Below are 72,089 nucleotides of genomic sequence, written 5' to 3'. Positions count from 1 at the left end.
ATATTTTTTATTTCTTTTTTTTTTGTCTTTATAATCATTTAAGGCATCTGCCAAATGGACTAATATTATTTACGACTTCTCAAGCAAATTCCATTTACTTTTTTTTTTCACACGGATCATCTATCATGAATGCTTTGAACATGTTGAATATGATATCAGATAATGCGTAATTTTAAAATTAAAAGACTGGATCTTAATTTCAGATGTCACACAGATAAATTATCTTTTGAAAATAAAATCCTCAAAGTTAATGATATATATCTGTTCCAACTCGGCCAATTTATGTGCAAACTAAATAAAAATGATATCCCCCCATTTTTTTCAATCATGTTCTGCAAAAACTCCTCTGTACACGATTATCCTACAAGACAAAGAAACTCTTATCACCTACCTCCAACCCGAACTTTACTTTCAAAAAAATATTTTGTCTTTTCTGGTCCCGTATATTCGAATTCCTTGCCCAACCACTTTAAGGAATCCCCAAGCAATACTATTTTTAAACATATAACCTTAAAAAGATGCTTATTTGCCAATACTTTAGACAAACAAGTCAATCTATACCATATAGCCAAAACTACAACAAAAACTACTAAAAAACTTTTTTTCTAAACCTCCCAGGATACAAGTTGCCTGTCGACCTGTTCCCGCACTTGCCATGCCCCTCTTTGCATCTCCAATTGTACCTGCACCCCCTTTCTCCCTACATTTGCCTCTCTGTTCCTCCCTCATTATCACATTTTTTTTACCACATTATTTTTATCATTATTATTCATTATTTTTATTATTACTATTATAATTTATTCTAATTTGTGTCACTCTTTTGTTGTTACCTTCGATATTTTGTATAGCCTCCTTTTAAACTGTCTTCCGTCTCTCCTTTATACTATAGTTTTGTAATATACGTATTGAAACTAAGTTACGGGGGCTTGCCTCCCATTCAAGCTTTAATTTTCTTGGCAAGCCCCTCCGTTCTGTTTTATGTAAGTTATTAGTCAAAGTTACTTTAGTTCGCATTAGTTCTCATTGTTTATACCTTCTAATTCTTATGCATTATTCCGATTGATGTTGTACTTTAAATTTGACTTTGTATTGTTACTTTGATTTTGTTGTGCTTTGTGAACGGAAAATCTAAAGCTAAATCTAATGAGTTTTGGTTTGGAAACGAATCCATTGTTAGTTTGGTCGCTGTTTGCGGCCCTTCAGTGCTGGGTTTGTTTTGATCCTTGATATCTTAGGTATACTTGATATATTTATTTCATCTATTATTATTTTGTATCATGCTCAATTAATGTTTTAACCATGAAAAGAACATTATTGATGTACTACTTTTATATATAATATGTATATTTTTGTGTAGATACGATTTAGACAACCGAAGTCCCACAAACCATGCACACACACAAAACAAAACATTTTTTGAGACCACATTGTAACTGTTATGTTCCCTTCAGTATTAGAATTGTTCAAACATGACTACGTGCACTCTGCACAACACCCCGAAACCTTCCCCCACGCTTGGTCATTACAGGTGTCACCTACCTTTTTACATGAACTTTAATTTAGATGAAATAGACCAAATAAATAACATGAATGATATTCGAAATTGTTGTTATTACACCTCCCAAGAATTTATATCAGCTTTTGAATCAAATGATATACAACGTCAATAATCTCAGTCTTGTACATTTTAATTCAATAAGTATTAACAGGAATTTTGACTCAGTAGCAACTTTTTTAAATTCCTTAAACACGTTTTCATTTTCAATTATTGGTGTTTCTGAAACTTGGCTGAGTTCACGTTCCCCAGACATATACAATATACCTAATTAGCGCATGTTACATGTTGATAGAAGAAGAGGCAGAGGAGGAGGTGTGGCAATGTATATCAACTCAAAACTAAAATACAAAATAAGATCAGACATTTACAATAATGACATAGAAACTCTCTTTATTGAAGTAGAAAACAAATTTGGTGAAAATATAATAGTAGGAACATTATACAGACCCCCTAATAACAACATCGGCAATTTTATCGATAATTTTGATAAAGAACTTGAGAAGATATCACGTGAAAATAAACAAATCTATATAATGGGCGACTTTAATATTGATTTATCAGATATTTTATATAACAAACCATCTTATAATAACTCTAATAAAGTAAGGAATCATAATAGCAATAATAATGCAAACATATTTCTCAATATACTTTCCTCATATGCTTTTCATCCTTGCATCAACTAGAATGACGTCCACGTCAGCAACATTGATCGATGATTACAAATTCTTTTAGCAATGATAACAATGGTGGAATTTTTACATATGATATTACGGATCATTTGCCAATATCTTTTTATTTATTCAGAATATGAAGTTAGTGTAAATAATAAAAGATTTAGGAAAACATACAGGAAAGAAAATATAAATACTATTTCAGCTTTGATTGAAAATTTAACCAATGAGAATTGGAATGACGTTTTGGAAGAAAATGATGCAAATGTTGCCTATAAATTGTTTATTGATAAATTCACTCATTACTATGATAAAAATATACCACTTGTTTAAAGCAAGAAGCGTAAAAATGAAATCAGAAATCCATGGATTACTCGAGGAATTTTACAGTCTATCAAAAAAACGTACTAAACTTTTATTTATTTCTAATAGATCTAAAGATAATTTTATCAAGTCTAAAAAGTATCGCAATACACTCACCGGCGTAACTTGATCTTCGAAAAATATATATTATTCAAAAGAAATTAAAAAAAAAACGCAGAAGGGAATTTGAATGCAAATTGGAATGTCATAAACAAATTAATAAAAAAAGGAAACCCCATGATAAAATTGAAAAACATGAAGTTGAAAATAAATTATTTACTGAACCTTTTGAAATTGCTCAAGCGTTTAATTTTTTTCACGGGCGTCAGTGGCGTACCTAGGATTTTCCACAGGGGGAAAAAATCGGCCGCCAAAAAATTTGACATGCAAAAAAAAAAAAGCCTTCAATCAAAAATAAAGGTTTTCGTACCAGAAAAATAAAATTGACAAGCAAAAAAAAAAAAAAAAAAAAGGTCTTCAAGCTCGTCAGGGGGGGCAATAAAGGTCTTCAAGCTCGCTCGTCAGGGGGGGCAATAAAGGTCTTCAAGCTCATCAGGGGGGGGGGGGGGCAAAAAAGGTCTTTCAAGCTCGTCAGGGGGGCATGGATATGTCTTTTGTATGGGTTGTGGCTCGTCAGGGGGGGGCAGAGTGCCCCCCCCCCCCCGTAGGTACGCTAGTGACGGGCATTGGTCCTGACCTGGCTTCAAAAATACAAAGTGATGGTAAGAATTTTACTGAGTATCTCTCCGAGCCCATCTCAAATACAATGTATTTTATTCCAACATATCAACATGAAATACTTAAGATAGTTAAAGCCTTAGCATCTACAATATGTAAATGATATAACGGAATCAGCACAAAACTTTTAAAACATGTAATATATAGCATTGTCTTTCCATTAGAACATATCTTTAATCTATCTCTCTCTACTGGCTGTTGTCCCAATTTATTAAAAATAGCAACAGTAGCCCCAGTTTACAAAAAAAAGATGAACCGTCTAAAGATACGAATTATCGTCCTTTATCACTTTTACCATGTTTGTCAAAAATATTGAAAAAAAATTGTGTTCAAACGATTGGATTTTTTTTTGTCATTAAATGAAATTCTTACTCCAGCCCAATTCGGCTTTAGAAAAAAATTCTCAATACCGATTTTGCATTAACTAAATTACTTGATGATGTTGTTAACTCTCTTTCAAAAAGAAGTCATATAATCGCTTTATTTATGGACCTAAGTAAAGCCTTCGACACCATTGACCATAACATTTTATTACATAAATTATATAATTACGGAATACTTGGAGTTGCCTGGTCATGGATTAAAAGTTACCTTTCAAATCGACAACAATTCGTCTCTATTAATTATATTATATCTCGTTGTCCTTTCTTAATTGTGGAGTACCACAAGGTTCAATTTTGGGACTACTTCTGTTTTAAAGTGATCATTTCACTTTGTTCTGATTTAAAAAATTCTCATTTTGGTTCTTGAAAATGGGCCAAACATTAGGCTTATAGTGTAAAAATACCATCCCAAAAGTTTCAAAGTATTATATCCACAGGATCAATTTTAAAACCTTAAAGATATAAACCAAAGTTTGAAAATAATTGGGAGTTGGTTTCAATGACTATGTGTATACAGTGAACATGTGCACCACAACACACAAACTCTAGATGAACACAGCATAGCCTACATACAGTGTGTACAAGGTATACACTGAATGTATCGCATACATTCGTAATTCCAAAGCTTCGTTATTCCGCAGGTTCGGTTATTCCGAAGGTTCGTATTTCCGAAGGTTCGTAATTTCGAAGGTACGTAATTCCGAAGGTTCGTTAATCCGAACACGAAATAAGGTTCGTAATTCCGAAGGTTCGTTAGTCCGAAAACGAAATGAGGTTCGTAATTCCGAAGGTTCGTTAGTCCGAAAACGAAATGATTAACGAACCTTATTTCGTTTTCGGACTAACGAACCTTCGGAACAACGAACCTTATTTCGTTTTCGGATTAACGAACCTTCGGAACATCGAACCTTATTTCGTTTTCGGATTAACGAACCTTCGGAACAACGAACCTTATTTCGTTTTCGGATTAACGAACCTTCGGAACATCGAACCTTATTTCGTGTTCGGATTATCGAACCTTCGGAAAAACGAACCTTCGGAATAACGCCACAAATGTTCGGATTAACGAACCCTTTTACGTTTTCAGATTAACGAACATCGAGGTATAGGCAATTTACGTGTTTCGGAATTACGAACCTTCGGAATTACGAAGTGTAACCGAATGTACACTGCAGCTAATAGCGTGTGTGTGTAAATAGGAGATACACACAACAGAAGGCAGTCAAAATAGCCAATGGACTTTTTTAATTGGAGTAAACTGGTCATAAGCTTAACCTGTCTACTAGACGGTTCTCAAAATCAAGCTAATAAATTGTTACTTGTATCTAAATTAGAGTATTTCACTCTATATTGTGGTCTGTTTCAGGGTTTTTGAGGACAAATACATGCACTCATACTACACATGTTTCGTCTCAGTTTGAGAATTTTTAAAATCAGCTGATCACAAAGTTAAACGATCCCTTTAATATATATCAATGATATAGTAAATTCCCAAATTCTTTCGTTTATTTTATATGCTGACGACACCAACATTTTATTATCTCACAGAAATTTAGATGAATTGATTAATACAATGAATTTGGAATTAAAAAATGTTTCGTCGAGATTTAAGTGTAACAAGTTATCCTTAAACATAAGTAAAACTCATTTTGTTCATTTTCAAACTACTCCTAGGAATGACCATTTTCCCCAAGACATTCTTATTGACAATGAGCCCATAGATAAAAAAAGAATATGTTAAATTTCTTGGTATTACAATAGACAAACATTTATCATGGAACCAACACGTAAGCAATATATCCTCATCAATGGCTAAAGGAATCGGAATATTATACAAATTAAAGTATTTTTTTGCCAAAGCATTCCTTTTTTAATGATATACAATGCATTGGTACTACCATACAGTGGCGTAACTACGGGGGGCATGGGGGGCACGTGCCCCCCCCCCCCAATCGGCTGGCCAAAAAAAAAAAAAAAAAGGGGGGAAAGGAGAAAAAGAGGGAGAAAGGGAAAGAAACGTAGTGGGGAAAGAATAAATTATTGTTAATTATAATGTTATATTATGTTATAATTATGTTATGTTATATTACATTTAAAAAAATTGTAACTTTATGAAACATAATTTGCGCAGGGCCTATGCCTTCATTGTTCCTGGTGCTCGCATTGTATGTTTAACAAGATATATAATCCTGTTGTACTAAAACCTCCCGTTTTAAAGTCAATATACACCAAATACATTTCCTCGCACTTCGAATTATTATTGTTTATGTAGTGACATATGCTTCTATTTCATGACTACTTAAAGTGATTGCCCCATTTTAAGGTCTTAATATAAACCATTTCCTGTCCGTGTTTACGTTCGCATTTGTGGATTGGTGAGATATGTCTGTTCTTCATGAATTCCCAAAATCAGTCGTTAAAATGTCCCTTTTTCTGATCTGAATATCAAAAATTTTCAGCTTGCGCTTCGCGCTCGCATCATTTGGTTAGTGAGATGCGTATATGATAATGACTACAAAAAGTGCTCCATGTGTCATTTACATGTAATTCTAACAAGATCAGCATGCGTTTGGCACTCGCATTAGATGACTATGGTGAGATATGTACTCTTAATGGATTCCTTAAAAAATAGTCCTTATATCCCTGTTTTGGGTCAATGATATGCAAAAATTTAAGCTTGCGCTTCGCGCTCACATATTTTTGTTAGTGAAGTACGTATGATCTTCGTGAATTCCTACAAACAAGCCTTAAAATGTCCCTCTTCAGGTCTGAATTTCCTAAATTTTCAGCTCGCGCTTCGCGCTCGCAATATTTGATCAGTGAGATGCGTATGTTAACCATGATTACAATGATTACAAAAAGTGCTTCATGTGTTTAGATGTATATTATTCTAACAAAATCAGCAAGAGACTGGCACTCACAATAGATGACTATGGTGAGATATGTATACTCTTAATGGATTCCTAAAATATAGTCCTTAAAATGTCCCTGTTTGGGGTCAATATATGCAAAAATTTCAGCTCGCGCTTCGCGCTCGCATGGTTTGTTTAGCGAGACAGGTATGTATTATGATTACAAGAATTTGCTTATAATGTCCTTTTTAGGTCTGAATTTCAAAAAAATTCAGCTCGCGCTTCGCGCTCGCATTATGTGATCAGTGAGATACATATCAGTTTAATGACACTGTCCTAAAAATGTCTCTATTATGTCAGTATACCTGGCAACTGAGCGCACTTCGCGCGCTCTTTAAGTGACTCAAAATTTTTGCTGGTGCCCCCCCCCCCCCAATGCCGTGACCCACGGTACGCCACTGCTACCATATATTAATTATTGTAACCTTATTTAGGGAAACTGTAGTAAAACTAACCTTGAACATTTACTTTTATTACAAAAGAAAGCTGTTAGGATCTGCACAAAATCAACATATCTTTCACACACTGATCCTCTTTTTTATCGTCTAAAAATGTATAAGATATATGATATAAAAATACAAATAGCTATTTTTATGTATAAATATCATTACAAACTGCTTCCTCCTGTATTTACCGATTTCTTTTCATATAAAAGCAACTTACATTCATATCCAACACGGACTCGTCAGAATATTCACTTAGACAATCCTAGAACACTATTAGCACATAAAACACTAGACATCATGGGCCTGACATATGGAATACATTGCCAAATTCACTCAAACAGTTAAGACTCATTTCCCCTTTCAAAAAGGTATTAAATCATTATTATTGAATAAATATTCACAAAGTTAGATGGAAAATTGTTCTTTCTCTATATCTTATGAAATACATAATTTCAAAAACAGAAAAAACATCAACCAAGAATCAAAATAAAACATACTTTATGAGGACCAAGCGTCCCCCCCCCCCTCCGCCATTATGCACATGCACCCTTAAGTTAAGAATAAATGACTCATCACACCGAAATGAGAGACAAGTCGGAATTTTTCAAATCCAATTTTTTTAGTGATTATTATTCCCCGTTTCTTTACCTTTAATTTGATGTATCCCTCGACACTTAAGAGTAAATATTAGTGGAGATATTAGCCTTAGAATGCAAGAAGAATTGGGCTCTTGGAATTCAAGAGAAAAGCGCTTTTGAAGTTTGACTTCCGTTTTGACTCCTCACCAGGAAAAAGTCTACTTTGTCACCGCTATGCTAACCGAAATGCCCTAGCAACCGCTTGCCAAAATAGTGAAACGATTGACCAACGAGGAGGCTTCAACCGCGCCGCTGCGCTGAGAACAGTAGTCATATAGGGCACGTGCGATCGCGGCAAGCAAGACAACGGCAATTTTACATTTTGTTTTAATTTCCGTGATTATACCAAGGAGGTTGTAGAAAGTTCTTGATTATACAAGTAATTGATATTTTTATCAAAGAAATGAAAATGTCATGCATGCTCTACCTAATTATTGTAAGAAAAGGTCGGATATAAAACCATGGGGGGGGGGGGGATTTCAATGGTTTCGTTGTGTCAACGTGTTATTTGAATGACAATCGCGTAAAGCGAGTCACTATGACTGCAATCACCGCATGGTCCAATTAAATAAAATATTCTTGTAAAATAGTTAATGTCTTTGTTTTCTATAAATATGAACCTGTTATAATGGATATAGGCCATCCTTTTTTTAATTTTTCCCTTACAAATTTACGTTTTATGAATGCTTATATTATTGAGACAGTGGGAATAATTTGTTCGATCTTGTTTCTGATAGATCAAATGTGTTATCAGGTATATCATGTGTTTGCTCTACTCTGTTGTATAATATCAAAGCATATACTGTTTTGAAAAATCAAGCTCATGTTAAATGTTTCGTCATGTTCATTATGCGCCTCTAAAAATCCCTGCCTTTGCCTCATTATTTCAGGAACACGCATTCTTGGTACACCGTTATTGAGTCTTCCAAATCAACTTGCGATAAATATTCAATACTTGATAACAAAATATAACTGTAGGGTATAAAATATTTTCATTTTTAATACATGGTGTTATCATATTTAAAACAATAATAAGCATCATTTTATTCCATATTTACTGTAATTTTTCCTCCCTTGAAATGTCATCACCAAACCAACACTATGGAGGCACAAGCTTTCTTCTGATACCTTACAAAGCTCCTAAAGCTTAGGATACTGTTTGTTGAAAAAAGAGGTTCAATTAAAGGGAATGAGACATCAAAGTATCCCCGTTAGACCCTCGACAATGAGGTAATCTCTCCCATTAAAATCCCCCATGAGTGGGCCCTTTTTATAACAAAGGAGTATCAACATCCTGCTTCGGGGGGGGGGGGGAAAGGGAAAATCACAGGGATTTTTTCTTCTTTCTTTTGTTGCAGTGTTTGAATAAAGAGAACTTAATTCTCGTTACCCCAAATAGGAACAAAAATCTCATAATTCAATAGGACACTTAATGACCAAATCCTGAAAACTATTTCCCTTTAAACCAAAGTTCAAACATATAACTTTGGGCACTTTTGGGTGGGTGGTGGGAGGGGTTAGGTACTCGATTTTTACTGTAGGGTGGGATGGGGTGGGGTCGCTGTTCTTTCTCCCTTTAGCTGATATTGCCTTTATGTTACACAAATTTGTTAATGAATTTATTTTTGTAATATGAATTTCATGTTTATTTAATATATCTGGACCCCTCGGCAGAACAGTTGTGCTGTAATGGCTCAGCTGAGTAGGGCGATCCATCCAATGTTATTTTTATCATGTATTATATTTTGTTGTAATTTTATATGTATTGTTTTTATATTGGTAAATAAATTCAAATCAAATCAAATCAAATAATGCGCGAGACGAGATAATTTTCACTCCGTCGGGTCGTCATCACCACTTCCGGTTCAGAGTCATGCTCGCGCGAGGTTCGCGATACTGAGTTTTCCACCACGCTGAAATCGATGCCAATCAGCGTAATATGTACAGATTATAATACTTTTTATTTAATTTTGTCAGTTTTGATTCCATTTGAATTATAAATAAAAATAAAAAAATATTTCACGTGAAAATAATTTTTATTCATGTTTTTATTTGGTTATAAAGAAATTAAACAAAAAATGAATATCTTAAAATTTTGCATTTAGCGACCGACCTGACGTCACGATCGTATTCGACTAGACGCTAAATATATACAGCATTCATTCCGTTCAATCTGGATCTGGATCTGGAAGTGTACACTGCTGGACCAATTGGTATGAATGCAGCGGGTGAGAGAGGGCACGGTGATATTTAGTCGTATCGTAGGTAGCTCTTTTCGATCTTTGACTTGAACACCTCTAGTGATGTGCTGTTCACTGTGTCAGGTGGGAGATGGTTCCAAGCCATAGGGGTACTCACAAAAAAAAGATTGTTTTAATTGTTCAGTGTTTGTTGATTTAATAGTGTAACCTTTATTGTGGTTCACTACTTGTCTTTCTAAGATATTCTGTGCTTGAAAGTCATTAAACTGTTTTGTTTTGGCTTTCCGTTTTGGCCTTGTTTTAGTCAAGAAATTCTCAATAGGAAGGGCTAGCTGGGACCAACTCCTCGACCACCTTGAAGAAGGAAGATAACTTCAGGACTTGTCGTCTTGAGGATAGTGTTGGCAGATTCAGCATTTCTCTCATGCTGGTGATGCTGCCTGGGTTGCGAGATGTGTAGTCACCTGTGATGAACCTCACAGCTCTGCGCTGAACCCTTTCAAGGCTTTGGATATCTTTCTGCAGGTATGGATCCCACACACAGGCTCCGTACTCGAGAATGGACCGTACAAGGGAGATGTAGGCTGTACGTTTACACTGCTCTGGGCAAAACTGGAGATTTCGGCGAAGAAGTCCAAGGATGGAATTTGCTTTTTTCGTTGTCATGCTGATGTGAGTGGTCCATTTAAGGTCATCAGACAGCATGACTCCGAGGTACTTCTCTTGGGAAATGTGTTTGAGAATATGACCATTGATGTTATAGAAGTAGGATGACTTCTGATCAGTACTCAGTACTTGGCATTTCGTGGCATTGAATCTCATTCCCCATGTAATCGCCCATTGCTGCAGCTTGGACAGATCGTTTTGAAGACTGACATGATACCGCTGCGACTTGATCGTTCTATATAAGAGACAGTCATCAGCGAAAAGGCGGACAGTAGACTTGACATTGTCTGGTAAGTCGTTGATATGACAAAGGAAGAGAAGGGGGCCGAGCACTGTCCCTTGCGGCACTCCTGACATTACCTTCGTTGGAGATGAGTGTTCCCCATTCACAACAACTTTCATCTGTCTCTTTGTTAGGAAAGATGAGAGCCACTGAAGCAAAGGACCTTCGATGCCGTATCTTTCCAGCTTGTGTAGTAGAAGTGAATGAGGGACGGTGTCGAAAGCATTCTCAAAGTCCAAAATAATGATGTCCATTTGGGTCTTCTTATCATGGGCTGTGAGAAAGTCGTGTACGGCAGTCAAGAGCTGTGTCTCAGTAGAATGGCCTGCTCTGAAACCATGATTGAGTGGTGACAAGATCTTATTGCGTTCCAGATGCATTATAATATGGCGACAGATGATATGCTCCAGTTGCTTACAAATAACCGAAGTTAGGGAGACTGGGCGATAATTGCTGGTTTGGTGGACATCACCCTTCTTGAACACTGGTGATACGTGTGCATCTCTCCAGTCGAGGGGTAGAGCACCAGAGTCCACTGACAGCTTAAACATCGCTGTAATACCAGGAGCAAGTTCGGGTGCACATTCCTTTAAAATGATGTTAGGAATAAGGTCTGGACCAGCTGCTTTTGAGATGTTGATCTTGCCAAGTAGCTTTTCCACACCAGAGACAGAAATGTTCAGATCGTCAATCTTGCGTGCAGACTTGGTAGTTCATGTTTCAACTGGTGGGATGAAGGTGTCCAAGTTGAAGACCGATTTGAACTGTTGTAACAGCATCTGTGCCTTCAGTCTGCTATCATGGATCAGATTACCATCCTTCTTTAGTGCTGGGGTACCAGTTCTATCTCTCCTCTTCGAGGACACGTATCTCCAGAAGGGCTTAGGATTGTTTTCCTCCAAACCATGCATGACCGAAGATAGGATGAAATTCTCTTCAGCTACTTTGAAAGCCTGTTTGCAGTCCTTCTGGAAATCTGTATACTTCTTCCATGCACTCTTCTTGGCTGTACCGTGGGTGGTTTTCTTGGTTTTCTTGTAAAGTCTAATTTTCCTCTTCACCATTCGCTTGAGGCTGTGTGAAAACCACGGGAGAGATTTCCTACCTCGCACTGTCTTGGAGGGAACATGTTCATCTAGGATCTGAAACAGTGATGTCTTGAAGTGAGTCCAAACTTCTTCGATTCCTACTTCACAGTCAGTTTTAGTGACGAGTTCAGTAGATAACACTGCAGCTCGCTGGTGAATTTCAGTCCAGTTAGCTTTCTGAAACATGTAACACTTCTTGTTGTTGTGTTTCACAATGTGGGGTAGGATCTCAAAGTCCGTTCAATTTTTCGTCGACCACAAAATGGATAAAAAATCTTAACTGACAGAGGAATACCGTGCAATGGAAAGCGTCGGGCAGAATAAGTGACTTTAGCAGAAAAGGCCGTTAAACTGTATCGTGAAAGAGAGGGTTGTGATCACAAACTTTCCGAGCGAAAGCGACGTTGTGTTGTTGTGCATGACGGCACTGTTGATCTGAATGGCAAAACAGTGCATTGGACTTCCGAACAGGAAGTTGTTATACCGAAAAGCTATCCCATAATGCAATGCGCGTTACAGGGATTTCCCCGGATCTCGGCGAAATCGCTATTTGGGGTAGCGAGATCTGTAATATTTCAATAATAGTTTACTGTAATGTGTATCACCCATGCATAACAAATCATGTAACGCAACTGTTGCATAAGCGGATCCAGGGGGACCGATGCCCCCCCCCCCCCCATTGGCGGTGAAAATAAGGGGGAAAGAGGGAAAGAAAGAAAGAAAAAGGGGATAAGTACAGAGGAGGGAAAAGGAAGAGGAAATACACACTGTATATCAATAAGATATTTTCATGAATTCCTAATTCTCAGAATAGAATAACAACAAGTTTCACATCGCGCTTAGGAAGAGCATGGACGTAATAGGTCCATGGGAAGAGGAATATGAAGATAGTCATATTTTTTATATGATGAATAAGTATCCTTAGAATCTTCCGGTCCTATGTCAAAATAAATGTTATTTGATACGCAACTTGTTGTTTATTTAAAACGTGCTTAAATTGTCTAATTATCTTAATTATCTTAAATTATCGCACTCGCATTATGAATGTAGGAAGATATCAAGTACCCACAGTGGCGTACCTAGGATTTTCCACAGGGGGGGGGGGCAAAACCGTCCGCCAAAAAAATTGACAAGCAAAAAAAAAAAAAAAAAAAAAAAAAAAAGGTCTTCGATCACAAATAAAGGATTTCGTAACAGAAAAAAATTGACAAGCAAAAAAAAAAAAAAAAAAAAAAAAAAAAAGGTCTTCAAGCTCGTCAGGGGGGCATTGAAGGTCTTAAAGCTCGTCAGGGGGCAAAAAAAGGTTTTTCAAGCCCGTCAGGGGGGGCAAAGATACGTTTTTGCATGGGTTGTGACTCGTCAGGGGGGGGGAGAGTGCCCCCCTGCCCCCCCCCCCGTAGGTACGCTAGTGAGTACCCATCATTTTCATGATTTATAACATGAATATAGTGTCCAGTTTATTGTAGGTCGGGGCTCTATTTATTTCCAGCTCGCGCTTTGCGCGCGTACTATTTAAGTAGGGTTCATGAGATAATTACACTTTTATGTTGTTTCATAAGAATAAAGGTCAGAACCGACTGTTTGGACTACCCCTTCTACAAAGAAACCCCCCAAAATGTACATTGAGCGGCCGATCGGGGAAAATATGAATGAAAAAATATTTCACCCCCCCCCCCCATTGGAGGAAGCTGAATCCACCCCTGTGTTTGTGGTATTGTAAAATTCACAAGATTTGTGGTACATAATACACGTGGATAGGAATGAGAAGAAGAGGAATAAGAATTATAAGGGTAGAAAAACGTGTACATGTATAAAAGAGTAAAAGTAGAATAAGGAGAAGCGGATCGAGAAAAAGAACATGAAGAAGTAGAAGAAGAAAAATAGGAGTAAGACAGGGGATGAGAGGGGGAAATTGAACACCAGCAAAAAAAAAGAAGATTAAAGCAGGTGAAGAACGAAAAACAGACATTAGAAAGAGTAACGAAAGGCAGAAGAAAAAAGGAGGAAAGTGAAAAGAAGAGGAATAAGACGGAGAGGGTAAGCAAAGGGAAAGCCAAGACAAATGGCTCGAAACGGGCAAAAAGGATAAACGGGGAAGAAATAAAAAACATAAAGAGGAACAAAAGGCAAAAGAAAATAAGAAAAGGAAAAAGAAGAGAATAAGACGGAGGGATAAGATTGGGAAAGGGAGGAGGAAAGAAGTACGAAACCACGGGGGGAGATCGAAGTGGGCAAATAACGAAAAACAGAGAAAATGTAAAGAGGAACGAAAGAAAGAACCAAAACAGGGATGATAAAGAAGGGGAAACGAATAAATAATCTTAAAGAGAGAGAGAGAGAGAACGAAAGGGGAGAGGAAAAGAAAAAACATAATAAATAAGAGATAAATGATGTAAAGAAGGATGGAGAGAAGAAAGGTACACAAAAGATAGGGGATATAATAAAGTGTAAACAATCATAATGCATTTTTGAAGTGGAACCTGATTTTACGTGACAATAGATTTTGAAAGTAAGTTTAGTGCAATCCACGTATCTTGTTTATTCAGGGGGCGCGGAATGGTTTTGAAGGTGAGGGGGCTGAGCCAAAAAATGGGGGTGGGGGCTGACCACAGTGGCGTAACAGGCGGGGGGGGGGGGGCAGGGGGGGCAAGTTGCCCCCCCTGGCGAATTTCACCGGGAAAAGAAAAGAAAAACGGGGGGAAAAAAAGGAGGGAGAAAGAAAGGGAAAGGGGAAGGAAAGGGGAAAGAAAAGGAGGAAAGGGAAAGGGAAAGAGAAAAGTGAAAAGAGAACGAAGAAAAAACTTTTTTTAATGGAAAAGGAAGGAAAGCGGGAAAATGTACAAAAGAACATTTGAGAAAGGACAAATCATTGAGAAATAGGCCTATGAAATGCGATAGCACGGTGGGAAAGAAATTAAAAGATGACAAAAGGGCAAACAATAGCGGGAAACGAAGGTAGAATGTAATTAGTCAAAAGCTAAATTGGAAAACAAAGAAAAGGGACAAGAAAAAAATAATAATAACACGACCGACCGGGCTGCCGATGATTGAAATTAAAGAGCGGGAAGAAAAATGGACTGCATACAACATTGTGCTATAAGCTTGCTAAATTTTATGTAAATAAGCTACCGCGGGGCTTTGCCCCAGACCCCACGCAGTAGGGGCTCTTCATTTATAACCTTCAAATGGCTGTATAACGCCCCCCCCCGTTCAGTCACGTTCAATCACTGGCATACAGGCGCGGGGAAGGGGGGGGTCGTGGTTCCACACCCAAGAGGAAATAAAAGAAATTTTATAGGAGACAACGAATAATGAAATGAATGGAAACAATGAAATGCGTTATTTGCTGAATATAATGGAAAAAATCTGTCACATAATTAGAATTTAATTTCAATATGCAATTTTTTTTCCTGCTCGCTTTGCACGCTGGCGACTTTTTACACAATTTTCCCACATTGCTATGTTTTGCCTCGTCAAAATATTTGCTTCATTACGCAACTGGGTTGAATAAATAGGTTGTGTAAAAGCTGTATTCTGTATATGACCTCGATTTGATTGAAATTGCGGAAATCTGCGAGGTTTAAATGGCTTTGATATCAAAAAGTTCCGGGGGCTCCGCCCCGGACCCCAAACGCACAGCACTGCGTATGGAAGAGTTGGGCCATGGCCCCAAAAAGTTCTACAGACAAGAACAACAAAAAAGGAAGAAAGAAAAGCGAAGGAAAATTGTAGGATATGATTTTAATTACTGAATATAATGTCAAAAATAGCTCAAAGTTAGTCTCATGAAAAGTTGATTTTTTTCTCGCTCGCTTCGCTCGCTCGTGACTTATATATAAAGCAGCTTTTTAGCACATGTGCTATACTGCGCCCCTCATTGTTTTTTGTTTTTTTTACTATTCACGCTACTGCCGCAAAGAATCCTGTTCACAGTGGCGTACAGACCACCGTGACAAAAAAGGAGTCTAAAGAGAGAAGAGTGAAATATATTATTCTCTGGATATTATGTCAAAATATATCACAAAATTTGATTTTTGTATCAAAAAGGTCTAAAATTTTGCTCGCTCGCTCGCAACTTTTTTAAAGATAAATTCTGGCCTTCTCAAAATAGTCGCCTCTTTACACCAATACGCCTGTTCATACCATGATATGACCGGGAAATTTTTTGCTCTTGCCCCCCCTGGCCACCGACCCCTGTTACGCCGCTGGCTGACCATGCAAAAAATCTTAACAAGTTGGTAATTGTTGCGTTACAAAAAAAAAGTGAGGGGGCTGAAGCCCCTGCAGCAGCCCCCTTCCCCCGTTTTCGCGGCCCCTGTAAATGACTAATTATGAAATAACGTTGTACGACCTGTATACTCAAGTTCTCCGAAAATATAAACATTTATTACTTTAAGAAACTGGTCGGTACGGGCCATTTTTCATTGGCGGACATTTGTGAATAATATGCTTCTCTTTTTGTTTATACATTTCTTTCACTATATCTATCGTTCCTTCAAACTGCATGAGGAAAATGAGGGCAAATAAGGTTTTAATTATAAATTGTTTGAAAAAATGAAAATCATATTGAAGGCCACACAAGGTAAATAATAGCAATCATTTTTTAATCCTTTTTTTTTAAATAATACTTTAGATCAACTCACATTCATAAAAAGTCAATTCTTTTAAGGATTTGAACAATTAGTTTCTTTTGAAACACATGTTCTTGTTATTTTCAATGAAAATTACCCGGGGAAAATAATCCTTACAAACACACCGTGTTTCGAATACTCTGCGTTCTTGGCTTTTATTTCGCGATTATAGTTTGGCTAAATACTCTAGATAAGGTATTATTCCATCTCCTGGTCCCGTTTGTAAACTTTTGTCAAAAAGCATGCTTTTCAGAATACCTATTGAGCGCGATGTTTCTTTCTAAAACCGTATCCTGGACTTATCGATCGATCGAGCGAGCGCCTGGCCGCTGTTCATTTCAACATGTTCATGAATAGCCAATCAATTGAATGGCTTATGTTGCTAGGGGCGGAGCGTAGTATGGAGCGAAATTCGATCAAGTCGAGCGTGCGGAGTGTCAGAAAAAGTTGCAACTGACCGAAAAAACACTCGCGGAAAAATTGCTTTTTTATCATTTTCCTGTTATCAATTTCACTCATCTTTTTAACAGAGTAAACATAAAACATTGAGAAGTCAGAAAATGAAAAAAAAATATATCATAAAAAAATTGACAATTTTATTAGTTTGTCGATTTTCTAAGTGATTCAATCTGCGACTTGTCTCTCATTTCGGTATGATCTGTCACATTATTTAAGTAAGATGAATAATAATTATCATTGTTTTCTGGGTTTGCCACACAGTCAAGCTTAACTTTAAGCTTAACTTATAGTGGCAACCCCTGCAACCTTCTAAAAATCGATATGTATTAATACAAAATGCAATTTTGTTCAATGTTTTGCTTGTCAGTTATACGTATATTATTATTGTATTTTCTTTGTGAATGTGTTTATGAAGAAAGTGTTGCAGAAACCAACAAATGAAATGAAATTAACCTGACAACTGGAAACTTCAAGCATGTTAACAAAAAAGAAAAGCTGTGAATCTGGCAAATCAAGTAACACGAGCACAAAGCACGAGTTAGAATATTTTTCATATTCCTATCTAAAAATTTGAAATTTTAAGCACGTTTTTAGATAAAGAACAATATGTGTTTCTCAAAGAATGATTAATGCGAGCCCAAAGCTCAAGGTAAAAATTTATTGTACTGACCAGAAGTGGGAACCGTTTGAGCACTTTTTACCATGCAAGAAAATTGTTAAGAGAATACATATCTCACTAAATGAATGATGAGAATTCAAAGGAAGAGCCAAATCATGAATATGATACATATCTAACGATAAAATGCAAATGCAATGCTTATATGCAAGTTATAAAATCCATATGCTCAGGGGTGGATCTGAGCTGAAAATTTATGATATTCAGACTTTTAAAAACAACATTTTTAGCACTTTTTGTAACCATGAAAGGAATAGGTATCTAGCTAATCAACTGATACGAGCGTGAGCTAAAAATCTTTGATTTTTCTACTTTTAAGCTGGAGAATTTTAGCACTTTGAACAGAATAGGTATCTCACTAATTAATGTGAGCGCAAAGTAGGAACTGAAAAATGTTGATTTTTCGACTTTCAAACTGGAGAATTTTAGGACTTTTTGACTATGTACAGAATAGTAGAATAGGTATCCTACTTAACAACTGATGTGAGCGCAAAGCGCGAGCTGAAAATTTTCATTTTCGGAGTAGAAAAGTTGAGTTTCTATGAGTAGGCCTACTTTTTGTAACCACGAAGAAAATGGGTATCTGACCAAGCGATTTAAATGAAGTGTGAAGTGATTTATTTTGTAATTTTATGACCTCAAAAGCGGATATTCTGAGCACTTTTGACAGGAGTGATACCTTATAAACAATTTTTGCGAGCACGGAGGTGGGCTTTTAAAAAAATGATTTTGACTCCCAAAATGGGACATTCTATGCATTTTTTTCTTACAATGGAAAGGAGGGGCATCTTCGCTAAATAAATGAGGTAAATGAGCGCAAAGAGCGAGCCAAATTTGGTTTCATATTTTGATCTAAAAAAAAGCGACATTTAGATCGTCTTTTACATAGAACACAAACAGTGTAGCCCCCCAAATAAAAATAAATAATAATAGTAACTCCGAGCGCGAAGCACAATTTTTCTATTTGCTGACTTAAATAGGACTCTTTTAAGCTCTGATTCCATTTTTTAATTCTTTTTCTTTTTTTCTCTCTTTTTCTTTCCCTTTTTTGCACCGCCATGGGGAAAACCATTTTGCGCCCTGGACCGCCTTTGTATATTGACCTGCAAAAAAATAACTTTTTAAAGGACTTATGTACGTGGGATCCATGGAGAGGATACGCACCTCACTAATCAAATATTGCGAGCGTGTAGTGCGTGCTGAGTTTTAATTTCAGTCCTTTTTATGATCCTGAAAGAATGGGATACCTATCTCCCTTCTTCAAATGCAAGCACATTATTTTTCTCTATTACCGTAAAAACAGGATATTTTAATTCAGCCGCATTTAAAGACATGTATCTCACTATGAGCGATGTTGCGCCCCTGGTCGAACGTGAATTTACATGATACCCCCTTAGTTTAAGTTCAATTGGCGCCCTCGGTTGAACATGAATTTGGAGCCCCCATGTGAAATATGACTTTGCCCTACCCCTCTAAAAGCAGATGCAAACCAATAGCGCCATCTCGAGTCCTCAACTATTCATACCTGGCCAGTTTCCTGACCCATAAATGTAGTATAGTAGTGTAGGCCCACTTGAATGATAACATGCTAATTAACTACTCAATACATTTTATACCGCAATTATTATGTTACCAAGGAGCAAAACTTACTTTTCCTTTCAAAACATTTTAGTTTCTCTGTCAGTACAAATACAATAATAGGTCAATTTATTGTCTGTAATATTAGTAGATATATGAAAACGTATATATTTTAAGACTATGTATTAATACCACACAGTCAATGAGAGACCACACACAGTTCACTCCCCTTAAAAAAAAACCATCAATTGTCGCCTCTGGTCAAACATCAAATTGGCGTTCCCCTAGCATCCTAGTTCGAATATCAATTCGGCGCCCCCTAGTTCGAACATCTATTTGGCGCCCCCTAATTCGGACATCAATTTGGTGCCCCCCACTAGTTCAAACATATTGGCGCCCCGTCCTCTAGTTCAAACATTAATTCGGTGCCTACCTAGTTCGAACATCCATTTGACACCCCCTAATTCGAACACCAATTTGGCGCCCCCAGTTCAAACATCAATTTGGCTCCCCTATTTTGAACATCAATTTTGCGCTCCCCAGTTTGAACATCAATTTGGCGCCCCCCCCCCCTAGTTCGAACATCGATTCGGCACCCCGCTTCCAACCTCCTTGTTCAAACATCAATTTGGCGCCCCTAGTTTAACATCAATTTGGCGCCCCCTAGTTCGAACATCATTTCGGCGCCCCCTAGTTCGAACATCAATTTGGCGCCCACTAGTTCAAACATCAATTCGGTGCCCCTAGTTTGAACATCAAATCGACACTTAAAAAGAATCTTTCATGTCACTACAATTGTGTATAAAAATTTTCGCTCGCTCGCATTGCCTGTTTGGTGATTTTAATATCTTGTTCAATATGGAGTTTAAATATCAAGTCTGGACGTCAATATACAAAACATATTTCACTTCGGAAATCGAACTTTCATTATTTTTGTGATTTATAAATTGATTTTTAAAAAGTGCTCTCTAAAAATTGTCATTGTTTTATGGTTTAAATATTAACATTTTCTGCTCGCGCTGCGCGCTCGCAAATTTTGATTTATCAGGTACTTATTTTTGTCGTGTATTCCATAACGTTTTCAAAATATCCCTTTTCAGGTCTGATTGTCAAAACGAATCAGCTAGCGCTGCATGCTCGCATGTTGATCGGCGAATTATGTATGTCACAATATTGATTATACAAGAAACTACTTTAAATCCCCTTTTCATGACAGTTTATAAAAAAAATTGGCTCGCAATTTGCGCTTGGATTAATGGTTAAAAATATATTAACTGATGCGTCATATTTATAATTACAAAAGTGCTTAAAATGTCCAGTTTTCAGGCCATAATATCATCAGATTTCGTGCCCTCATTAGGCATTTTGAATAAGATATTAATTCAATAATTAAATTATCCTTTTTGTTTCATCTCGCGCTTAGCAAGAGGAATAGGAAGATAGTCATCATTTTCATATGATGACATGACCTAAGGTCTGCTAAGTATGTCCTTTGTCAAAACTCAAAATAATAATAATGAAAATTCAGCTCTTTATTAAGTGCCATCCATATCCACCTCACAATTTTCCTACAAAGTGATTGAAATATAAGTCTGAAATTGACTCTTTTTTTCAAATCGGAATATCGAATAGTTTAAGCTCGCGCTTCGCGCTCGCTTTGATTTTCATGATAAAAGATATTTAGAATGCCTAGATTCTAGGTCTAAATATGAAACACGCGCGCGCATGTTTATTCAGATACTCATCGTGTTCTCTATTTAAATCATTATCCAGTTTCAGATCACAATATAAAAAATTTTCTGCTCGCGCTTTGTGCTCGCATTATTAATAATTATAGGAAGATTCCCTATTACTGATTTTTTATGATTTTACAAAACATGAATAGAGTGTCCCGTTTTTAGGTCTACATCTCGATTTTTTTCCGCTCGCGCTTCGCGCTCGCGTCAATTGTGTAGTTATATAGCTATCCTGTTCACGATTACAAAAATTGAGTAAAATTTTCCATTCTCTATGTAGAAATGTCCAAATTTTTCAGCTTGCGCTTCGCGCTCGCATTATTTGATTGTTGAAATATGTAACGTCTTCATGGCTAAGTGAAAGCAGTCCTTTATATGTACCTTTTCGATCAGTCCGAACGTATACAAAAATTTTCTGCTCGCGCTCTGCGCTCGCATTATCAATGTAAGGAAGATCCCCAACTACTCATCCTTTTCTTGATTTACAAAACGTGTCTCTTTCAGTAGGTCTAAATCTCAAAATTTTCCGCTCACATCAATTGTTTAGCTATATATTCTGTTTAAGTTAAAAAAAAAGTGCTTAGAATTTCCATTCTTTAGGTATTATTTAAATTTCAAAATATGTAACGTCTTCATGGCTAACTGCATGCAGTCTTTAACAGGTACATTTTCCATCAGTTCATCTCTGCTCGCGCTTCGCCTTCGTAGTAATTATTTTGTTGCATACACATCTTTTTCAGGATAGAAAAACATTCCCCAGAGTGTTCAAATTTTAAGGAAAAAATACGCGAGATTTCCAAACAAAAAATTAGTTCGCGCTTCACGCTCGCATTATATAAATAAGGATTATGATATTATATATTTATGTTGATCTATAAGTATATGGACCTACTAGTATGTCCATGATAAGAACAAAGCTAAGAAGTGACCATTAGGACTACCCTTTCAAAGAAACCAAACATCATCTTCGAGCGGCCGATCGGGGAAAATATGGCTGAAAAAAATTCCGCCCCCCCCCCTATTGGCGAAGGCTGGATCCGCCCCTGTTTCCCCTCTCCTTTTTCTCCCCATTTTTCCTCTTCTTTTCTCCTCTTCTCTTTTTATCTCTTCCTTCCCCCCTCTTCCTCTCTCTTTTTTTTCTTCATTTCTTTCCCTTTTCCCTCTGTCTCTTTATTTGGTGGTGTTTTTCTCTGGTTTTGGTGTCTATTCATATGTTTTTGTGGGCATGGTGGTCAATGCAGTGTAGTATGTACAGTACATTGTATACCGCATAGCAACTATGGATAAATGACAATTTTCTTATGTAACATTGAAATTAGAGATAGTTTGCAAATATCTGTAAACCCCAATTTAGAGGAATAAAAGCAATATAGCTATATCAAGCTACATGTACTTGCTACTGGTCAACTGGTATCGTCGAATAAGTAATATCAAACAACCTCAAGATGATGAAGCCAACTTTTTGGGTTTTAACTTTACAAATAATGGTTTAAAAGTACTAATTTTAGAAGAAAACAAATTGCCTGCTCCCAAAAACATATGAACAGACACCAAATCCAGAGAAAAATACAGAAGTTGTGGACCAGAGACAAAAAATATTATCATTCCATTTTGAGATAAGGTAAAAAGAATACAAAAAAATCTATTGCTGCAGTAAAACATTACAAGTGGAACGCCTCTGGCAGTCTCGCCTGCATTATGCGATTCGATTTAGCAGGAGTGCTGACTTTGAAAACAGATATTGAATAATTATTCAGAAAAGAAAACACTCATCTGATAATAAATACTATGTCCATTGACCCAACATGACCTTTGACCATGATCATGTGACCTAAGACATGTGCAAAACATACTTGATTACCCTTATGTCTATGTTTCATGAACAAGATCCATAAACTTTTGAAGTTATGATGCCAATTCAACAAATACCCCAAACATTGCCAGAGTTCATTGACCTTTGATCTTGGTTATGTGACCTGAAATGCGCACAGGGTATTCAGGAATACATGGTTACTCTTATGTCCAAGTTTCATGAACAAGATCCATAAACTTTTAAAGTTATGAAGACAATTCCTCAAATACCCCCAACATTATCAAAGTTCATTGACCCGAAGTGACCTTTCACCACCTTAGTCATGTGACCTGAAACTCAGGCAGAATGTTTAGTGATACACTATTACCCTTATGTCGAAGTTTCATGAACTAGGTCCATATACTATCCAAGTTATGGCAACATTTCAAAAACTTAAACTTGGGTTAATAAGATTTTGATATTGATTCCCCCAACATGGTCTAGGTTCATTGACCCTAAATGACCTTTGACCTTAGTCATGTGACCTGAAACTCAGGCAGGATGTTTAGAAATACATGATTACCCTTATGTCCCAGTTTCATGAACTAGGTCCATATACTTTCTAACTCATGATGACATGTCAAAAACTTAATCTTAGTTAAGATTTCAATGTTGACGAGGCCGCCACTGTCGGGAAAGCGGCGCCTATAGTATCGCTCTGCTATGCAGGCGAGATAAAAATCACTCATTTTTATAGCCCACATCTACTTTAAATCACCTTTTTCAGGAAGTGGTAAATAAGAAAATCATCCTGATCATCATCACCACCACCACCAACATCATCATCACCACCACCATCACCATGATCATCATCGTCACATTTACCATCACAACCACAAAAGCCATAGACAACATTATCATAGCCAAAAATAACCCAATTAAAATCACCATAATGACAAAAAATGACTTCAAGAACACCCTTTTCTTCAATTTTCCATTTGCTTCTAGTCTTTATTCTTATCTAATTTTCATTTGACAACGAATCTTGTGTAAAAAAAGAAAATCAAAATTTTCTTCAATAGCATGTTTAAAAAAATCTTATTTTTTGTACAAATGCTATGTCAGTTTTCAACCCTCAAAACAGACATCAGTAAAACATCATATTCTTAAATCCCACATACATCATCAGTCTTGGATTTGATATTACTACAAACTATTTCAAGTTAGCAATTCGCTCATTACATATCATCAAAGACAGATACGGACTACGGAATACGGACTACCACACGTGTACAACAGTGTAGAAACAAAAGAAAGGCAAGAAGGCTATTTTAAAAAGAGACAAAATTGCACTTTTATCATTTTCTTTGACAATCTTAAGATCAAACTCTCCGTATAGAGGAGATAAACAGGCCACGAGGGCAAGTATAAAAAGGTGCAAAAACTGGCAAATGTCTCAAATACATATATAGCGTAAAAAATGAACTACACACAGGTGTACAAAAATTACTAGATGAGTAAATAAAAGGTAGGCATGTTACAAAGTATTGTTTTGTTTGTTTTGTATCTACAAATGGATAAGATGTGCAAAAATTATTCATGACATCTTTATCGATTATAAAGTGTGTATGCAAATATAACAAAGTTCCGAACAAGAAATCTATTGCTTGTACATACGATTGCTAGATGACACAGGCATTTTAATGATTGGCAAAATCTTTTCTGCACATTTGTTCTTAATTACCCCCTCCCCCTTGTAATAAAGCATCGCTCACCATAAAGAACAATATGACTCGCCTAAACAGAGTAGATAAAGAAGAGAGATGGATATACAACAGAAAGATTATTTGATTACATCTTCAACTTACGAACGATTACCAAAGCAATGTCGGGCATCATTCACACTGCGTTATGAAATTCTACCCAAAAAAAAGTAAGAAAGGGGACATTTTGATCCCTGTCAAACCACCAATATTTCATTACCTCTGTATAAAACTAAAATAAATCATTTTTTTTTATAATGGATTGTGTGTTCTGTTTTAAAAAGTTTGATTCATCTATAACATATATTTGTATGTCGTACTGCTTAAATTCATTTGACAGGTATACCATCTGTATAAGACTGTTCCAGTCCAATTCAAAATAAGATTTTAAGAAACGTTTGATTTCTAAACCTAATATCTTAGATAAGTACTTCATTGTAAAATTTAGATAATAAACATTTTATAAGAACTGGATAAATCACATCAACATTAAGGCTAGGTAACCTTAAGAAAACACAATGCAATTCATTAATGAATTGTCAAAACACAATTATTCCTATGAGTGATGGAATTATTTATTTATCCATGTACAACATAAAAAAAAATCAATATAAATAAATAACTTCATGAAAATTATGCCATAAATTCAATTGCAAGGGGGATTTATTCCAAGTATATGGAACAAAGGCCATCATACTTTTATTATTAGTCACAAGGAAAGCACATTAGTACAACTATAATATATTGTATATATATATCTCTAATCTTGTCAATTTTATTTTTCACCTCTAATATAACTATAAATTCATAGGAGAAAAGGGAAAATAAATCAATAATCTGCAAATAAAAACAACCTTTAAAGATATAAACAAAAATGTTGCACATTTGCTATAAGTGGCTAGAAAATAAAAACATTACAGATTAAACAAGATAAAATGTTAAAGATAATGAATAAGATTACAATAATAATTTCTATCAGTAAGGAGTAAAAACTAAACATTAAAAGAGAAACAGCTACATGTAGGATAGTCAGAAGTGAAAGAATGAATGTTAAAACTTGATAATTTTGACATTCAAACTTGCAAAGATTATTAGCATTATGAGCCACATTTCCCATGATTCAATAAGCACAAATGTACATACAGAAGTTTTCAACTTGTATCACAGAGTACTTTTAATATCCATGCCTTGCTTTTAGAAGAAGATTTATGTACTATGTGGTTTACAGTTTTGGCTATTGCATTTTTTGGTGCAAATTACAATGATTAGAACATAGTTTTTACCTATATTATTCACAGCTTTTTTATCACATATAAGTAGAAAATATTGAAGAAAATTGATAAAAATGAGACCTGATTATAAAAAAGACATGGGTGTGGGAGGAAGAGCTATTAAAAGAAAAAAAAAGTTTTAGGAAAAGTTAAGAATGATAATTTTCTTTCCCAGTGAGTAACATGAGAAAATCTCACTAAAATTAAATAGAAGAGATTACAAAAAACAAGTTGTATGATCATTTTTTTAGAATGGAATGGAATATATGGAAATGATTCAATACCAGTAAAGTGTTTTAGACAGGAGCAAATTGGCAACATTTTTTAAAGATAGCATTTAAGGGGAAGCTGGATTGATGATCAAGTTGTTCAGGTTATCTGTAAGTGACCACACTTCTCTGGTATACAGTCATGCTTTCCCTCTCTTACATCCCACTTTTTTAATGTTCATTCACAAATATTTATTTTGGAAAACTAAATAATCTTACAAATTTGACCTCAATTTCCTCTTCATCTTCTCTGCTTCATTCACCCGTTATCTACCTTTCATTTCCTCTCCTTTCAATCTTTCTCTATTCTTCTTTACTTGCTAATCTGTACCTTTTCACTTTTCCTTTTACTAAATTAAATTCTGTATCAATCCTTTTCATCTTATACAATCAACAACCTTTTTTTTACAAGGATAAAAATATCTCTAACTTTCAGTCATGACTTTCAAACAGAATTACTACAAATTTAAGTGCCTTCCTCAAAATTTTACACAACTCTTTCTTCTTGCTATATTTTACCATCACTGAACACCCTCATTTTTATACTGCATCTAATGTAAATTTATTCAGTTATAAGATTCCAGTTACAGACAAAATAAATAGCAGCAGAAAATTCTAATTTGAACCCATTTCCTCAAACCGAGCATCTCTCCCTCTATTTCTCTTTACTTATCTGACAATAATTCTCTCTAATCCTTGTGCTAAACCTATTCTGCAATCTAAAATTGTGCTTATATTTAAATTGTGCTTATATTTCCTGTGTAAATTTCATTCTTTCATGTACAAGCCAATATTAAGCTACACTTCTCAAATTTACAAGAAATTCTTTCATTTAATCTCCACCACTGCCTCAAGTCTTATTAATCAACAAATTCTCCCTGTTCTTCCTCATCACCCTTGCTAACCATCACTATTACTAATTTTAAGTTATCTTTCTTGTACTACCACCCATCTATACAACTCTCCTCCCAATTCTCTTCCATTTCAATCTCACTATCATTCCATCATCTCCTGTTATCAACTATTCATATCTATTTTTCTATGCCGCTTCATTTGTTTTCCTCTACAGTATTCCATGTTTTGTACCATCACTGTTCTATATCTCTCCTTTCAATCTTCTTCTATTTCAATCTCACTATCCAATCAGTTTTCACTTCTTCCTATTTCCTTCTCTCTCCTCTACTGATGTCAATCCCTTCCATGTTTCAAATTCTCTGCATTTCTCTATTTCTCTTACCATAATACATTCCTTCCATCTATCTAAAACCTTCCACTTTCTGTTCTTCTCTTTTCCAATTTACCGTCATTCCTTCTTTCCATCCTTCATCCATCTATCCTTCACATCTAATCATCATACCTCCTAACTTCATCTTCTTTGCTTCCCAGTCCTACTTCTTTTCCACCTTCCCTTTCTCAACTTTTTTTCTCTCCTCATCATTCTCCTCTTCTCAATTCTACGTTCACACTTTCCGTCTATTTTCAAACTTGTATCCATCTCATGCTTTATATACAATCATTCTCTATTGTAAAAATATTTGTTTTACATATTCCATCTTGACAATTGCTTATTCCATCCAACTCAATTGTTGATTCTATCGTCTAAATTTCTTTCTCCTTCAAACTTTTTTCCATCCTCACCTCTTCCCATTTCTATGTCTCTCTTTCTCATAATCTCTGTATGTCCCTCTCTCTCTCTCTATCATTCTCCCCTACCCTCTCTGCTTATCTCTGTGTGTTTCTATCTCTATATCTTCCATTTCGAATCTAAATAGAATTTTCACTCACACCTCTCACCCTTAACATCTAATTTCATCCAGATTAGTTCTATCTTTAAACAATGCATATTTCCAAATCTTGCTTCATCTATTCTTATTTTCTTCAATTTTAATTCATCCCATTTCCTTTTAATTCTTTCACTCTATCAAATGACCACCATCACTCTTCATTCATCAAGATAAATGTACTACCTCTAGATCCTTGAAAATAATTGTAACAGTCGACTTACTTCTGCAGTGCATACCAGTATCATAAAAAGACCTCTCTTTGCCCTTTTATATCTACTTATCTTACTTTAGCTCCCCAAGTTTCATCTCAATATCACTATTATCCTCCTTTACATTTCATCATTTTCTCAATCTCTTTCCTCTTCCATGCATCTTTTTCTTACCTTCTCCCATGGGTAAATATACAGTCAAACCTGTTTTAATGACCACCTGTATAGAATGACCGCATGTCTTTAAATACCACAATAATGTTAACCCTTGAATAGTATTTCCCATTGACACATGTATCAGAGGAACCTGTCAAGAAAGACCACATGGGGGGAGGGGGTGTTTCACAAAGAATTAAGAGTGACTTTAATAAAAGTCGAGCTTAATGCTGAAGTGCACATAATATGTTATATATGTAACATGCATTCTTATTGATAATATGCAGCAGCGCGTCCTCTTTGCACGATTTGACCAGTGCGGTGATGCCTTTAATACGGCATGCAACTGAACATTTAACTGCGACTCACAGTTAAATGTCCAGTCGCACTGAACTCTTTGTGAAAAACCCCCATGATCATAAAGACCACTTTTCCTTGTCTCAGTCAAATGGTCTTTATATAAAGGTGTCTATATATTACAAACACCTGTGCATAACAACCACTTTTCTTGTCCCCTGCGGGTAGTCTTTACAAATAGGTGTCTATATATTACAGAAACCTGCCCAGAAAGACCATCAGCTCATAGACACTGCCTTTCCTGTCTCCTTTGGTTGGTCTTCATATACAGATTTCCATGTACCACAGAAACCTGTCCAGAAAGTCCACTTCCGCATCAAGACCCACTTTTTTGTCCCTCTTAGTCGGTCTTTAAATACAGACTTCAGAGTATTACAAGAATCTGTACATAGAGACCACATTTCTCATCTCCCTTGCGTGGTCTTTACACATATAGGTTTCACTGATTTATTGCTAGGACTACATGTTGTGCCTACCTACATGTATAGAACAGAAAATAGGAAGCACAGTAATAGGAAACACAGCTCCCTGTATGAGGCCCGGCATTGTATAGTCACATTGGTACAAAAACGCCCCAAGTACAAATAATAGGTAAACATGACAACCTTACATAAGTCGTAAACTTGACTACTAATAAGAAGTCAAAGCAATTTTTTGAGCCAATTATGCAAAAAAGAATGTTATATACCTCTTTTAAGTCAAATTTTTTCTTATTGTATGTCAAACAGATATCCGTGGTCATATAAGATTCCACTTATTCAAAATTGAAAACAAAGTAGAACGACCAGCGCAATCCACGTTCTTGTACGATGTGATAACGATGTGCGGAGGGCGATCGTTCACAGAAACAACGAAACACCGCTTGAAAACAAAAATGTGCTGTGATAAATGTTTTTGAGAAGTATTGAAAAACTAATCCATTCATATGGTGTTTGACAGTTGTACATATTCAGGCTTGATATGGCTATCCTTACAATGGAATGTTTACACCTAGACTAGCAAACGTTTCTTTTTCAACCAGAATACATTTCTGATTGTATTGCTATGAAAAATAAACAGATATGGAGCAAAAAAGAAGATTTGGAAAACACACAAGGCAGCATTGCATACTCTATGCAGAGAAAAAAATGATGAATTACTCTTCAAAAATGTAAAAGCATGACGTAATTCGGAAAGTTGTAGATGTAAATGTGACAAATAGATAAAGGGAAAATGAGAGAAACGGACCTAAGAATTAATATAAAATTGTAAAAAATTGATACGAGTTGTTTTCATTTGATATGAAAAACAAAATTTGAAACGCAAACTGGATGACAATATGAAAATGTTCAAACCTAACACTGTAATATCAATGACAAAATCATTGAAAAGATTTAAAACATATCCATCTAAATGTTTTAATAGTAACTATCTTCAGAAACATAAGGAATTCATTTCATGTAAAGTTTTTTTTGTTCAAAAATTGAAGAGAAACAAATTGGAAATACATAAACGTAAAAAAAATGGTAAAAAGTTTTTTTTTAAACTGCAAAATGTAATGAGGGAAGGAAAAATGATGTTGAATAAAAATATTACTGAAGAATTAAGAAAGATAGTTAAGGAGTTAAAACTGGAATAAATAAATAGATACCAAATAATCTACATTTCTTTGTGCAGAGTACAATAATCTCTCATTTTCAAATCCATAAATACTGTACATACAAAACAAGAGGAAAAAGAGGGCTCTTGGAAACATTTTTTTCTTCATTTTTTTAAATACGTTTTTCAATATACAAAGTGGCATAAAATCACGCTAAGAAAGTAATACTTGCAATAGGGTACCAGCCCCCAATTTTTCATCACATAACTACGGTATTAAAAAGTAAGCTTAAAAAACAAAAACAAATACTCGCGCATTTTTAAAACCCAAAACCGTCTGGATCACCTGTCTGATATTCACATTATTTCCATATTAAAATAAAGGTACAAGTCATGTAACTCTTATCCTTATTCCCACATTTTTTATATATTGTTGGACCTTCTGCCCTGCTTTGTCTGCATTTCATTGAGTTAACTTTCTTGCATTGTTTATTTACTGTACGTCGGAAAATTAATCACCTTTTTTATGGTGCATTCCACTGAGTTATGCTAGCAAACTGAACTGGCTTTTTTACCTGCTCCTCTTAAAAAAACATACATTGCTTTTTACATCTATACAATGCACATAACCACAATCTTTTGCTGGTGCATTCTTTAGCCCTCATCTCTCCCTTTTCATAGAATTTGTACACATATTGCAATTATTCTGTGCAAAGATGAGTGTAAAAAAACTGCTTATATGGCAATCTGTCTTTAACACGGTGTACAGCTTTTTGATAATTTTTCTTCAAAACAGCTTTGTGCGATGAGACCTGTACAAGCTTTATTACCTATCAAAATCTTTCAAGCAATCCACATTCTTTACAAATCTAACATTTTTTAGCATTATTTTCTTTTCTCTGACCATAAACATCATATCATTAACATTATCTTCATGATTTTCTGTACACTATCGACACCCAAATTTGTGCAAAGATGCCTGTGCAAGCCTTTACTTCATACCAATACAAAATTCTCCTTACAAATTTGCAATAATTTTTTTTTGTATTCTTTATTCATCTTTACAAAAGCATTCACCTTAGTATTTCAAATTTCATATCATCTCCATATTTTCTGTACTTTTAAATAAATCTGCTACACTTTGTGCAATGAGACCTGGGGCCCGTAACACAAAGCTTAGCAATGATCGTAGAACATTTTTCTACGATTGATTGCATAGACTACAATGTACAATCAATCGTGAAAATCAAGCGTACGATTAATCGCTAACCTTTGAGTTACGGGACCCAGAACAAGCCTATACCTCATATCAAAAGTTTTCAATTGATATCCCACTTTTTAATTCTTCACGTTCATCATATTCATTACTCTCTCTCTCAAAAAAAAAATCAGTTAACCTTTAAGTTTCTTTCTGCATTTGATAATTCCTGATTCTGTTTGGTTCCTGAAGAAGGTCATATGTAGCACTTAAACCCTTCTTGCAGGATATAGACATGCATCTTGCCTCTGGAGTGCAAGAACGGCATTACATTGATTCTGTTACACTAAGAATTACTTGTAAAAATTCTCTTCCGTTATCATGACTTGCACCATAATTGAAATCAAAGTGCGAATCATATGTTCGTTTCAGAACCCAGTAACATAAAGTTTTGCAATTAATTGTGAGACTGATTTCTACGATTGATTGCATTGATTATTGTGTATGATCAATCGTAAAAATCAGTGCTACAATCAGTTACTAAGCTTTATATTACAGGGCTCTGTATATGTGCTCCCTATCATGATGCAGATCAATTGATCGTTGAACAAATTCTTACGATTGATTGCACATAGATCTCCATGTACAATCAATAAAGAGAATCAATTGTAAAATCACTCGCTACTCTTTGAGTAACAGGACCCAAATCTGGAGGTCTGATATGACTTATGTGTATTGTCTGAATAAATCTTGATTATATCATCATATTATTTGGAAGAATCTCCAATCTGGTCAACAGACGAAACGTGCTTGGATAAATCTGTGGGACTGATGACGACTTGCGTGCATCAGTCAATGCTATGTCAGGTGTACCTCAGGTACTTATGTCTACATGACATTGATAAAAATCTGAATGCAACTTGGCATTGGTATAAAAACTCAATGCATCTTATAAACACCCCCATTTATTGTGATTGTATGTTGCATAGTTGCATGAATATGATGTATTTTGATACATGATGATTATGAATATTATATATTTGATTATTATAAATGAACCATTGCATTTCAATGACACCTGTATCATTAACAGATGTGTGAATACGCTGAGTATTGACATACAAATGCATAATGGTAAAATCTGAACTTTTGAAGTCATTTCTTGACATTAAGTAATAAATACCTCTCCCAATTCCAAGTTTCATGTCTATTATCATAAAAACCTTTTCCAACAAGCAAAACCCTTTAAGCTTCATTCCTTATTTATTTTCCCACATTACACCAATATTTTTCCACATGCATTTTCATGAATGAGTTGTTTTCTTCAAAATTTTCTGATATTTGTTTCTAGCCATCAGCTTTACAAATCAGCCATACGGGCTTGATTACTTTTCCAACTCAAAAAACATTTTTGTTTGGCTTTCTGTTGTATTGCTAAAAACTAGATACGTTTTCTTTTCTTCCCAGAAGTAAGATATTTTCTGTCTTTTCTGCACCAATTTTTTTTTTTCAACCCCAAAGAATAAAACAAACATTTACAACCTCCATTGTAGTTAAGCTTTCACCTCCAATTTACAATGAATAAATTACCTCATTTTACATGACAACTATACACCCCTTCAGGGGAAATGAAGCATTCCAACCATCCATGATGTTCCATTGTTGATATAACCAATCAGAGAGCCCCACTGCCTGAAGGTCCCGCCTCCAGCACTGTAGGCTCCACCTCTCTTTTGTCTAGGTCTTTGATGGCTTGTTGGATTCGCTTGATGTGGCCCACTTTGGTTACTCCAATATCCTGTGGGAATTTTAAAATAAAGGAATAATGAAAATGACAAAAAAAGGGGACGGGTAGTTAGGAGGGAATGACAAGAAATGGGAGGAGAAGAGGAAAAGATGAAGAGGAGAAAGAAGAAGAATTAAAAAAATAAAGAAAAAAATAGTAAGATTGAGAAATAAAAAGAAGAGAAGAAGTTTGAGGATACAACAACGATGATGAAAAAAGAAAAGAAGGAAGAGAGGAGGGGGATAAGGACAAGAGGAAGAAGAAGGAGAAGGCAAAGGAGGCAAGTAAGAGGAAGGCGAAGGAGAAGAAGAAGGCGAAGATGAAGAAGGCTAAGAAGAAGAAGAAAAAGAAGAAGGAAGAAGAAAGAGAAGAAAAAGGAAGAAGAAAGAAGAAGAAGAACAGAAAAACAAGTGGAACGCCTCTGGCAGTCTCGCCTGCATTACGCGATTTAATATAGCAGCAGTGCTAACTTTGAAAACTACTATAAAATAATCATTCACAAAAACACCATTCATATAATGACATAATACCACGTTCATTGACCATAAATGACATTTGAACGGTGACTTAAGACTTGTCAACTACATCCATGTCCACATTTCATTCACTCTATCTATAAACTTTCAAAGTTATGATGGCAATTCAACAATTACCCCAACATGGCCTAAGTTTATTGACCTTAACTGACCTTTGACCTTGGTTTTGTGACCTGAAACTCACAGGGGATGTTCAGTGATACTTGATTACTCTTATATCCCAAGTTTTATGAACTAGATCCATAAACTTTCAGAGTTAGGATGGTAATTTAACAAATACCCCCAACACGGCCAAAGTTCATTGACCTTTAATGACCTTTGACCATGGTCATGTGACCTGAAACTCGTACAGGATGTTCAGTGATACTTGATTACTCTTATGTCCAAGTTTTAAGAACTAAATCCGTAAACTTTCAGAGTTAGGATGGTAATTTAACAAATACCCCCAACACGGCCAAAGTTCATTGACCTTAAATGACCATTGACCATGGTCATGTGACCTGAAACTCGCACATGATGTTCGCTAATACTTGATTAACCTTATGTCCAAGTTTCATGAACTAGATCCATAAATGTTCAAAGTTATGATAGTAATTCAACAAATACCCCCAACTTGACCAAAGTTCATTGACCCTAAATGACCTTTGACCTTGGTCACGTGACCTGAAACTCGAGCAGGATGTTCACTAATACTTGATTAACCTTATGCCCAAGTTACATGAACTAGGTCCATATACTTTCTAAGTTATGATGTCATTTCAAAAACTTAACCTTCGGTTAAGATTTTGAAAATAATTCTCCCAACATGGTCAAAGTTCATTGACCCTAAATGACCTTTGACCTTGGTCATGTGACCTGAAACTCAGGCAGGATGTTCAGTAATACTTGATTAACCTTATGTCCAAGTTTCATGAACTAGGTCCATATACTTTCTAAGTTATGATGTCATTTCAAAAACTTAACCTTAGGTTAAGATTTGATGTTGACGCCGCCGCCGCCGTCGGAAAAGCGGCGCCTATAGTCTCGCTCTGCTATGCAGGCGAGACAAAAAGGAGGAAGAAGAAAACAGGAAAAAAATGAAGAGAAAAGGAGGAAGAAGAAAACAGGAAAAAAATGAAGAGAAAAGGAGGAAGAAGAAAACAGGAAGAAAAATGAAAAGAAAAGAGGCTGAAATAAAAGAATATTGTATCCTACCTTGAGATCTCTTCTCTCCAGACTTAGAAGCTCTGACCCTCTGATATCATTCCTGATAAACTGATCCTTGTATTCACCTAGCAACAAGCCCTCAAGCCACGCCCCTACCTCCTCCACAGTCCATTGCTTGACAACGCTCAATCCTAAAAAAAATTAACAAAGATGGAAAGAGAAACATAAAGAAACCATGCAAGAGGGGTGACCTGATAATTGTTGCCAAATCAAATGTTATGAAATCCAAGATACAAGATATCACTGGGACACCAAGGCCTTGTGTCAAATTTAAGAGAGAATAATTTGATTGTCTTAAATACTATGCAATAAATATGATAATATAAATACAACTTATGAACTGCTCATGTCCACCCTACATTTTGTCCAACTTCCAGTAATGGCGGATCCAGGATTTTCCAAAGGGGGGGGGGGGGGGCACATTTTCCCGATGAAAATTTGACAAGCAAAGAAAAAAAGAAAGAAATGTTTTAACCTAAAATTGAAGGTCATTTCATCCGCAAAAAATTTGACAAGCAAAAAAAAATTTTGATAATGGCTCTCAAAAGGTGGGGGGGGGGGGGGGCACGGGCCAGCAGTGCGCCCCCCCCCCCCTGGATCCGCCATTGGCTATACCCCTTTTTGTCTGATGTCCAATTGGTCTAAGACCACTTAGTCTATATGATTAAATAAACTGTTAATGAAACAAATTTTCATCTGGCAAGTGCAAAATGAAAAGTAAATGTAGAACAAATTAGTAAATTTGTTGTTTGAAGGTTTGCATGGTGGTATGTACAATCGCTGATGTGGTTTACGGTACACCATGTGAAGTGTTGTAGAAACAGTGGATAGGAGAAGAGAAGAAATGGATAGGCGAGAAAGTGGAGATTTGAGAGTAGAGTATTCTTTCTTGAAAATAGTCCTGAAAAGGACTGTAAACCAGGAAAGATTAAGAGTTGAGAACAGCTTGAGTAGTAGAGCTAGTGAGGAGATGCTGGCTTGAGTCGGCGAGTAGAGATGATGAGTAGTAGAGAGACTCGACGAGCCCACTCGACTACTCGAAGATGATGAGTAGTAGAGAGACCAGACGAGCCCACCAACTCAGCGACAAGGCACACTTACAACAGGAACTCAAGCACGTGACCAATGCACTCACCACCATCAACCATTACCCCAGGAGAAGGATTAACACTCAACCGTCCAGCCACCAACCCAACACCAACAGCACCGAAAACCCATCCGAAACCAAGCCTATCGCCACCATAGCACTTCCCTACATCGGCAAGACTTCACACCGACTACAACGCATCCTCCACTCTGCCAACATCCTCGTCAGACACCAATCCTCTCGCAAGCTACACTCCATCCTGCACTCTCATAAGGACAAGCACCCATCCAACAAGCAACCAGGCGTCTACAAGATCCCCTGTGACTGTGGCAAAGTCTACATTGGAGAAACCGGCCGAGACTTCGACACCAGACTCAAGGAACACAAGACCCACCACCGACGCAGCGACTGGGACCGATCTGCCATCGTCAAACACGCACAACAGGAAAACCACCGCATAGACTGGGACAAGAGCCACCTAATCACCAACATCCGGCACTGGAACACCAGAAGGGTCAGAGAAGCCATTGAGATACATCAACACAACACCGTGCCTCAAGACCCTGGGCTCCACATCAACACCATCTGGCACCCAATCCTACGTCACCACCCAACTTCTAACCAATCCACAACCAACTCCACAAGCAACTCGCCGTCCACCGTCACCCTACCAAGCCCTCCTACCCAACACAGCAGTCTGATCGAATCACCAACTCAACCAGCAACTTCGCCGACGCACACGCCACCGACACCGACACCTCGCTACAACCTCCGCCGACGACCCAACACCTCATCAGTACACCAGGCCACCCACTCAATCCCGCCGAAGCTTACCCGACGAGTCCGCCGACCAACACGCACGGAACGCCACCACTGATGTACTTACCACGCCGCCGACACACACACCGCCGCCGTAACTCACCCCGCCGTCCACACACCGCATCCGCATACCACGCCAACTCGTTTCCCGCCAAAACCGCCGACCCACGCACAGAGCGCCACCTACGACGTCAGCCCGCCGTGACCGCCGGCCCAGCGCTTTCCCCCACGTCCGCACGAACGCCATAAGTACCGCCGCACGCCAAGCGAACACTCACTCCTGAAGACGGACAGTCAACCTGCCCGAAACGTCGAGTCTCTCTACTACTCATCATCTCTACTCGCCGACTCAAGCCAGCATCTCCTCACTAGCTCTACTACTCAAGCTGTTCTCAACTCTTAATCTTTCCTGGTTTACAGTCCTTTTCAGGACTATTTTCAAGAAAGAATACTCTACTCTCAAATCTCCACTTTCTCGCCTATCCATTTCTTCTCTTCTCCTATCCACTGTTTCTACAACACTTCACATGGTGTACCGTAAACCACATCAGCGAAATTAGTAAATATCGGCATGTCATATAAATGGTGTTGGCCTAAACGATAATTATACAAAATATGATGATAGACCAAGTGGGTCTGGCCATGATTGTGTTAGATGATCTTGAAATTACACCATCTGCTAGTAGATACAAACTGGACACGATCACAACACAATACTTCTCATCCATATTACCTCCAGTCGCAGAGCTTGACGACTTGAAGTCCTTCTTCGTCGGCTTCTTGAACCTCGACACCATGGGTATCTTGAACTTCCCCTTGGTATGTTTCCTATACACATCCACCGGTATATGGGCGTGGTGATGATGCCCCTCCTCCTCCACATAACAAATGGCTCCCTCTATAGTCGAAACCTTGCGAAGCTCGTTGTCGACGGCGTTGATGTCGTGGTTGAGTGCGTCAAGGATGTTTTCCGGTAAACGCTGACAGAAAGAAAACATACAGTAATTGTGAAATTTGACCATCTAAACTGCTAATCATTTAATTTTACTTGTGTGAAATGAATCACATGTACATGTATGTTATGAATATAGCAAGTGCTTGACAATGGAAAAAAAAAGTACATTGGCATCAACTATGAAATCCGTTGAAATTGAAATTAATCATCACACTTTGGTTGGTAGGTATTTCTTTTTAGGTACGATATGAAAGACCTCCTACACGTAGGCCTATATCTATTTTTATATGGATATCAAGGGTTATTTAGGTACTAGTGTAATGATTAAAATATATTTGCAAATTTTTATAAACTTTATTAAAAGAAATTGAAACATTTATGAAAACTATGGTCAGACAGTTTTCTTAAAGGTTGAATGTATTTTTTTTAGCCTTCTCCTACTTACCAATGCATATGCCTTTCTGGCCATAAAGAGACTGCTCTCGCTGAAAAGATTCCTCGCACTGACCACAACTTCATTAAGGACCTTTCTGCTCATTCCCTCTGTTGATCGTTCAGTGCTAAAGAGGCGTTCCTGACAAGCAGCTGTTGCCATGGCCTTGTGCAGGAGCTCGGACTGTATGGGACTGCTGTGCTGAGCAGCAATCTTGATTCTGTGGGCAAATTATATCATCCGATATTGTGAAATAGTACTTCTATACCCAAGCCAATAAAGGAGTAATTAATTTTCAACTGTGATATACACAAAAATACTAGATTTGCAAAAGATGGTCGCCCTCCCTTTCATCAAACTTAAATTTCACAAGTACATGTGTAACATATTTTTAATGAACCAATCAAGTGGAGCATGTATTTGACGCTTGGATACATTCAAATTCATGAATGTAACCAACAAAGCTCTGTATTGTATTACAGTAAGTTACAATAATGATGATTTTAAATGATCAGGAACCTTTATTTATATTACTGGAGATTTATAAATTTTCATACAATAATAAAATGAAACAAGACAAAAATAAAATAGTAAATATATACATAAAAGTGAGTGTGCTTTTAACAAAAATGAACAAATAACTTACAAGCCATAAATATCACAGAATGGAATTTGACTATGTTGGAAAAAACCAGCCCAGAAAAAGTTAAATGTTTTGATTTTATTACACTTTGGCTTTACTAATTCACATATCGATCACTTTGGCTTGAGTAATTCCAGGTGAGAAATTCCACTTACGTGTCAATAAGCTGGGATGTTGTGCCACAAAAATGCCTCACAATTTCAATCTCCTCGTCAATAAGGGGTTGTAGAGGGCGCTCTATCTTTCTCCTCTCCGTCCATGACTTGAGGGTACTCTCAAATTGCTGTTACACGATGAAATAAGTTCCAATAAGGTATTTACAGTCTGAATGTCAGAGCTTTGCCAAAATAAATATATCATAAAGATTTCCATCCTCGTGTGATTTATAATGGGAGCATTTATTATAGATGTTAATGAGCTCTTTGTTATTAGAACAAAAATTTAGAATACGGTTGGTACTCTTTCTATTATTGCCTCTACTCCCATCCATCTCTCTCTCCCTTTTTCTTTTCTCTGTCCATAATTGCCCCTAATATCTAACAATTTTCCTCTCCCCATAAACTCCTGCCCTTCTTTCTCTCCCCTCTCTCCACCAATCTTTGCCCTCAATATCTATCAATCCCCTCTCACCATCAAATCCTACCCCTCTTCCCCCCTCCCTCTCTCTCTCCCTCCAACCTTGCCCCCAACATCTATCAACCCCCTCTCCCCATCAAATCCTGCCCCTCTTTCTCCCCTCTCTCCATCCAGCCTTGCCCTCAACATCGATCTATCCCATTCTCCCCATCAAATCCTACCCTCTCCCCCTCTACCAATCCTTGCCCTAAAATCTATCACCCCCTCCCCATCAGCCCTAACCCCCCCCCCCTCTTTCTCTCTCTCTCTCTCTCTCTCTCCCTCTCAAGCCTACCTTATCTCTGACCAGCATCTGAGCTCTATTCTTGTGTAGGATCTTGACAAGTCCTGGCGGTTGTACCCATGCCTCTCCATCCACCTGCACCGGGACACCCTCTTCTCCCAAGATGGTGATTTTCACAACCCGACACTACAATACAAGAAAAGTAAATAATAATAATAATAATACTGATAATAATCATCATACTTAATATTGCACACAATACAATGTTTCTGCGCACCGCTTAAAACCACTTCCCCGATCAGCCGCTCAAGTATCCAAGGTGTTTCTTCATACCAGGTACCCATTTACAGGAGAGTGACAAATAAAGATTTGAATGCCTTGCCAAAGGACGCGAGTACTGTGATGGGATTTGAACCCCAAAACTTGTTGTTTAAAGTCCGGATATATATCCACTGGGCCACAACACCTTTGTGTCTCTTTTTACCATAGGAAATGGCACAAAAATCATTAGAGCAGTAGCTCTGAATATGGTTTTCAAAAGAGTCTATGTAACAAAAATTAAAGAAAAAGACCTGAAAGAAACAAAATGAAAAATAACAGCGTGCAAATCCGCACCCCCTGGTGTGATTATAGCTTAATAGTTGAAACATATAGATGTGTACTTGGAGATACTGACCTGTGCTATCCTATGATGTTGGAGGGTAATGAGTTTTGAGACTGCCATCTGCATTCCACCGAAGACTGCTACAACTTCAAGGATTTTATCATCAAACGATGGTGCTGTGAAGGTCTGCAAGCGTTTAGAGAGTTAGGAAGGGATGGATGGTTGAGTTTAGAATAAGATTTCACTCATTAGGATGTGACATTGTTTTACTGTGATGTTTGCATTCATCGCCAGCAGCAGCAGTGCAGCAGATCAAGAATCATCTTGTTCATCCTTCTCATCATCACCAGCAATGTTATAATCTTAATCATTGTCATCGACATCATTATTTTGATTACCATCACTACCATCATCATCATCACTATCATCATCACCATCACTACCACCATCACCATCACCATCCCCATCCCATCACTACCATTACCATCACCATCACCATCACCACATCCAACACCACCATCACCATCCCCATCCCCATCACCACCACCACAACCAACACCATCACCACCACCATCACCACCACCATCATCACCACCACCACCATCACCACCACCACCATCACCACCACCACCATCACCATCACCACCACCACCATCACCATCACCACCACCACCATCATCACCATCACCACAACCAACACCACCACCACCACCATCACCACCACCACCATCTCTACCACCATCACCACCACAACCAATACCACCATCACCACCACCATTGCCATCACCATCATCACCACTACAACCAACACCACCATCACCACCACCATCACCACTACCATCATCATCACCACCACCACCTTCATCATCATCACCATCACCACAACCGACACCACTATCACCACCACCACCATCACCACCACCACCACCATCATCACCATCACAACCATCACCATCACCACCATCACCAACACCATCACCACCACCACCATCACCATTATAATCACCATCACCACCATCTCTACCATCACAACACCACCATCACCACCACCACCACCACCACCACCACCAACACCACCACCACCACACCCCTATCACCCCCTTCTTACCTCATCCTCTTTGGTGGTCCCCCAGAAGTTAGCCCCGCCCATATAACTAGGGATATTGAGGACCACAATCCCCTGAAGACTGGGGAGGGGTATCCTTTGACCATCGCACTCCAGCTGTACTTTCTGCTCCAGGTTACGGTACGTCCGATGAACAAGCTCCTTGGTTCCCAACATTCCATACCACATCATGTTTTTGGTGCGACTTCTGGAGGGGATCGAACAACCCCATATCGTTATTTTTTGTTGAACTGATAAGACTATAAGCAATGTCCTTTTTTTTTAATGGTTGGATGTAGCAATTCTTATGAAGAGACTGTGTAAGTGCATATAGTGTGTATATTTTTTTAATCATGCAATCAATTTGTTTTGATATTTCTTAGTTAATATTTTTCTAAAGTTCATGGTTCCTTCAAAATATCCAATGTTACTTCTTTTGATATGCCAATGTTGGATGCTTATCATACATTGTTATATCTCCCTTTTAATGATTTGAGCAAAGGGAAATTATAGTTGTATTAATCTAATTTTTCATCCCATTTCCTGCCTGCCAACTACTGTATTCACAATCAGAATAATACTGCCGCATTAATTATTATTTACATAAACAAATACAACTTCATTTGGCAGGTTTGCATTTTTATATTTCATTCTATTGTTGAAAGCTACAATTAAAGAAAAAAAGCTATAAATTGGTAAAAGGTCTAGCCTTGTTTGGTTCTTGTCAGTTATTCAAAAGAAAATACATTATATTTATTTATTGTTATCAACAATGGGTCTGACAATGAATGACTCATCTATAACTTGGAACATACCTGCATTTTTCTGGATGCTCCTCTCTTTTATTGTGGAAATCTAAGGTGATTTTGGCATCCAATCCTATCCCAAAATAGTTATTCATGACGCAGGATTCTGAAAAGCCCTCTCTGCAATATTCAAAGGAAAAGGGGAGAGAAATGAATCATCATGACATCAACACTTCTTTCATCACACTACAACAAGTATCATGGCCAAACAACGAAAGACACAATTAAGTTCATTTCGTTTATCTTTATTTTATCTGTAATTCCCCCATATGAAATGGTAGAATGTAGTATATAACTATACCAATATAACATAAAAAGATATTAATATAATAAAAATAAATTTCTGTAAATCAGCAAAAAAAGATTAACAATGACTGAGTATTGATCAGCCCCCCCCCCCATGTAAAAATAGCACCCTTGAATTTTGTACTATTGGTTTCAAAATATAAGAAAATCTATTATTTAGATTGAAAAAATAAAAACAGTTGAAAATAAGACAATTTTGAATATTTCCCTGCCCCCATACTCACACTTTATCAGTGTCTTGGTCCATTAGCGGCGACGCAGCGGCACACAGGGCATCGGCATTGGCTAATAGCACTTTGCTGATGATACCAGCCCCGCCCATTCCTCCGGCTAGCGTGCCTATACCTAGATGGACAAAGATATCATTCTAATGGTGATTGAAATCAAACATATGTATGGTTCACTCCCTTTCCTCAATTTTGGTATAATTTGGTATTGTTTAGGTCATATCATATATACATGTACCAATACATGTATATTTACACACATGATCATATAAAAAATACACTGCATCTTCCAATATATCACAAACATAACGGTTCTCTTTTCTCAGCTTAGCAATAAATGGATAATGATAACAAAAAATAGAATAAATATATAGCATAAATAACAATAAAACTTATCTTGGCTTTTCCAGCAGTGGCACAGATAAATAAAAGCAATAAAAATATGAACGATGAAGATATCAGGATTCCTCTCACTTCCTGTCAGCATTGGTGTTGTTTAACGATAACATATAATGAAAGAATAATGAATAATCACGTTTCATATTTACTTTTTCCAGCTTTGCCACAAATGTACAGGTATGACAATGATATCAATAATAAAAGACACCAATAAAGTAACAATTTTGAAATAAATAATGAAGGGGGAGAACAAAAGCACGATGCTACTTACTCTTGCTTAGCATGGGGTTCGTGCGCCCTAAACTGGGTCCTAATAAAGTATCTAAACCTGTAAGACACATAATGTAAAATGTACAATTAAACCAGGAGCGGATCCAGGATTTTACAAGAGGAAGAGATGGGCGCAGTAAGTCGACCCATTTTCATAATTTGCAGACAAAAAAGATCCCGACTTCTAAAAGGGGGAGGGGCAAAGTGTTGGGGGGAAGGGGCCAAATGCCTGTAAGAACTGCCCCCTTTCATTTTTAATGGAAGATGTTTATTGATTAATACCTATTTTAGAACTGGAAGTATAAATGATTTTCAAGACTTTAATGAAGGACCTGAGTTTGACTTTTCCAATGTCTTAAAAAAAACTATTTTTGTTATTATCATTACAGTCTAAGTCAATTTTTTTTAAAACTGAGCACAGCTTTTGAATAAAAATATTAAAAATATATTTGGGTTGCAAGAAAGCAAGCTTTACATGCATGTTTAAAGCTTGTTTTGAGAGTTCCTGTCAAGAAATTTTGGTGTTCAACTTTTGTCTTAAAGCTAATCAAGTATTCTTCTTCAAAAAGGTAATGGTTAATTCTCAAGGTTTTTTTTTTCCAAAAAAAAAAACTTTAAAAAAGAGGAGTTTTGTATTGATATATCATTGAAAAAAGGAATACTTTGTTGTAAAGGTATGAAAATCATACAAACATACCTACTAATACTACGACGACGAAGCCTACAATGTACTACTATTACTATTAATACAACTTCTACTATTTCTGCTACTACTACTTCTACAACTACTACTACTACTACTACTACTACTACCACTACCACTACCACTACCTCTACCACTACCACTACCACTACCACTACCACTACCACTACCACTACTACTACTACTACTACTACAACTACTACTACTACTACTACTTCTACTAATAATAATCATAATAATAACAATAATTGCTATACCACTACTACTACCAATGCTACTACTACCACTACTGCTACTACTATCACTATTAATACGGCTTCTACTATTCCTACTACTACTACTACTACTACTACTACTACTTCTACTACTACTACTACTACTACTACTACTACTACTACTACTTCTACTTCTAATATGTATCATACTGTTTATTGTACTATTTTGACTACTACTCTTCATATAACACTACTAGTATCATTATTCTAGCAATACCACTTCTATACTCTTACCACCCCCCCCCCCACATGAGAAGAGTATGTACATGTAGCACTCCTCTCTGTGTCCAACATCATATCTATAACACTCCATAATTGTAAAGTAAGAAATCATTATATCATTAATTTTTATTACATGCACTACTACTATCAATATTATTGAAATTTTTACTACAAGCTTGTGTACTATTAATTATTATCAAATAGAAAAAAATATATTATTTTATACTAAAAGAAAATATTCTATGAACATAATCCTTGCACAGAAATCATCATCTATGATATTGCATAATACTTAAAATCGCAAGGCATGCACATGTTAATTAAAAAAATACGAGTAGTATGATTGTGTATATGGGGTGTCTAGAAACAATACAATTAACATACAGTCAAATGGGCAAATATTCCATCACAGATCGATATGCAACATCCAAACTGCACATCTGAATGCAGTGCATGAAATAGCATGCCAAGTTCTGCAAAAACTGTTACAATTAAGTCGCAATAAGAAAGACAAAACACAATACTAATAATAAACATGATGCATGTTTCTGACACAAAGTCAACTATCCATGCTTATTTGAAAAACAGATCGAAAGCATCTCTGCATCTGCATGCCACAACCAACAAAACACAGGAGAACGAATGAGTTAGGTCTCAAGGCAGATACGACGAATGGGTGCAGCGCATCAGCAAGTTCGATGGCCACATGCCAATTGATACAAGCCATCAAAATCTTGAAACAGAAGATAACCACAGGCAACATGCAAAGCATGTACATGTCAGAGAATCAAACACATGCAACTGGCTTCTCATTGAAGTACATGACTGTGATGAATTTGACCGATCATGACTAGGTCTAGGTGGGTTCTAGGTTGGTTCTAGGCTTATGTTAGGACTGGCCTTTCAAGAAGAGGAAGAAGATGCATAATAGCTACTATTATATCATGTACACGTATAGTATATCATCACCCAAAGTTAATGTATAACACTATCAAAATACCATATTCCACTCTCTGTAGAGCATTCCATATTAGCCCTGATCAATCTATAACAAGATTTGCATATTATTCATTGAACACCTGAATAGAGAGTAGTCAACGCAGATTAAGGCCATTGTCATAGTATATTAGTGCTCTGGTGGAATGTCAGGGTTCCCAGCTTTCCAAGAAAACAAAATTCCCTGATTTTTCCCTGATAAAGTTAAAAAAATTCCCTGATAATTATTCAAGCCCATTCCCAGTTTTGCATGGTTTCTAATTTGTTGCAGTGAATTCCATGTATTTTCAGTAAGAAAACAATAATGTCAAACTAATTAGTACCACCATAACCAGTCATTCAATGGATTTTGTTTTGATATGCAACAAAATATAACAGAGTCTGACTGACTACGGTGCTTTCAACATCTGGGCTGATCAAAATTCCCTGATTTTTTCCCCTCATTTGAGGCATTTTCCCCTGATTTGAGGTATTTTTTATCAAACTCCCTGATTCTTCCCTGACTGGAAAAAAATTAAATAATTTTCCCTGATGGGCTGGGAACCCTGAATTTGAATTCTTGATCCTGGGGATTCATGATTCTTTAACAGAGTTTGTATCGTACAGTACAATCCATGCATCATGCAAACATTGAGACAATCAAACAAGGCACAACAAATGACTGACATAGCACCAAGAGACAAACAAAGGGACAGATTGGACAGCTATCAAGGGGGGCAGGGAAGGGTACAAATGGAGGGGGGGGGGGACACAACAACTTGCCTGGCAAAATGGAAATGTTTTCCATGCTGCCAAACTTCTGCGAGACACCCACGGGCCCGAAACCAAAGCCGTGATGAGAGGAGAGCGTGCTGCCGTGGCTGATGCGACGCATTCTGAACGGAGACCGAGGTGATTTCAGCCCAATGCGCTCTGCAGGAAGTTGGGGGTAATAACGTGAATGCCATATGTGAGTTTTGTTTATCATAGTGAAGGATAGAAGGGACAGAGGTACAAGAGCCAAAAAGGGGAGAGGAAGAATGGCAGGCAAAAAAGGGAGTGAAAGACAGAGAAAGACAGAGTAGATAATAAAGAGGAGGAGATTGAATGAAAGATGGCTAAATGAAGAGCAAGAAAATAAGTGTCCATTTGGTGAATAACATAAATGCATTATTTTTGTTAACCACAAGATTTTTTTCTGAAAAAAAGAAAAAAAAAGCATAAAGATTGAGAATTCAATTTTGCATTCATCCCACAAAACTGCAAGTTTGCTTTCTAATCGAAGAAGTAAATAGTTGAAAATTGCTAATGCACCTAAGCTTTTCCCTACTGTTGGCAGGAAATAAACCATGTCAATTACTGTCCATATAATCCCCTGTTTAACAAAGATTCCCATCATTTGATTTCATAGAGTAAGGATTATGTACATAAACCAGATCTACATCTTAGAGGATATGTTGACAACTGACCTTCATTTAAAATAATTCCTCAAATTATTCCTTACTGTAACTACAGGTACTAGAGGCTTGTACCAATCCACGTACAGATGCAGAGAGGATGTAAAACGAATCTTGCCATCCGTTGGAAAACGTTATGTATCTGTTGTGTACTATTTGCATACATGTTTCATATGCTCTATATCCATCAAGCATCCGTCCACTGTGATTTCATTGTTCACCCATTTTGTCCATTGTCTGGAGCAGATGAAAACGGATAGAGCCACCCCGAAATTTTGCCTGTTATGAGTACGTTTTGTGTCCGTCGGCCAGTGAGACCAGGCCTTTAGCTTAAAACCAAAGTAGAAGAATGGTTCTTAGGTGATGCTTACCTTTCTTCTTCTCAATCTTGGCTTTGGTGGATGAGAGATAGATGGAGAAAGGTGATGGCCTGGAACCTTGGGGGTCATCTTTGGTCGATTCCGATGATTCAGGCACTTTGGTTGACACGTTATTGTCGTCCTCTTGGTCGGACATCTCCAGGTCGCTGGATGGCGTTACTATGGTAACCTTAGGCTTGGGTGCTGTAAAAAGATACATAATATTGTCTTTGAGACATTGATGTTCCTTGCAAATGGCCTCAGGAACTTTGTCTTTAGGAGGTGTGATAGCTCAGTCTGGTAGGGCAGTGGTCTCGCAATTTGGTGACCAAGGTTGGATTCCCAAATGGTCAGTTATTGGCCTTTTGTAAAATATTTCTCCTCATTATCAGGTCCCTCGGAGAGGACCTTAAGCCCTCTGGATGGTTGCTTACAAGCACTGATGGTTTCTTGGCAATCAGGTAAAAAAAAATCACCCCTACCATCACCTGCTTGTAATATTAGTATATCTGTAAAGCATTAGGGTGCATTTATGCTTGATTTGTGAAGGCAGAACAAGTGTTTTGAAAAGCTGGTTAACTCATTTCCATAGAGTGCTGTTTATGCTTCCTTTTTTTAGGCATAAGCTTCATTGAACGGGAAAGATCGGTCAAATAGAGGCCCACATTTTTTTCAAAATGAGTCTTTGTTGTCATAATGGGATTTTAATGCAAACCGGAAACACATCTACATGTATGACGTATTAAAACTGGGTTTGGTATCAATGTTGAAAGATTATCCAGTACTTCCAGTGTTTGGTTTATGCAGAAATGGGAGGGTTAGAAAGGAAAGACGCTGAGGGAAAGGGAGAGATGCCGAGGGGATTCCTCCAGAGGGCCGCGGCTAAATGTGGCTCACACCTTTGCGAAGTGGTCCTAAGCGCTTTACCCTGTGTAATAGCTGTGGTAGCACTGGTTATGGCCGCAGCGGCTGTAGCTGCAACGGCTAAGCGCTTTACACTGTGTAGTAGCTGTGATAGCACTGGTTATGGCCGCAGCGGCTGTAGCTGCAATGGCTAAGCGTCTTACCCTGTGTTGTAGCTGTGGTAGCACTGGTTATGGCCGCAGCGGCTGTAGCTGCAATGGCTAAGTGCCTAATTAACCCTGTGTAGTAGCTGTGGTAGCACTAGTTACATGTACATGTATGGCCGCAGCGGCTGTAGCTGCAATGGCTAAGCGTCTTACCCTGTGTTGTAGCTGTGGTAGCACTGGTTATGGCCGCAGCGGCTGTAGCTGCAATGGCTTTGATGGTCTTGGCCTCTTGCTCTTCTGTTTGTGCATTTTGTTCATCAACCGCTGTAAAAAGGAAAAAATTCTCGGTTATGTCTCAGTGCAAGAACTCATAAGTCAAGCGTTGTTAGAGTTTGGCAAAAGCAAATCATAAAGATCTAATGAATGTCACTGAACAGGAAAATGACTTGCATGTATCATAATCACTTCTTCGGTACCATCCAATTTTCATTCAATTGTCCAAAGTACATGTCAGCTTTCAAGAAGTGTAAATCAACTTCTAACCATTCATTTTATTTTAGCAGCACTGTTTACTTTGATAAATTTCATACAAAAATAAACGTTTAGTAAATGATATATAATTAATTGCAAAATATAAAGATCCCAATCAAATGATTGGCTGAGAGCCGATCATGTGACACTCATCATTTCTACCGTTACTTCAAGCATGCGTATTTTTTCCAAGCAAGAGTGCATTTTGTTAGGCAAGCATGTGTTCTTTCAGACATTTACTTAACTTATCACAAGCAATTATTTGACCCAAGGCAGTCAGAGCCGCACATTCTTTGTATACTATTATTGGTAACTCTCGGTTTAATAATTCCACAAACCATATAGTATGTACATCATATAAAAGACTAAATTATAAATTCATTGAGATCTTGTCATAAAAGTATTTTTTTTACTTTAGTGGAATAAAAACCAATATCTGGCCAATTTTTTTTGAAAAAAAAATTGAGTTCTTTGTGGATACCATACCTTTTTCTGTTTGTTCAATAATCTGACGGACAGCCTTCTTTAGGCTGTTGGCCCTTGACATGAGAGCATCCCGAGGCTTGAAGACTCTGGACGATGTTGAGGGACCGGTCATCTGTTCAAGGGTATCCCCGTCTCCGGCCCCGTCCTTGCTCTCACAGACGTCCTTCAATTCAAGAAGATTCAAATATGTACAATTTAATTCAGAATAGTTAAGCTAAGTTCAGATTAGTTTTCTACAGTTCAATTCGGTTTGATTAATTTTAGTTTAGATCAGTTCAGTTCAAATCAAACTAAACTATCAAATTCTCTTCAACTCAGCTCAATTTCCTTAACTTTCACTCTAATTCAAACTCAACTAAATTCATTTCACAAGTCACAAGCTGAGCTCAACAAAAATACAACAAAATTCATTCAATATTTTTTTCAATATCCATGAGATATCCCAAGTTTTCAGGATACTTTGCAGTAAAAAATATTGATTTTTTCCTGAAAGACACATGACCTTTAAAAAATCATGATCACCTTCTCTTGCGATTCCTCCAGGTGCTTCTCCGAGCCGTGGAATGATGGGGAGCGGGGAAGGACGGGAGGGGTGCCGACGCCCCCTCCAGAGCTGGTAGTGGTGGTGGTAACAGCGGCGGCCGCGGCAGCCGTGATGATGGGGAGGATGGATCCGGGGGGTAAGGGCGTGGCCTGGGCCTCCACCTTCAGGGTTTGCAGCAGAAGGTTCAACTTCTCATTTAAGAGATTGCACTTTAAGAATGGAAAAAAAGTTTGAGACAAGGTTTGTAATCACATATCAAAGAGAGAGAGAGAGAGAGAGAGAGAGAGGAGATAGAGGAGAGAGGAAGCAGAAAAAACAGGAGAAATATATTGGTGAAAATTTGGTGAGAATACATAAAAGATTAAAGAGTTATGGACTTTTAGAATAAAAAAAATTAGGTGACGTCACATGTTAGCAGCCCCCCCCCCCACAATTGGTTGTATGATATGAATTCACTGAAAATGCAATTATCTGAGGCAATTGGAAAACGATTATATTTGTGCATTCATCGGATCATCAGACACATCATTTTATACCCATTTTCATTACAAAAATAAATCATTTTTAGACATCATGAACCATTGAAACAGGAATTTAATTATACAGAGCTGCTTTTAGCAAACATGTTTGATGTCGCTAATTCAATCTATAGAAATGTACATGTATCACTCTCCTTAATTTTCTTTTACAGATTTTGTCAAACCATCGACAATATTTTCTTCTTTCTGCTTTAATCAAAACACATTTATCTTCAGGGTGAACTTCTCCTTTAACAAAATTAATGTGATATTGAATCTTATTGTACTTAGTATTAATGCTCCGTAAAGCCATAACCAACCACATGTTAATCTTAGAAAGAGGCTGGATGGATTAACTAGGATTTAGGAGATCTGATAACAGTAATTAGATTTGCATTATGGGTTTAAATTGATAATGATAATGTACATTGGCTTATGTGTTTTTAGCACACTGTAAAGAGTATTGGTACCAATTTGAATAAATGTATAATGGACAGAAACAAAGGGTCTTGGGTGGAAGTTGGGAACTCGATAATTGATTGAAACTTTGGAGAGTAATAGTCTTCAAAGATTTGATAAAAGTTAACACAGGCTCAATGAAAAGTACAACATGAATAAATTGATTAAAGAAAAGCATCATGATAAGTTGACAATCATAAGGGGCTTTTGGAAGATAGGTGGGAACTGGATATTGGATTGACATTTTGAAAAGTAAATCATCTTTAAGGTTCATAAAACCTTGATGAAAACTGCAATTTGAATAGAGAGAACATCTTGTATAGTTGAAAAATGAAGAGTTTTTTGGGGTGGTAGTTGGGTAAAGGACAATGAATTAAAACTATGAAAACTAATAAACTGATTTACCAAACCTTAATGCAGGGATCCATTTCATGAAAAAAAAATAGTCAATGATTTTCATTGACTATTGTAATAAGCTACCAAAATCCTTGCATCTGATTGGCTCAGAGCAAAATTGTAAGTGAAAATCAATGATTATTTGTTTCATGAAAAACCTCCCAGGGTATCATAACATAAAGCTTTATTGATTGATTGTAGGGCTCATTTTTACAATCAATCATAAATAGTAATCAATGCTAGAAATCAGCCACATGATCAATTGCTATGCTTTATGTTGTGGGGTCCAGGTTTCATGAAAGTGCACCTCACCTTCTCTTTCATGATCTGTGCATCTTTGGAATGGGAGCCCCCTTCCTCGTAGGCATGTCCTATCTTCTCTACAAAATCTTTCACTGTCTCACACAGCACCCTGAATAATAAAAAAAAGACAATATGAACTCTTAAATAGCACTTCATACTATGACTGTAAGCACTTCATAGAATGTTTGTAAGAGTTCTATACTATTACTATTTATGTTTTACTGTTATTTGGCTGTCATCTGCTACCGAAACTACAGGGTGGATTTACTTGAAACCTCCGCTATAGCACATGTATACATTAATATTTAACACTCCATCTCAAACTCGCTCATTGAAAAGCAAGCATGTGTTTCAGTGCTTGCATATACATGTACCCCAAATTCCTACTTTAGATGCCTTTCCATGCTTTGGTAGTTTAGTCATATTTTCGTAACAAATACTAATTTCTTGTAACAGTAATTGGCAGCGAAGTCATTGCACATCAAGAGATTGATTTTCAGATCAAAACTTACTTGGCTGAAGAGATGACTTCAGTGTTTTCGTCCGAGTGGAGGATTTTTGCGAGATGCGTTGCGACCGAGTCCTCGTAGCTGGAGATCATCTCCTTTTCCCGATGGCTCTCCGCATCCAGACCGACCCCGCCCATCTTGTTGTCTCCTTCCACTGGTTCCCCGGGTGTCACCTCTTCTGCATGAGCCATGGGGATCTCCTGTGTCCATATACTCCATCTAGGGAGGGCAATAGTACAAATATTTTCATGATTGTATGTGAGATGGTAGAAATATTTCCCTGCCAGATGTGCTGGGAGATTTCTACTTCAATGAGAAAGAGAAATAATACAAATATCTCATGATTATATGTAGGATGGTAAAAAGTTTTCTGTTTGATGTGCCAAAATCTTTTGCATCTATATACTCAAAGAGGCAGGGAAATAGTACAAATATTTTGTGATTTTACGAGAGATGGCAAAAATATTTCGCTGCTAGGTGTGCTAGGAGAACCTTTTGCATCTTACATCTCCCAATATTTGTTACACTATTTGACTCCCCTTCCCTATGGTTGCCATCATGATTAAGGTATGAATATGATTTTTCTATTGTGTTTGTTATGTTTTATTTTATAATTATTGGGCACCTTGGGCATGCCTTGGAATAGATATATGCATATAAAAATGTAGTTATCATTATCATCCATAAACATGTACTCTATCGAGGAATGGAATTAGTACAAATATTTCATGATTATATGTGCGATGGTAAAAGTTGTCCCCTGCTTGGTGTGCCAGGAAAACCCTTTACGTCCACACACACCAGCTAGGCAGGGAAATCATCATCGTCATCATCATCATCATCTTTGCAAATTCAGCACACCTGGCACTTGACACTTTGATAGCCTTACCTGTCCAGCATTTTTGTGCTAGCTATCTCCAATTTCTCCAGTATGACCTGTAGATTAGTGTCATCATCGCAGGCTGTTCCCCAGCCTAACACCCTGGCAAGGTCGTTGCCGGTACCCAAGGGCAGGACACCTATTCGACACTGCAAAGATAAAGAATGAGATATGGTTTATACTTGGTCTACAAGCAGTGGGTCTACTTCTCAGGTAGTCCAATACCACATGGGCTAAAACAATTTAGTCTACTTCCAATATGGTCTAACTTCCACTTGGTCTACACTAAACTGGGGTCTTACAAAGAGTTGATATTGATCCCATCAACGTCAACTATATGGAAATCCATCAATGTCATAATTTTTCCAACAGAAATTTTTTACAATGTTGTTTAGTTATCAAAGAGGAGCATACTGCATTGTTAAGACTAGGATGAATGTACGAGTATACATCATATCTAAAAACATTTTGAACAAACATGCCTTTTAAATGTTGATGCTGTTGGCTTTCCATAGCTGTGGTTGATCGGATCAATCGCAATTCTTTGTAAGACAAACAGGCTCTGGTCTAATACCCACTAATATTCTCATTGTCAGTTAACCTAATGGCAAAATTATATAATTTCCTCCGTGATTACCTTGTATACTAGGTAAAATTAAAATTTGATTCATAAGCAGTTCATTTTATCATATAGACTATATTGGAACAAGTGGATATTAGATACAAATTGGCGTTTTCGTGTTGATCGCATTGGTAGGATGCTGACACATGAGGGCGCTATGTGCAAAACATTGTTTTACTCTATTCAGTCAACAAGTTAATTCAATGAACTACATGTAACATAACAGGTAGAAACATATGATTATTGACGTAAATACATGTACCATAAAGGATCTGACCCGATGTCTTTACCTTGCAGGTGTTATATAATACTGTTTGAGTTACCCATAATTTAACAAATGATTAAGTATGGTAATTCACATGAAATTTTTTAATTATTTCTAATTACATCTAAAGAATGAATCAGTTTTTATCCAAAGTTCATCCTGTTAACACACATTTTTTATTGTTTAGTATATCAATTATCCACCATGTCAAAAACTATACAATTTTCATTTTCAGTTTTATTTCAGGGTTCTCCTCCTAAGTTCCAAATACACTGCTGCCCTTGAGATAATAAAAAGAAACATTCCACGTAGGATAATATATGGAAATGGAAAGAAGTAATTCCAATGAAAATCTCTGATAGAAATATATAAGCAAAATGATAAGATTTCTATTTCTCAATGCATTGTGTTTCTTGATTGTAAGAGATGCAGGAAAATCATTCCAGCTTAGAATAGAATAGCCTTGATTCATTTGGGATGGTTGCAAAGTAACGATCAGGGAGGGGTATTATTTTCTGACGAGAGTGCACTCTGAATGCCCCATCACAGGAGACAGGTGCCGTGCTAGAACTCTAATTTTAGACATCCCAGCTGCTAACGTCGGAGAGAGGTAAAATCGGTTGATGAATTTCACAGATACCATAGGTCGACAGGGAAGTTTGCTCGGCAGTAATACGCAGATAGTTGAGAGATTCTGGCATTCTTGAATGACCAAATTAATGACAAGTCAGGCAGATGTCTTGGCCTATATAGTGCAGAACTGATATGCACATGCCAAGTGGTCTAGAGGTTTGGTTAACCTTGTATTTGGTTCAGAGGATTAGGGTTCAAATCCTATCCCATATTTTACCTAGAAAGGAAGATTATTTCTGAGTAGGAAAAGCTTTTTTGAAGTTTGGTAATTGAATTCAGTGATAGGATTAGAATATTGTCATTTGGTTTTAAGGTATTGATTCAAGCTATCATTCCAATGAAGTTCGGAGTGGTGCAGAGGCAGGGGGAGGGGAGGGGAGGGGAGGGAGAGGAGTGACTGATCGTGTCTTATAGCAATATCAAATTAATCTCTATTATGAAATACAGTTGACTAATTAAAACCAAAATGTCAGTTCCTACATCAAAGTTGGGTGGAGGGAACGACATGGAGGAAAAATAATGGCCAAACTAATGTTTGTCTCAGACGTTTGGTAATTGAATTCAGGGTCATGAAGAGAGTGATGAAATTTGGTTTAAGGTACTGATTCAAGCTAAGTTGTGAATGAAGTTGGGGGAACTGAACAGGGGAAGGAGGTGGTGTAGAGAGGAGTGACGTATGGTGTCTTATATAGCAATATACAGTTACTACTTATCATATGATACAGTTGACTACTTAACAAGGATGTAGTCGAGGCTGGCATTGACACCAAGTTTTGCCGGCCTTGGCCTTTAGCCTCAGGCCGAGTCATGTGTACACAGTCTATGTGAGAAGTTTTTCTCCAGCGGCCTCATGACTTAAAAGTACCGGCCTCAACTACAAAAATCTAAATTCCTATGTCAAAATGAATGGGGGATAACATTAAGAAAAAAAAAAGACTGCATGTCAACAAAGTAAAACACAATGGTTATACCAGTATTGCACGAACTGGTAACATGTCAACACTCAACACTCTAATTTGCTGTAATTTAAAGCTTTTAACATATCAGTTACATTTAGAACATCAGGACAGAAGTCACATGTGAATGATTGTACAGATATGTTCCTTCTTAAGCCAAGCATATCATGCATTGGACTGGTTAACTCGAACAGACCAACCTAATTTACCGATTCCTAATTTTGTTTTTGCTTTCCGCCCACTACGTTATGAATGTCCATGATGAAAAACAGAAGTCAATTCGGTCTTTCTAATTCCATTACGGTTCAAATGAAGGGCCTCCACAGCTGGTCATGTAATCAAATTGGCGGAACACCCGGGGCTTTTACCGATCCCTGCTTAATTAACTTACGGCCCACATGGATCATCAGGCACGGTAGGGATGTAGGGCGACTTGATTGAATAAATCATTGGCTAACAGCATTTGTAAAGAAAGTTTGAGAGTGTGGTATTTGCGCCATAATGTCTGGCACAGAAAGGGAGAACAAGTTTGATGAAAAGAATTAATACATATTTTGTAAAAAGGACAGCCACTTTCTATTATCCTACATGCGTACTTCTTTGATGTATTGTCATTCACATTACAAAACAAAATGTTTTTGAAGGTACAAGTTTCTCGCAAATTAATTGAAGTCATTTGAACAAGTACAAATAACCATAGTTTATATCATAAGTTTGAATCAAACAGACATTTTTTAACGAGGATTTGAATATCTTTATCGATTATTCTTAGTTCGATACATTCAAGGTTATTCCAAAGCAGTGGGGATAATAAACATACATTAGATTGCTTGATCAACTGATTCACTAACATTCAACAACATTTTATCCCCAAAATTCCTTTAATAATGCATGTTTAATAACCCATAGTGAGGTAATTTGTCTCATCACGATAGAAATAAGTTTTGCTGAATTTCACATGAATAAGATGTTTATTATAATGCACCTAAGAAAAAAGTGTATGCTTTAAAACAGGGGTTTCATAGAAGCACAATGTATCTGACCAATAGTAGCTTTATTCCCTAACGCGATCTTATAAAGATGTGAACTGAGTATGCAGAAACAGATAAATAAAAGTAGTTGCAGTAGGATTAATTGTCACTAAATCATCCTGGACCTAGACCTGGGGCTCTTGTCATAAAACGTGTTATAATAACAACTTTGCAATAACAGTTAAAAGCTACTGAAATCCTTCTATCTGATTGGCTGATAGTAAATTTGTTATAGATGTTGTGCATTTGTTACTATAACAAGTCTTTATGAAATGTGGCCTTTGTACAGTTAAATGCAAACAGACACTTAGTGGTCATTTCATTGTATTCTGTGCATAGGCCTACTTATTTTGAAATCATTATCACAACTGACATCTACAGTATCCGTAAAACCTCTACTGTAACTGTCTAACATGCCTTAAGTCAACCTTGAAAACTCCTTTATATCGAGGACAGGATTTCTTACAAGTTCTTTTTAAACTGCAAAGCTGAATTCAAATTATTGAAAAATGGCAGCCGTTAGGGGATTTGCATAGGAAAAAATGTAATATGAAATATGTTACAGTAGTTTGTATGAATATCTGATAGTAGTGTCAAGGTTTAGGAATAAACTCAAACAGAAGAAACCATCGCATATCCTTGATGGGAAAAACATTAGATCTCTAAATTTCATTCTCATTCATGCATGCATGTCATTTGCTCTGATTTGTATAATTCGATTTGAGGAATGCAATTAACCTCAAACTTGACCTTGGTAACTGCATCCTCTTCATCCATATCAAAATAAGAGATGAAATATGTCCAATCCTATCAGTGACGAAGCCCACACGTGCGATAGCTTATCACCCCTCATCTTTCCACCATAATGAACTTTTGTACTTTGAAGAGCAAACAACACTCATACCCTTGCCAATTGGATGACCTAAAACCAAGCCTACCCTGTCACCTGCAATTACAGTACTAAACATGTAGATAACAAGTGAGGTATGGTTTCCAGCATCGCCTCACCTGGGAAACACATGAAGCGCATCACCGACTACAAGGTTTTGATTAGAAAGGATGAGTCCAACATAGACAGGAGTAATCGAATTACCTTCTACATGAATTACATCAATTCCTTCCCACCTATCACACTCCTGATACCGCATATTGCATCCCTGCTACTGCATATCCCACTGCTGACACCATAAATCCCACTGCTGACACCGATTTCAATAGTCCACAAAGCAAAGGTGGCTTGCACTTTTGTTTCAACATGATGACAAACTAGATGGCATGAATCGCTTCTTCCCACCGCCAAATTCAAAGTCAAGACTCAATCACTTATGGCAGTGTGGCTGTTGACTGTTTCTCAGAAAGAGGAGAATGACAATTTCTTTTGGTCTCCTTCCCTCCAAAATGTAAAATAGGTGTTAACAGCTTGAGTGTGGCAACCAAAGAGGAAGAATGGGTAGGTTGTAGGGGGTGAGGTACCCTGTAGAGGGTGTGTGCAAGCGGGTTCCTCACGCCCACATTAAGGGTACTTCCAGGGCACCGTCTTACAACAAAATTGCGATTGATCCAATCAACCACAACTATGGAAAGCCAGTAACGTCATGATCTAAAAAGCATGTTTGTTTAACATATTTTATAGATATGATGTCCATTGATAAATTTATAGTTTTCTTGAAAATTCAGTATGCTTATCTTTGTTTACAAAAGACATTGTGCGAATTTCCTGAAGAAAAAAAATTGACATTGATGGATTTCCATATACTTGAGGTTGATCAGATCAATCTTAGCTCTTTGTATGACGGGGCCCAGGTCTCAGACTCTTCAAAGTAATTTCTACCTACCTGTTTGTGGAGTTCCATTTTGTCAATCTCTGAAAGCACCCATCCGATGCTCCCATCACCACCACACACCAAGATACGGAATGTGTCAAAGTTTTGGAATAATCGCAGCCTAATGGAACAAAACAGAGACAAGAGAAATAATTGCAAATTTGTTATATTTTGAGATTCCTAGTTCTCAATGATTCTGATCTGTTGATTATATATTTATAAAAATAAAAGAAACAAATTTAAAAATAATTCTACAAGTGACAGGATTCACCCTAAAAATCATATTTGTATGACATCATTCATGAGATCATAGATTTGAGCTAGTTCATGACAAGGCCTCATATCAGAACTAGGATTTTGAGTTAATTTCAAGGAGAAAAAATTTATTTAATCAGAAATTTGAAACTAAAAATTCATGATTATAAGTTAAAATTTCAAAGCGTGACACCACTCACCCTATATGTGGGCCGTCATTCATAAGATCAAAGACCTGAGCTGGGTTAAGGAGCTGCTTGAAACGACGAAGGAACTTGACGCCCTGGTTGTCCCCGCTCTTCGAATTGACGAAGACTAGGAGGGGGCTGCCACACCCGTTTTTGGAGGCCTGCCAGTACCCGTCGGAGGACATGGAGTTGAGCGCCGTGGGTGGGATGATGGAAAGCCGACAGTGGCCCAAGGGGCACTTGGCAGGGTAGTGGGCCTTGCAGCTGGAATGGACCTGTAGGTCGGTGTGGTTGGGGGTGTGGTGGGAGTGTGGATTTGAGGGGTTGGGAGGCGATGAAGCAAAGTGTGAGATGGTGATATTACAAAGAACATAGAATATTGTAAGTTGTTAATAAAAATCTTACCATTACTGAAGATTTGCGGCTGTATTATATGAATATCCCACTCCAATTTCAGTTTTCAACTTTGTTTACAAATTATTTCATGTTTTCTAGTATTACATTTATAGATATCGAGACTGACATGAATACGAACTGAAGTGAATGGAATAAAGAATGACATAATCTTTAAGAATTTGGGGGCATTCAATGCTTGATAACCCAAGTTTAGATTGTGACCATTTCTCTGGTGATAGTATCGGACACTTCCAAGTAACTAATATCAAAGAGATGGGTTCACTCACCACTTCCCTGCACCAGAGGCAACGCCAGTCCTGAAGACGGAGGACACTCCCGCAAGTCTTGTCACAGACGGCACACTTGGCACTGACCGGTAAGTTACCTTCTAACCACTGGTGAGGCATGGCAATCTGTGCAGGAAATAAGGAGTGAGGTTGGTCTGTTTATGGTCGAACAGTTTATTCAAATTCCTGAGGAAACGGGCTTAGGTAGGCATAGAGTAACAGGGATATCTTTGCTGTTAATCATGGTTATCTCTAAGGGGGTGTTGCAAGATAATATTCATAATCAATTGCACAATTCATTTAGCAATTTTACAATTGATAGATCAATTTTAGCTATAGAAAATCAGTTTATCCTCCTTGTTGTAAGAACAAATAAGCAATCAATTCTCGCTACCCCAAATAGGAACAAAAATCTCATAATGCGCGAGACGAGATAATTTTCACTCCGTCGGGTCGTCATCACCACTTCCGGTTTAGAGTCATGCTCGCGCGAGGTTCGCGATACTGAGTTTTCCACCACGCTGAAATCGATGCCAATCAGCGTAATATGTACAGAGTATAATACTTTTTATTACATTTGGTCAGTTTTGATTCCATTTGAATTATAAATAAAAATAAAAAATATATTTCACGTGAGAATAATTTTTATTCATGTTTTTATTCGGTTATAAAAAAATCAAACAAATAATGAATATCTTAAAATTTTGCATTTAGCGACCGGCCTGACATCACGATCGTATTCAACTAGACACTAAATATATTCAGCATTCATTTCGTTCAATTTTTCGTCGACCACTAAATGGATAAAAATCAGTTTCGGAACTTAAAAAAATCTTAACTGACAGATGAATACCGTGCAATGGAAAGCGTCAGGCAGAATTAGTGACTTTAGCAGAAAAGGCTGTAAAACTGTTAGTGAAAGAGAGGGTTGTGATCACGAACTTTCCGAGCGAAAGCTACGTTGTGTTGTTGTGCATGACGGCACTGTTGATCTAAATGGCAAAACAGTGCGTTGGACTTCCGAACAGGAAGTTGTAATACCGAAAAAGCTATCCCATAATGCAATGCACGTTACAGGGATTTTCTCGGATCTCGGCGAAATCGCTATTTGGGGTAGCGAGAATTGGAAAACATATGTTTGGGTTAGGGACCCCACATAGATTTACAACTGATTGCAAGTTTCTTGCAATCCAGCACACATTCTGAAGATCAATCTTAAGATCAGTTGCTAAATTTTGTGATACCGAACTGTGATCATTGTAAAACTTCCAAACTTTCTCTTTGAAGAGAGAGAAGATTTTTCTCAAAAACCTGAAACATTATGTCCCATATATGTTAGGATTTATTATTCAAAAGCATAGAAAAATAATAAAAAGACATGAGATAATCAAAATCCAGTATCTTTCCCCTAAAATTCAGAAAGGTCAAGCAAGACACATAGCCAGGGCCCCCTGTATCATAAAGCTTAGCGACTGATAACTGGACTGATTTCTATGAATGATTGCATAGAGAATTGTGTACGATCCTTCATAAAATCAGTCCCATGATCAATTACTAAGCTTCATGCGACAGGGCCCAGGGGGGTGTCTCCTAAAGCTGTTCGTAAGTTAAGAGCGACTTTAAGAGACGACTGGTGATCCTTCCTTACGTGCTAAATAATCACCAATGAACATTTAATGGTGAATATCATTAACCCAAGGCTCCACACTTACTTTTTTTCTTGGTGCCCGAACAGTCTACCAAAATCATCAATTTCATATTTTTGGTGGCCCACAAAGCAAATTTGGTGGCCCGACTCTCATTTTTGGTTGCCCCAGGACACTGGGCCACTGCTAATGTCGAGCCCTGATTAACCACAAGGAAGGATCACCAGTCGTTCTTACAGTCACTCTTAACTTATGAACAGCTTTATGAAACAGCCCCCAGGGGTGTTAAGGAGGAAGATATTGATGAAAGTACATGTACTAAAACAGAATCAAATCTCTCACCACCCCATCTTCTTCCTCGATGATGTCTTTGCCTATCGATGACAGCGTCGTCCACTTGCAGTTGTTCATTGCTCGTACTGCGCATCGTTTATGAGCCTTGACTTTGCATACTGCAGATGAGAAGGGGGAGGAAAAGAGAGTAAAGTACAGGATGAAGATGATAAGATGGATGGAGCGGTTCCATGACACTTGCTCCGGCGGCAATTGCTCCCCTCAAAATTCCACACACAAATCCAATGGCCAACTCCAACCCTGGGTTGAACACTATACCCTACCCTAAACCTAACCCTAAACCTAATATAAAACCCTATTGTAAACCTCCCCCTACATCTTAGACGAAAATAAGCCCGGAGCAATTGTCGCAGGAGCAAATGTTGTGTCACAGGATGGGTCATCTAGATTCATAATCATAAGATGTATTTCTTGTTTGTTTTTGTCTGTTCTGGTCTTTTGGCTTGTTATCTGTAGTGTTTGTTTTGTTTTTTGTTTCTCTGTCCTGTTTTGTCCTGTCTTGTCTTCTTCGGTACACTGTCTTTTTTTTTTTTTTTTTTTTTTCTCTGTTAATATTCCCTCTTGTCTTGTTAAATTTATCTTACATACAATATTTGAATCGTTTTCTTGTATATATATATATATATTTGTATACCATGGGTATGAATATATTGTCTTGATTGTATTAATTTTTGTATATTGCATAAACATACGAAGCTTGACCCCATTAGTAGTCTTCAAATATTTTATTGAACATTGTTAATTTCTATTTGTATTTGATAAATTTTAATCAGTTATTTATTTCAGGGGACTCACATAAACAAGCGAAGCTTTCCAGTGAGTTCCCTTTTTTAATTTCTATTATTCATATTGTGTTTTGTTCCTACTTACTTTGTCAATTTGTTTGAAATGAAGAAAAAATAAATTCAGTCAATCAATCAATTAAAATAGCTTTAAAACCTATGCATATACTATGATTATACTGCAGGTGATATAGGGCACTGAAGAAAGAATGAAGGGGGGGGGGTGGGAGGAGCTAAAGAAATAAGGATAGGTAGAGATAGATTTGGCTGAAACGGGAAAAGAATTATGTGTACGTGTGTGTGTTTGAGAGTTTGTGACAAAGAGGGGGTGAGGGAGGGTAGAGGGAGGGAGAAAGAGAGTTGGGAGAGACAGATATAGAAAGAGGGAGAGAGAGAGAGAGAGAGAGAGAGAATGATTAAAATAAAATGGACTGACTTGAAGGGGAGACAGAAAAAGAAACACAGGGAAGAGAGGAGAAAGAATATAACACGGCTTGAGCTAAAAGGAAATAACAGAGAGGAAAACAAATATAAAATGAAGAGAAAAAATGAAATGAATGAGTAAAAAAAATAGGTGGTAGAGATTGTGAGAAAAGACTCAAAGAGGGCAAATATCATGCTTCAACTTTATTGTCAAATCTTAACAGAAGCCTTATGAAATGTGTATCAAGTATGAAATAGCATGTTTTTCCAAGAAAATGTAATGGCAGGGGGAATACATTAAAAGTTCAAAATATATTTGTTAAAAGTAAAATATAGATCACCAGAAGGGAGTCTTGGTGATGGATCTCTCGTGAAGACCCATCTTGGACATCAATCATACATTATTACAATCTAATGACATGCGCTCTGTCATATCTCATACATGTATATCTCTCTACTCCTCATAACAGATTACTTTTTAATCCATAAATCTAATCTATTTTCTGCCTCCATACTGATCTAATTCTTGGTCAGTGACCTACATGTACAAGGGAAAGTAACTAATTCTATTCTATACTTTTCATTCTTATATTCTCTGTGGCTAATTTGTTATGTTTTTTTTACGATGATATATTTCTCTATGTTCTTTTCAATTGAACTAATTCCTAATTTGTTGTACTGTACATTGTTTCCCCTGAGGCATTGAAAATACAATAACTAATCTTCTTAATTATCTCTGCGTTATAATTTCATTTGAATCTGCCCTTGCCCTTCTCTCTCTCTCTCTTTCTATATCTCTATCTGTCTGTCTGTCTCTCTTTCTTTCTCTCACTTTCCCTTCCCTATTAATTTCCGGCTTGTATTTTTTCATCAAATTTCGTGTCCCTATTCTTTGTTTCTATTGAATGCGTAGTAGATTACTCTGTAATTGGAAACATGTCAGGAATGCTTTACACATCCACTAGAAATGAAATGAAAAACACAATTCTGTCTCTGATTCTTTGCAGAGTAAATCCTTGAACTTTTTCTGGAATATCAAATCAAATCCTTTTCCAATTTTCTGGGTTTGCTCGAATGCATCACAAAGAATCGGTTTTCATCGTCTGAGTTCTCAATTTCATCTCCTGTCTCCCAGAAAAGAGGAAATTTCATTTGGTTCTGAGAAATTATGGTATCCTTGAACGAATAATGAAAAATAAATATACTCCTTAAAACATGTTTGGAAACACTGTGAAGGAGGGTGGTGTTTACTCTGTGATTCTGTGTGTAACAATGCCAGAAAAATAATTAAAAGAATTTAAAAATCTAGTAAATTTCAGAATAATTGCAAATTCATCAGACTGTTTGAAAGTTGCTTATCCACTTATAGATATGCTGCTTTGTACAATCTTTGTATATTGATTTTAAATGTAAGAAATTCAGGGTGTAAGATAGATGATTGGTAGATATAGTGATCAGAGAAAGGGAATTTTTTAGTGGAAAACGGAAGTGTAAATTCACACAAGAGTTAAATTCCTAGGTGAATAACTCTTGAGATTTAATAACAAAGGTAATGGATAAAAAGGTGGTAATTGATCAGGAATTTGATGAACAGTTTAGGAAAATGGTTCAAAATGGCTCTGTTGATTATCTGTTAAGAGGGATCAAAAGTGAGAAGCTACATGGAAGCAAAAGGAGACAATGCAAGTGAGAAAAGGGGCAGGGAAGTTAAACGGTCGAGGAGAGAAATGAAGAAAGAGTGGATGGTTTAAGTATGGAGTTACATAAGGATAAAAGGGTGAAAAACAAGAAACAAAGAATAAGAAAACCAAACTTTTACAGGAACGATAGTGAGAAGGCAGACACAAGGGTTTTGACAAAATGGCATTAGAGAGCCGAGTGAAAGAGTTACACTTTCATCAAAGACACAATATAAAACTCGGGCAAAGACAAGCTGTAAAAGCAACGGTCGACAGTATCTCCTTGACCTCAGAGAGTTGATGAAACTCAAATGAGAAGCTGTCAAGAGGAGCTCCCCCTTCTGATGGGGATAAATTCATGGAACTGAGGTGGCCGAGGGCAATTTCCGACAGCCAGCCAGGCGTTAATATCACAAAGCTCTTCTCTTTTAATCTCTAGAGGGTGGGTACCCTGAGGAAATTTCCATAGGAAAGCACACAACGCCGTTAGCATGCTACCGTTCTTTTGGTTCATCTCTGGAGGGTTGATCAGTATCATCTGCCCTCGCGAAATAGCTTTTTCGGAATCAACGCTTATTCCGCCAGAGAGTGTCACTTACCCTCAAGGGTCTACTTTGAGGTGATTTGCTTCGGATCACTGAGGAGAGAATGGGAAAGGATCCCCTGGATAAAGTCTACAGTGTTATCGTTTTTATGGTTCAAATGGTTTCAGGAAAGAATCTGTCTCCTCGGATGGATGTCGGGTAAAAGTGTGACTTGATCTGAAGGATCAAATGTTCAGACTTTAACTACTGCCAAGAATGTCATTCCATTCCCTCTTTTCTTCTGTAAATGTTCTTGAATTGGTATTTTTACTGCTTGACTTAGTGACACCAAAGAAGAGCAAAGTTAAGGGGAAAAAAGTATCGTATGTCCCTCTTGGAATGAACACAGTGTCCTAAAGTGTGTCCAAAGTGTGGAACACTTAGGACCGAATTCACAAAGGTGGTTTTGAAAACCATGTATTGAACCCATGGTTTATGCAGATTTGCTGAATAAATTACGCTTATTTACCGCGTATATTAAAAAATGTCCAATGCTGATGCGAACTTTTGTCACAGTGCGCCACATTGACGCCTGTCATCATGGTTAAGTACGTTATGTCATTCATGAGTCCACTGTTTTGAATTAATGAGTTCACTCTTTAAACAGTGGACTTATGAATAAAATAGCGTGGATAACCATGGTAAAAGGTGTCAATTAGGCGCAATGTGACAAAGGCGCGCATCAGTATTGGACAGTTTTCAGTATGCGCGGTAAATTGAGTGTAATTCATACAGGAAATCTGCATAAACCATGGGTTCAACCCATGGTTTTCAAAACCACCTTTGTGAATTTGGGCCATGGTGACACAGTGTGAAATCTATCATCACACTGTTCATTTAAAGCAACCAAACAGTGTGAATCACACACCTTTACACAGGTTACACTGTGAATACATTACTGTGTTCTTGTTAGAAGGGTATGATGCTAAAAAGTTATCAATTTTCAATATATTTTATGCTTGGTTTTGCTTAGCTATGCTGATATAACTCTTAAAGCCAAAGCTTATCTCAACAATAAAATGTGTTTCCTTTTTGGTGATTATGTTTGTTTACCATTGAGAAAAATTTCTATAAAAAACAATGTCTTTTAAAGGCATTTTAAGAATAGTTATCAAATATATCAATTGTATGGGGATTGAGAATATTCTTAAGTAAATATCTGCAATGTCATGTCATATTGTCTTTTCCGTTCCTAAACAATTGCAACTTAATGTTTTGCGATTCCTTCACTGCAATTTCAGCATAATCAAAATTTGTCATTTTCAAGGTGTCTCCCATGAAAAACAAATTTGGAAACAAACTTTTAATACAATATTATTTTTCAGAATATTGTTATTTAATTTTCATTTGCTGCATAGTACATGTATCTCATAAGCAGTTCTTTGAAACGTAGTGAAGTAACATGGGACCTCGTTTGATATAAATCAAATTTAAGTTCAGGGTAATTTGAATTAAATTGGGTCTGTTGATTCAATCAAAACTGATATTTCTTCAATCAAGTTTCTGCACTTTGCATTGATGAGACTGAATCAATGCATATGGTTATTCCATTTAATTCAGTGGCTATATCAAATATGGCATCTTCATGAACATAAGGTTCATTATATTAAAATATTTTAATGAACTGTTTAAATCTTGCATGATGATCTTGCTATGAAAAATAATATACGTTGATAATTAAATAGCTTTAAAGATAGTCATTGAATTTTGTAAAAGCTCAAACATGAGTAATGAGTGAGTAAAAACGTGAATACATGGAATATTGAATCAACGGTTGGAGTCAATTTTGGTGCACATTTCATAGACAGACAAATCATCGTTGCTGAGAATAAAGTTTTCCTTTAGCATAAAGCATTTTTTCATAACTTTCACTTTTACTGAACCAAATGGTTTTCTTTCAATTTCAGCCTATACTGTAACAAATCTATTCATAGCTGTTTATTAATATCCTGAGTGTTTCCTTTTGGGGGGGTAAAGCAGTTTGCACATCAGGCCGGCCCATTGTGATATAGCATTGTGTGAATGACATGGATGAGGAATGAAATACCTGCATTTTCATGTGCTATAAACTGAATATGACGCTTATTAACTGACGTCATTTCATTCTAAACGCATCATAATCAATTTCCTCTTTGACTGCGTGATGCCTTATTCCCCTGCATTATCAGTCCTACGGAGACATGGTATTGTGCACGTGTAACAGTTGGGTGGGGAGGATGTATTCGAACACATGTCTTGGTGGGTATTTATATATACAGCAGACCCTATTCACACTGAAGACGGCAATACCAGAGAAAAGCTACAGTCGCACAGGCAAAACTGATTCCAGATCAACAAAAGCTAAACTGCAATATCACTAATGACTGACAATAATAATAATAATAGATTTTTGCCTGAGGATACAAAGCGCTTCTAATATTACCCCAGCTTTAGCTCGAGCTACCATCACCGGGGCTCAGTGCATTCAAGGAATTAATCCTGCCGGGTACCCATTCATCTCACCTGGGTCGAATGCAGCATGATGTGGATTATTTCTTGGTAGAGGAAAACACGCCATGGCTATGATTCGAACACACGACCCTCTGTTTGAAAGGCGAGAGTCAGAACCACTAGACCACGACATGACAATGCTCACCATCAAGATTTCTAATGTGAAGGATAATCTTTAATGAATAATATCCTTTAAAAAAATCACACCTATGTTTGTGATTAGGTCTGCATGAATGCAAAAGCACAGAGAGCTAATTTATTTTCCTGTTGTATAATTTTAACCATAAGATAATGATCAAAGGTATTCAAAGTCATTACCAGGACAGAACCAGAAGAAAAAAGTGCTAAGGGACGTGAGGGCGAATGTACCCCCGAAATGCCCAAGAGTCCAGAAATTACCATATGGTCTCATGTAAATTGTAATACAATGCAACAAATTTGGGTTGGAGAGCATTTAAAGTAGCCCCAGAAAGCCTTTTATAAATTTTTCTCCTGGACCAAGACAGGGGTTGAATGTGAACAGGATCTGAGGCTAAAATTAAACCATTTCCATGGGTAATCCATCAAACTTCTATTAGAAGATCCTCCGCAAGAACTTTGCCTCGTCCCACTTTCTTCCTCCCCGTCTTTCGGTTCCTTCTATTTTTGGAGAGGTGATAACAAGAGGCAGTAAATATTAGAATGATAAACGACGGCTAAGATGCTGCTGAATGGCAATAAACGTTTATTTTCTATGATGCTGGAGGGACATTTATGTGTCGATCCGAAGGGTTGGTTTACAAATAACCACCCATTACATCCTAGATGAAGATTGCATTGCGGTGTTGAAGAAAAGCTTGGATGATAGAGGTGGTTAATGAATAGCTTGAGAGCCTATTTAAGTTGAGGTGTGAAGACCAGACTTCTTTAATACGTACAGGAGCAGGAAATATTGTGGTGAAATATCTGGTACAGAGGTTTACAGGGAAAATGCCACCATTCAGTAAAATATTAGACAAAAATATATTACACAGAAAAAAATTACTGTGTTGATTAATGTGCAAGATCACACCAGTCATTTTACTCCACTGTTAAAGTTTGGTGTTAGTCAAACACCAGATGTGTAGGTGTCATTACAACACCTTTGGTTGTTACTTTTACACTGTATGGTGTTATGTTCAATCTAATGGGTGTTGTTTCAACACCTCAGGGTGTGGTCCTCTAGGGACACCAACTAGTGTAAGTTTTAACACCCTTGTTTTTAGAGGGTACAAATATCTCAGAGATTTGGTTGATTTGTTGGATATTTGAGATACAGTTTAAAAAATATACATGTATTTACACAATCAAAAAAATTTGAATGATTAGCTTAAGTCACAGACAGTGGCTGCTTCGATTTCCTCAGAATATGTCAATCAGTTGTGCTAAAACCTTGCCTCCAGCCAATTGCCACTTGAAGAAGCCAACTGAAACATATTGGGCAATAGTTTCTTGAGATTATTTGATTAATTTCCTTGATTGTGTAAAAAATGAAATACTACTTTCCAATGTCTATCACAAGTACAATCCTATCCCCCCCTAAAAAAAGAAATAAACATAAACAAATAAATAAAAGGGGATATTTTCTTACCTTCACAGGAAAGCCCATGTGAGGTAACGCCTGAGAGGGCTTCCCGACAGACATTGCAATAGGTGGGTCTGGCATGAGAGCAAGCGTACCAATTGTGCATCCCTGACAGCATGTCCCGCATGTGTTCTCCAGCCTGTAAAGAGACAGAATTTAAGAACCAAATATTAGATGTCGTTACCATATAAGGCAGACAACTATTTGTAAAGGGAAGTCGGAGAATCAGCATGACATATTGATGTTACATGTAGATGAGAAAAATGTGTTTTCTTGATTTGGCAGTAAACATCCCTAAGTCTACTCATTATCCATCAAACTATGTATTATTATTAAAGTTTTATGAATACAGGCCAAGTACGATTTAATAAATGTAGAGATTAATATATAGTATGAAACGATGCTATACAAGAATTAGGCCAAATCGTGATCAATTATTCATTCGTCATCAAAACCTTACAATTTCAAAACGACATTTTAACTAACTGTTAGTTAAAGCATGAACCAGATGTTTGGTTACAACAGAATTGCAAGGGAAACTGATAGGGAATTTTTAATACCGACAGTTCGTTTTCACATATCAACCAACATTTGGATTGTGTAATCAATTCTCAGAGCGCAATAGTAAAAACAAACTTGACACTTTGGAAGACTTGGGTGAAGTGAAACGAAAAACAAGGATAACAACTCAAAATTGTAAAAAGTGAAGAAAAAAATACATGTTTCAATCTAATGAAAGAAAAGTAATATACAGGAATGGCGCCACAGCACTGTTCATTCACACCTACACAAAATATTCATTTTTCAAAATCATCTATATCCAAACTCAACCATTCGTCAAATCATCCACTTCAGAACATTCTCCAGTTTTAATCATATCAACTATTACAGAAGGTTCCATGACAATTGCTCTGACGACAATTGCTCCGTTGGAAAATCTACATGTTAAGCCAAACATAAAACCTAGCCCCCCCCCCATAACTAAATAAACCCTAATCCTTATCTTTACATCATCCTGAAACAAAAAATCTATTACAATCCTAACTCTTACCCTATGCCCTCTGAGATATTAATACCGGAGCAAATGTGGTGTCACCATTAAAAACCCCTCCATTTTGTTGTGTTTATAAACACATCACATGACAGCAACAAAAATATATAGACACTGCATGCCGGTCAAAATCAAATAAAATTGAGGAAAAAAAATGATGCCATACGTCATCACAGGGTGAATTTACAATGGTTTAAGACTTTCTATTTTCGAAACCATCGTTTCACAATTAAGTGCATAACATCAAAAGTGAAAGGAAACAATTGAGACGTCTCCATATCAAAGGACTCTTCAAATTCAAGACTTCTCCATCGATGACCGTATTACCAAGTGGTTGTCTTGGAAACCACTAGTATGGTGGAAATACATGTACATATCCAAGTGGGGCTATTGAATCGGGAACAAGTACTAAAATCGTGATGCATTATAGTTAATTGTATTAGATGTTTTTAAAATGACTCCATGAAGGTTTAACGTTGACTTCGCCCATTTTTTCCATTCTCAGGGTTATTCAGCAGATTTCTCCCCCTACAGATATTCAAACCATAAAGTTGATTGTCACAAATCTGCAGGTTATCGAATTGCAGTAAATAAGCTAGAAGCCGCAAAGACTGAATTAATAATAAACCACTATCACAGAATCAAATTACTATCCCAGGGACAATGTCTTGCTAGTAATTCAAAATCGCCACAAAGTGTTTTAGAGTGAATATATTGATCCAAATAGTATTTTCAATCTCAATACAAAACAGAACAATCAGCCATAGGATCAAAATATTATGCAAGCTTTGTTGATTAGATTACCCATTAGATTGGACGGTTAAAGGCATAAATGTATATGGCATCCACACCTGACTAGGTAGACCACCCGCACAACACTATTTGATGGTAGAGAAACTTTAACTATGAGTTAAAATATACAGTATATAATCTCTAACCCTGCCTATGGTTATTTCCTTGCACTTTTCTTGGGAAAACACAATATCAAGGTCGTCGGTAGTTTTGTGCCACACTCTTAATTCCAAGGATTAAAAATCCAGATCGCCTTTGAATAGAGACTAGCCAAATACTGTACTAGACTCAGATTTATGGCTTGCAGATTTAAATATAAGGCTAAAAGATTTGAATTCAAATCTTGAGATTTAAAAGTTAATCCTAAAATCAAGATCTAATTAGCTTAGAGCAAATTTAGCATAGGTATCCAGCATTGATACCAGAATCATTAAAACATGGCTTAAATCAATACTACATAACAACTTAAACCTCACCCTGGCAATGACACTTCACCAATGCATGACCCTATCTCCCTATATCCAAAATGCAACGTAACACCCTCGATCTAGACAATGCACTCTAGAAGACAATCAGGACCTAGAATTAATCATCACTAGAGTGAATGCTGCATGAAACATCATTATATTTGGCCGAGGCCACTCTCGGTGATGCTGATGAGTTACAGTATCAATTAACTTTGCGCTCTGTAATTCTAAGACAACTATCGTACCCAACGGCAATTGTCAACGGCACAAATGCCAGGTCATTATTATAGCTGAGGTCATTCTGTCAGATTCTGACATCTAATTGCAATATAAATCTAAACCCCGTACTCCATATAATTGTAGCCAAAGGTAATCATCACCAGTACGAATGATCGATCATCAAGGATATTTTCTCAGATTGTGATATCTAATAGAAATGTGAATCAAATGACCTAGAAGTAACTGTCACTACAACAAACGGGTCATTATGTTTTATAGGTTTGGCTAAGATCACTCTCCCAGATTCTTGCACTTAACTGAAACTCAAGTCTAAATTCTGTAAGACAATCGCACCTTAAGGTATTCATATAACTGGAAAACATGCTTGGTCATTATATCTGGTCAAAATTATTCCCTCAAATTTATAACAGAATTGTAAGATCATACAAGGTCCAGACTTGGTACTCT

General features: G+C 37.0%; 1 protein-coding gene across 8 annotated transcripts; it reads right to left on the bottom strand.

The window, feature by feature from the left end:
- Nucleotides 1-30,252: 30,252 nt before the first annotated feature.
- LOC129279172 (diacylglycerol kinase delta-like) lies at nt 30,253-69,227 on the bottom strand. 8 transcript variants are annotated; one of them, XR_010296065.1, is made up of 25 exons: nt 69,099-69,227; nt 61,520-61,629; nt 59,532-59,657; nt 58,861-59,123; nt 58,418-58,526; nt 53,085-53,224; nt 52,199-52,414; nt 51,696-51,795; nt 49,989-50,219; nt 49,467-49,629; nt 48,663-48,773; nt 47,452-47,643; nt 46,407-46,556; nt 43,450-43,506; nt 42,777-42,897; nt 42,256-42,366; nt 41,444-41,648; nt 40,408-40,521; nt 39,783-39,917; nt 39,028-39,155; nt 38,242-38,449; nt 37,575-37,821; nt 34,924-35,066; nt 31,496-33,205; nt 30,253-31,364 (listed from the first exon to the last, which is right to left on the bottom strand). XR_010296065.1 is itself a non-coding variant. In XM_054915273.2 (24 exons), the coding sequence occupies exons 1-24, from the start codon at nt 69,217-69,219 to the stop codon at nt 33,083-33,085; spliced, it is 3,624 nt and encodes a 1,207-aa protein (XP_054771248.2). In that variant the 5' UTR covers nt 69,220-69,227; the 3' UTR covers nt 31,361-33,082. The 8 variants fall into 8 exon arrangements, 4 of the variants coding, with proteins under 4 accessions (XP_054771248.2, XP_054771249.2, XP_054771250.2 ...); XR_010296066.1 differs by having other exon boundaries at nt 41,444-41,645; nt 69,099-69,226; XR_010296067.1 differs by lacking the exon at nt 46,407-46,556 and having other exon boundaries at nt 69,099-69,226.
- Between the last annotated feature and the right edge of the window lie 2,862 nt (nt 69,228-72,089).

This window comes from Lytechinus pictus, chromosome 16 (assembly GCF_037042905.1).
Source record: "Lytechinus pictus isolate F3 Inbred chromosome 16, Lp3.0, whole genome shotgun sequence".
NCBI lineage: Eukaryota > Metazoa > Echinodermata > Echinoidea > Temnopleuroida > Toxopneustidae > Lytechinus > Lytechinus pictus.
Note: the sequence above shows the minus strand (reverse complement) of the source record. Positions and strands in the feature narration are given on the sequence as shown.

Bases quoted from the DNA above. Each gene is read 5' to 3' on its own strand.
- LOC129279172 (XM_054915273.2), bottom strand. From the start codon at position 69,219: ATGCGGGACATGCTGTCAGGGATGCACAATTGGTACGCTTGCTCTCAT. The intron at 50,220-51,695 runs GTGAGGTGCACT...CCATTCTTAAAG, and splicing joins CACAGATCATGAAAGAGAAG to TGCAATCTCTTAAATGAGAA. The intron at 33,206-34,923 runs GTAGGATACAAT...AAATTCCCACAG, and splicing joins TGGAGAGAAGAGATCTCAAG to GATATTGGAGTAACCAAAGT.